Below are 72,089 nucleotides of genomic sequence, written 5' to 3' on the forward strand. Positions count from 1 at the left end.
AGTCACATGAACATACATAAGCTTCAGTTAAGAAAAGCAACAATCCAAAAGTCACTGAGCTAAGCTACCTTTCATACTAAAGGACCCTTCATCATTGGACATTGGTAACCTGATGTGTTTATGCTGCTGATAGAAGCCACAGTGCCATAGCAATTACTACTTCTAGTTGCCCTAGTACCAGACCAGATAAGCTCCATGTACCCTTCATGGAAGACTCTAGAAACCCACAGCCTGTGCAAACTGTTTCTTCAAGTGTTAGCAAACATGTATTGAATTGATTTTTTTCAGCATGATATTTACCTTACAAGATAAAAATTTTACTTCACAAGAAGATTAAGAAAGAAGTAAAATTAAAAATGTATTTAGTGGAACCTGTGTATTCTCCAAGAAGATAATACTCTGAGATGCTAAAAAGTCAGTAACAGGAATTATTTTCTAGTTACACCAGAAATAGGGCAAGGATAGCCTTTATTATTAATAGTGCAAGACTACATTCTGTGTTCCTTAACCAAAAACGGATCTTTTCAATCCGTTACCTCTTTTCACAGGTCCCCAAGATCTACATCTACAGTTACTGACTTGGCCTTCAACTTACTGAAAACTGACTTTCTCAATGACTTTGGTACCCTCAGGCCTGACTATGAATATCCAGAAAGAGTTGAGGGAGAGAAGGAAATAATTATACATGACTAATCATGAGTGACTAGGTTAGGGTAGACTAAATTTTCCTGACTGGGTGGATTCCTTCTTCTACTTAGTTTAATAATAAAGCCCAAACAAATAGGAAGAGATTTCCACATTAAAATCAAATCCTAAGTTTGAACTTCCCTATTCTTTCCTTACATTGACGCTTGTCCCACCCCTCATTAAGGGACACTTTAGTGCCCAGGCAGATCCCCGAAGTCCCCTTTTATTGCTTGTTGTAAATTCCTTTCCCCAGGTTCGGGGTGCTTCCCTTTCTCCCTCCCTCCCATTCAGTGTGGTTTTGCCTCCTGCAGCCCTTAATTGGATCCCCTGAATGATGAAGTTAAAGCTGCCTTCTGAAGGCCTTTACATACAATTATACATTTTCTTGTCTTCATCTCCTTCTCTGTCCTATTTTTCTCATTCTCTTGAGTTTTTTCCTGAGAAAACTTTCTTAATAAATCATTTGCACATGAAATCTCATAAAAGGATCTGCTCTTGGGGAAACTGACCTAAGTCCAATTTACTCTCCAAATATTTAGAGACAAATTGTATATAAAAAATAAAGGAGGTTGACTTTTGCATGAAAATGATATCATGGGCAAATCAAAATATAAACTAGAAAAACACGTTTGGAACCTGTAACAAAGTACTAATTTCTTCTATTACGTAAAGAGCTCTTAAGCAACCAATTCAAATGAACGAAAATCAGCAAAGACAATATGAATGATTCAAATTTTCTGAAAATAAATTATGATTAAATTGACAATGAGATACCATTTTTACATTACTCAGGTTGACAGAGAGTTTACAAAGTATTGTAATACAGTGTTTGCTTGAGTGTAGGAAAGTAAGTACTCAATTTTTGAAGGAAGTGGATGCAATCTCTTTAAGAGTCAGCATCATCTATTACGCTATAAAATGGACATTATATACCTTTTCAACCCTAATTGCTTTCTTTGTCATTAAAACGAATTCTGCAATATCAGCTGTCACCCTGAAATTGTTTATTACTTGTTTTCTGTGTCCTCCCACTAGAACACAGGCTCCATGAGAACAGGACTAGCTCCGTGTGGCTTATTACAGTATCCTTCAAGCCCAGGGCTTGGCATGGAATTAATGCTCCATTAACATTTGTTAAATTGCCACATCAATAAATTAAGTAGGTGGCACCTATGGCATAATTTGAGATGCTCCATGACCCTAAAAATGTCTGACATTCTCACTTAGGCAATCAATGAAAACAGAGACAGTCTATTAAAATGCACTAACATGATCATGGTAATATATAACATAAATATATTTATATGCTTATATAAGTATAAATATGTAGTATAAGCTATTACAGCATGACAATCCTCATAGAAGTAAATTAGCTAAGGAACTGGAGCAAAAGAGAAGTACATTTTAACTGCGGTTTGGGGCCAGGAAAGATCAAATAATTTGGTAGAATTTAATTAATTGCTAACAAGTAATTTAATTAATCAACTTAATTTAATGGATGGATGCTAGACCTTGGCTATAGAGTGAAGAGCCTTACGTAGGTTGTAGAGATTATAGTCAAGAGGATTCCTAAAATTAAGATTCTTAAGCACAGAGGCGAAACCAGAATCAAAATCAAAGCAGGCAGAGTACTTTCAAGTGTAGTATAGAGAAGCGAAAAAACAGAGAAGTGAAAACACAGAGCAGAACTGAAGGCATCAGTGCAGTCCGAGCACTGAGAAGCAGCAGGTTGCAGCAGCAACCAGGATACCAGCAAACCCCGCGGCGCAGGCGCACGAGGGACGATGGGAAGTCCACGGCATTATGGCATTATTGCTGGATGAGGAAGGGAGGCGATGAAGGTAGCAGCAGATTTAAATGGACATATGACAAAAATAATGGATATACCCAATGTTGCCATTAGGAATATAGAAGGGTGTAGAGTTGAGGTGGGTAACAACCTCCGTTCCTTCTGGTAACACCGTTTTCCATTTCTGAGGGGCGGCCGGGGCTGCCCTTGACTATGGACCGCGACGCCACAGGAGACTGAGGGTCCTGGGCACAGATTGGTTTTAGCCAAACCTATGGTATGGGTCCTTGGTTCCAGCCACAACCCTTGTGGAGCTTTCTAGAATTTTCTCTCCCTTAGATTCTGAAACGTTGTATCTTTGAAGATGGCCAGAAACATCTCTCAAGCCAGCATTTTGATGGAACACGTGTCTTGAACTGAAGAACTCACGTGGCCTCATCTCCACTGGTTTATTTTCCTCACTGGAACTGCTGAACTAAGGCTCTCTAGGGCTTTGCCAATGGAGTAGATATGGCTCTGAAATCTGAATCCAAGGGATGAGACCGAAACTTGCTTTGTCTGGGGGTAAAAAGTTGAGTGGTGTCTGTTAAATGGGGATAATAAGTGTGCCTACCTGATGGAGTAGTATTAGAATTAAATGTGTTGATATATGTAGAGTGAGAGAGAGAAAAATAAGAGAGGGAAGGAAAGAAAGAAAAGTAAAAATGGTGGTGACTATTCAACTCTCTCTTTAGATTTAGGACTTGAGCTAGATCAAAGCTGGTGCCCTTTGTCCTGGTTCCTCATTTGTGCTTTTTTTTTTTTTTTTTTTTTTTGAGACGGAGTCTTGCTTTTTGAGACGGAGTCTTGCTGTGTCGCCCAGGCTGGAGTGCGATCGTGCGATCTCCCCAACCTCTGCCTCCAGGGTACAAGCGATTCTCCTGCGTCAACTTCCTGAGTAGCTGGGATTACAGGCATGCACCACCATGCCCGGCTAATTTTTTGTTTTTTCAGTAGAGACAGGGTTTCACCATGTTGGCCAGGCTGGTCTCAAACTCCTGACCTTGTGATCTGCCCGCCTTGGACTCCCAAAGTGCTGGAATTACAGGTGTGAGCCACCAAGCCCGGCACCCTCATTTGTGCTTTATATCACAACAATTTGTAAGCCAGTATGAGTGGAGGAAGACGTCACCCACTCTTCATTGTGTTTTTCTGAGGAAGTTGTTTAATAAGTCTGACCTTCAGTTAATCACTTGGCCAGGTTAGAAGGTACTATAACCAGATGATGAAAGATCTCATAAATAATTCAAACTCATCTTTAACTTAGGTAAAATGTTTGTTTCTTAGTTTAAAGGACTTCTAAGTTCTTCCATCCCATGATGTGAGAAGTTAGTAAATATGAGTACAGCACTTCCATTTTCCTGATCAAAATTGAGTTAAGTCAAAACATGAAACATAATTGCCAGACTGACACTTCTAATTATTTGGAGTAAATGAACAAAAAACAATGGTTGAGTGAAAAAAATTAAGAAATGAGGCGATCGTTTTGTTAAAGTTATCTCAATCACTGGTTTCGAGAAAAGAGTACCATACTGGGATATAACTAAATGTTTAACTTTGAAGATATTTAGACTGTGAGTTCTAATTCCTTTTTTAAAAAAGTGAGGTTGATTCTATCAGCAAAATATGATGGCTAATTATACAAGCAGAAAGATTTCCATTATCTACATACTGTATCAGACAATTAAAATATTTTCTCCCTTTTCTAGAAAATGTCTGTGTTTGCTTAATATTTTTATCTTTATAAGATGGTAATTTGTCCACTAGAGGACAAGGTAAAGAGCAACCTTAGAATTAGCTAGAACTGGTTTTTGTAGCTTTGGACTGGTGGACAAGTTATCAAATTTTTTCTAATGCTTATTTTCTCATTTCACAAATGAGGATGATAATTCTTACCCCAGAGTGTTGCTGCAATGTTTAAATGTAATAATTAATTACTTAACTACGGAAAATTGGTAGATGACTTCAAAATCAGTTGTTGATTGGCTGATTTTAGAGATTTGGTAGAAATTGCTTTAATGTTAACCTGTCTCAATGAAATTTTAATGCAAGAGTTGCTGTTTTTATTTTAACATTTAAAATTATAACAAATATCACCTTTCATTAAAACAGTTTAGTCCATCAATAAATGTTACTTGCAGCTTAGATTTTTGAAATCGTAGCTATTGCATGTTAAGAGCAAATAAGCCACACACAAGTGAATAACAACAATATTTTTTGTCAACCATAAACATTCATTAAGTAGCTAAAGTACTAATTACATGCAACCTTGGGAGACTCACTACTCTGTAATTGTCTTTACAACTGAGCATGTGCCTTTTGAAGTTTCTGTTTAGCCCTCTAAAGTTATTTTGCTATTTGCTCTGGTTCTTTTGTGTTGTTTTTAAGCAAAAGAGTAGATTTTATAAAGAACTTGTCTCCATCTCCCAACCTCATGTTTGGTCCAAACTCTTCAAAAATTCTGAAGTGGAACAGCCCCCAATTCTAATAAATATTCTTGGGTTGTTTTTGTTTGTTCATTTGTTTTTTAAGACACAGTCTTGCACTTTTGCCCGGGCTGGAGCGCAGTGGTATGATCTCGGCTCACTGCAGCCTCCACCTGCCGGGTTCCAGAGATTCTCCTGTCTCAGCTTCCTGAGTAGCTGAGATTACAGGCATGTGCCACCATGCCTGTCTAATTTTTGTATTTGTAGTGGAGACGGGGTTTCACCATGTTGGCCAGACTGGTCTTGAACTATTGACCTCAAGTGATCCTCCTGCCCCAGCCTCCCAAAGTGCTGGGATTACAGGCGTGAGCCACCACCAGGCCTGGCCTTATTGGGTATTGTTTATAGCTGACTTCCCTCAAAGTTCCTTCTTTTTCTGTGCCTTGTCCTAGTTGATGAGTATCAGGGACACTGCTACCTTGTCATCAACTACTCAGATGCTCAGTCGCCTGTTGCTTTAGCATTGAGTTCCTGTTTCTCTTGTCTCAGGTGAGAATCATAGAGCACTCCTATTTTCCTCTGTTCTTGGTGAGGAGGCAAACACAATTGTCTGGTCTTCTCATTCATAAGTGTTAATATGCTTAGGTTATCATGGGATGGTGTAGGGGGACAGAGAGAACTACAAATATTAATACATCTTTGTAATGTCATTAAAAAGCTGAAGTTGCAGTTAATTTTCTTTTTGGAGGGCATGCGCCATACATTTGTGACATACGTTATATGTTAGATCTATTATTTAATAATAGCAATAAAAGCAATACTTGTTATTAATGTTGCTCGTAACTTATAGATGTAACAAACATGCTAATAGCTAAAGTAAGTTGGTATGAGTTTGGTACTGAGAAATAATCTTGTTAACTATTGCTCGTTTGATTTTTGGTAACTGTTCTTCCTCCCATTTTGTGCAAGGAAAGTACAACCAGCCTGTTTGGTCAGACTAATGTATAACTACCAAAAACTGCAAAAATATCTGGATTCTATATTAATAATGTGCTTTGCCACTACTTGTTTTAAATGTCACTTACTTAAATGTTATGTACTTATTCCATTAATTCAGTTTAAAAGACTGAAAACTTTCCAGATAAATCACACTTTATAAGTCAGAAAAATATTTCAACTGGGTTGAGGGAAGGAAGCTTGAAGTCTGAGTTTAAATAGAGAGTATTTTTAGTTGACTCCCTTACAAAGTTGCAAAGAGGTAGTCAAAATAATGCAATGTACACTAAGGCTTGGGTTAATCTGACATGCTGATAGAATCATGATCCATGAAGACTTCCTTGAGTAGGTTCCTTCTCAGAAGCACATATGTAGTGATACTCACCATCATGGAGGCACAGCACCATCATCAGATCTGGCTCCACTGCAGTATAAATTTGTTGAGTACTTCATTTCCACCAGAACAATTCCTTCATAGTTCACATATTTTGGTTACTTTTTGTCTCTTAACTTCTTAGAAAAGTTTTAATGTTAGCAGTTCTGTGAATTATTAAATGGTCCTGGCCATGGCCCTTCTTTTTTGATACTTTTTACTGCCTTTCATACAGGAGTCGATGGTCACAAGGGACAATGTTATTCATAATAATAACAGGAACAACTTACATTTATGGAATACCTTATTTTGGCCAGGTATAAAGACAAAAAATTACTCTCTAAGTTCTGGGGCTGGGGTCCATGAAATGAGTTGACAAAAGACAGATTAAGAAAATAAAAGCATATACGTTATATTTAATATTTTTACTGCACACATAAGCCTTTATAAGAAAAATGAAGAGCCAAAGAAGCAACGCAGGCCAAGAGCTTATATACTTTTTAAACAAAGAATGCTAAATTGTGGGGAAATGATAAAACAAAGGAAAAGAGTTTAAGCTTCTAGAGGCAGTAATTTGTGGGAAAGCGGCAGAAAATACACAGGAAAATCTAATGGAAGATAAGGAATATTTTAGTAGTTTTGTTTGTTCTGATCCATTTCAGTATTGACCCCCAGTCTCCAGTGATAAGAATGTTCTCTTCCTGAAACAGGGAGAGCCTCTTTCACATGGAAAATTTTCTGTCATACCTGAGGCAGAAAGAGGTAAGTCAGAGAGCCCTTCTTGCCTCTGCTGTTGCTCAATCACGTTCAACCCAAAAAAATCAACATGCCGGGCTGGGCACAGTGGCTCATGCGTGTAATCACAGCACTTTGGGAGGCCGAGGAAGGTGGATCACCTGAGGTCAGGAGTTCAAGACAAGCCTGGCCAACATGGCGAAACCCCGTCTCTACTAAAAATACAAAAATTAGCTGGGTGCAGTGGTGCGTGCCTGCAATCCCAGCTACCTGGGAAGTTGAGGCAGGAGAATCACTTGAATCCAGGATGCGGAGATTGTGGTGAGCCAAGATTGCACAACTGCACTCCAGCCTGGGCAACAAAGTGATACTTTGTCTCAAAAAAGAAAATAAAATAAAATAATAAAAATAATCCCCATACCAAAGTAGCATATTTTGGGGTAGCATGTTCTGAATTCCTTCATTTCCCCCATCTGAAACTTTACCATAAGTTTCTTATAATAAAATCTGAATTAATGGCTATGGAGAGAAGAATCAGTTTAGTTGCTGAGTGATAGATCTTCAAAAGAAGAATATACAGCTTAGAATGAGAATAAATAACCAGAAAAGTGCAAACTTAAGCACATTTCTTCATATTCCATTAAACCAATCTCCCAACTGTGGGAATAGGTCAGTCTAAAAAAATGGTTGAGCCTCATTGTCTTATGGAGAATATTAATCTTTTTTGTTCAAAGGTATAAATCAGACAATATTTGTACCAACTGATTCACAAAGAGGCAGCATTTTCATCAACCACACAAGATAAAATGATCAGTGTTGTTCATGAACAAAAAGTGGATCCTGTAATTCTCCAGATCTAGTGTGTTCCACAACTGTTGTTATTGGTCATATTGATGTCTCCACACCTTCATTTTCATGTGCCTCTGTCAGTTTGTAAAAGCAGAAAATGTCGTGAAATATTTGACATAGGAGACCTGCAATCTGGCTTTGACAGCTAAAAGGCTTGATTTTGTCACCTGACCAAGTTAATCCAGATTTTTGATCTATTTATATACAATTTCTGGTGTTAAGGAGCCTAATCAGGAGAGCAGCTGAGCTACCCCACCCAGGTTGTGCAAGAGTGGCCTATGAACCAGCCAACACATTTGGTGATTTGGCAAAACTTTGTGCTATAAAAGGTAGTTCTAGAATCACTTATTGTTACCGGATGGAAAGTCTTGACTGTGAGTTTTCCAGGTTCTTGGAGTGTTGAACAAAGAATTGAACAAAATGTGCAAACAAAGCAACAAAAGAACGAAGCAACAAAAGCACAGATTTATTGAAGTGAAAGTAGCCTCCACAGAGCAGGAGCAAGCTTGAGCAAGTGGCTCAAAAGCCTCATTGCAATGTTCTTCAGGGTTTCAAATTAAACTAAAAGAATTTGGTAACACCCCTAAGTACCCTTTAGAGGCCTCCAATTGTTTATACCCTATGCAAATGAAGGATTGGCCTGTGACCAATCAGAGACTGAAGTGGAGGCTTGGTTTGAGACCAATCAGAGGCTGAAGTGGAGGTTGGCCCACAACCAATCAGAGGCAATTCTCATTTGTGACCTAGGGGAGGAGGGTTTTGTAGAGGGCAGGAACTCTGGCCCCTTTTCACTTGGGCATGGAGAGGTGGGGTTTTCCTTTTGGTCTAATTCCAAGAAGTCAGCCACAGTTTGTCCTCAGGCTTCTTGTCTCCCGACCCTATTCTCCTGCCTCATTATGACCTCCATGAAGGGTTTGAGGATGTGGTGTATGGAGTCAAACTACAGGGTTTGATTGCAATATTGTCTTGGCTTGTTACTTGGGAAGAGATCAGTACCATATTTGTTTTTAATTGGAAAGTTTTTTTTTTTCCCCAACATCTTTACTTGAGCAAGGGACAATTGTTGAGCGTGCACAGAGGCTTTTCCTTGCCCAATGAACTCACCAGAAGTAAAAGTAGAGTGACATTGTTTTTCTGGCCATGGATACCATACTCTTTCATTAATTTATCTTCCATAGTTGGTCTACCTGGTACCCCATGGACAGGAATAAAAACTAATTCAGGTTTGTTCATGCTATACAGATGTTGACATAAGCAATAATTATATTGTTTAGTTGACATGACCAAGGTTTGAGAAACTCGTGCAAGGGTGGTGTCAGGTTTGTGTGAAACCTATGAAGAAAAGAATGAGGTTAATATGAAAGAGGCAGCATTTGAAAGAAAGCCCATAGTGGAGGATCAGAGAAAGAATAGGATAGATTGAGACAAGTAATCTCCAGTGAGCTTCTCAATAAATGGGAGGTTTTGTTGAAAAAGATCCTCCCTTTACTCCCCCCCCACACCAGGAAGGAGAGAAACTTAAAGGGGGAAAATAGATGAAAGCAAAGTTTTTTGATCTGTGATCTTGAGGAAAGCTGTTTGCTTTGTGGTGTCATCTTGCTTCTAGAGCCTTGACTCTGAAATCCTTACTATGAGGTCACCTGTAGGGATGGTCTTTCAGTTGTCCTGAGAGTGATGACTGGCTCTACCTTGATGTGGCTCACATGAATTCAGACAGTGTGATAGCAGTGTAGATGGTTAGCAGTACTTCATAAAGTCCTTCCTAACAAGGTAATAGTACACACTTTTTCTAAAAATCTTGATGTATACCTGATCTCCTGGTTGAAAGAGATGGTTTAATGGATTTTTTCCTATAAGTTCTTTTTATGTCTAGATTTTTATGTTCCACTTGCCCTGATGATTGAGGATGGTATGAAGTAAGAAATTTTAATGAGTAATCCAGAGATTTGGGGAGTGAGTTGTTTATTTCTACTGAAAAATGAGTTTCTTGGTCTGATTCAATCTATAAAGAAATGCCAAGATGAGGAATAACCTCAGTTGTTAATTTCTTTACCACTATCATGGTGTCACTTGAACCTGGGAGACAGAGGTTGCAGTGAGCCGAGATTGCACCACTGCACTCCCGCCTTGGTTACAGAATGAGACTCTGTCTCAAAAAAAAAAAAAAAAAAAAAAAAAAAGGTGTTACAATGGAGGAATTGGTTAATAGGGCCTGTGTACAGGTGGTCTGCTACTGTGTTGAGAGGTGCGGTGTCTTATTAAGTCATAAAAGAATGGACACAGAATGGGGGAATGGGGAATGTGGAGGTAAAGAAGGGAACCTAATATAAGAATACTGAATTTGCCAACTAAGGTACCAGTTGTGACTACTTCATGCAGGAATGGGGACATGCCTGATGCCATAGAGTCTAATTGACTTGAGAATGCGGGAGGAAAATAAAAACTCAGGACCCCAATTCACCATGCCAAAAGGAAAAAAAAAAATTAAACTGAAATGTGAGTTGCGCAAGAAACTGCCTTTTCTTTTGTTCCTAAGCAGATAGTTAGAGATAAAATGTTAAATAACTCCATAGGTAGTTACTCTGTGTTCACCTTATCTTATGTAAAGTGCAGATTTACTGAGCGCTGGATGAATACGTAATTGACTATTCCCTACCTACTTCTTTTCCCTTGCAACATGTGGATTATCATACCCTCCTTTTTTCCACAATGGCCTGCCTTTCCCCTTTAAATACTGAGGCCCTCAAATTCATTTTTGGAAAAAGGCATGGACCACAGACTGTTTCTGTGATTCCATGTTTATTTCTTCTGGGCATATGCTTAACTTTGGCAAAATAACCTTCTAAATTGATTGAGACCTGTCTCTGATACTTTCTTGTTTACAAGAAATATAGTATAGGATATCTGTTGATGAAAAGAGTCAAACTGTAAAATATTTGAAGAGATTTATTCTGAGCCAAATATGAGTGATCATGGCCAGTGACACAGTCCTCAGGAGGTCCTGAGAACATGTGTCCAAGGTAGTTGGGGTGTAGCAGGACAAACCACAGACAAAACCCCTCAGACACTGAGTTAAAGAAGGAAGGGCTTTATTCAGCCAGGAGCTTTGGCAAGACTCATGTCTCCAAAAACTGAGCTCCCCGAGTGAGTAATTCCTATCTCTTTTAAGGGCTTACAACTCTAAGGGGGTCCACGTGAGGGGGTCGTGATTGATTGAGCAAGCAGTGGGTATGTGACTGGGTGCTGAAACAGAACAGGACAGGGATTTTCACAGTGCTTTTTCACATAATGTCTGGAATCTATAGATAACATAACCAGTTAGGTCAGGGGTCAATCTTTAACCACCCAGGGCGTGACGCCGGGCTGTCTGCCTGTGGATTTCATTTCTGCCTTTTAGTTTTTACTTTTTCTTTCTTTGGAGGCAGAAATTGGGCATAAGACAATATGAGGGGTGGTCTCCTCCCTTATTTATACAGCTTGGTTTTACGTATTTTAGGAAGGCATGAGACATTAATCAAATACGTTTAAGAAATACATTGGTTTGGTTTAGAAAGGCAGGACAACTCAAAGTGGGGGCTTCCAGCCTGTAGGTAAATTTAAATATTTTCTGGCTGACAATTGGTTGAGGTTGTCTGAAGACCTGGGATCGACAGAGAGGAATGTTCAGGTTAAAGATAAAGGATTATGGACACCAAGTTTTATTGTGCAGCGGAAGCTCTTAGATAGCAGATTTTAGAGAGACCAGGTTGTAAATAGTTTTTTTAATAGGACTTAAAAGTGTGCCTGGCTCTTAGTTGATTATCTCCTGGATCTGGGAAGGAAGAAAGGAAAACAAAAGGGAAAGGGATTCTCTATAGAATGTGGATTCTTCCCACAAGACACTTTGCAGGGCAATTTTAAGGTATGGCAAGGAAATATATCTTGGGGTTAAACATTTTTTTTCCTTGTCTCATAATGTTATGCCAGAGTCAGATTGAAAAGTAAGCCACAATATATACGGTCCAATAAAACCCAACTGATGAGAATTTACAGTTTGTAGGGCATGACTCCCTAGACCCCTTAGGTAGAAATTTGGGTAACAAAAAAATCAGAGCTTAGTCCTCATATCCAAGAGGCAAGAGGTTGTTCTGAATACCCCAAACAATCCTATTCTTTTCATGGTAGTATAGGTGAAACAGTTTGCCAAAGTTGGGTAAGCCAAGAGCTGGCTATGTGCGAAGTGCTCATTTTCAGGCTTTGCAGTTCAATGGCTCCAAGAGCCAGGAAATGAACTCTGAAGTAGCATCGGGAGGAGGGCATCTATAGAGGTTTAGCATGGGCAGCAAAAGCAGGAATTCATTGGTGACAATAGTTAGCTGCCCCTAGGAATTTATGCAGCTGCTTTTTGTTTTCGGGAGAGAGATGGGCAAGGCTGATTCAAGGCATTTTGTGCTATTTTTAGTGCCCTGAGATATCTCATGTCCTAAGCAGGTAACAGTTGTTTGCATCCACTGATGTTTAGATATGAAGGATTTAAGGCCTCATTCAGCTAGTTATTTTAGGAGAATGAGGGAGTCTATAAGATCACTCTGTTTAGTTTGGCTATAAAGAAAGAGGTTATTAATGTATTGAAAAAGAGTGAAGCCTTGAGTAAAAGCTACAGGGTTGAGATTGGTTTTACGGACTTAGAAAAATATTGAGGGGAACTCATAATATCTATAAGGTATGCATCTATGTTGATTGTCTTCCTCTAAACATAAGTGCAAAGACAAATTTTGAGTCCCAGAGTAATGGAATTAAAAAGAAAGCTGACCAGAGGTTAATTACTATAAACCAGACTGCATCAGCAGGAATCGAGGTCAGAATAGTGGCTGGATTAGGAATTATGGGGTGATGGGGCATTATAAGAGTTTATGACTCTCAGATCTTGTACAAATCTAAGATGGGATTTGATTCCCATCTAAATCAAATTTTACTTTTATTATTGGCAAGATTAGGGTATTGCAGGGTAAGAAGGTATAAGAAAACCCTGCTATAAAATAGTCGATTATAGGTTCAATTCCTTATTTTTCATCTTGAAAGAGAGAGTATTGGGCTACTTATAGGAAAGGTTTATTACTCTTCCAGGTAACGCCCACTGACTGTGCACTCAGTAGCTATCCAATCTCATTTATATGTGAGGCCCAAATACTATGTGGGATATCTTTTAGGACTGCATCCTCTTCAGAAGATTTTAAATTGATATGGGTTTCCATTAGGGAAGGTAGGAAGCTTGAGGTTTGGTCTGAAGGTAGGAAAATAAAAAACATCTTTATAATTATACTCTATGGTGGCATTAAATTTACATAACAAACCTCTGCCTAAAAGGTTTGTCAGTAAGAAGTCAGAAACTAGAAAGGCGTGATGGATGTTAAGAGGGCCTACAAATATTGGGTGGCCTAAGATGTAGGCAATGAAACAGGCTTCCCTGGAGTTCCAACAGCTGAATAGAATTAGAGGTGATAGATAGAGATGAATACTTTGAGCCAGTAGTAGAGAAAGTCACGTCAGTGTCAATTTAAAAATTCAGTTCTTGATCTTCTATTTTAAGGATGGAGGATATGCTTCCTCTCTCAGAAAGAGGAAAATGGATCCTCTGAGGAAGTTGGGTTCAGGAGAGATTGTTTAAGCTTTCCTTTCTTTTAAGTGCAGGACAATTGTTTTTTTCAATGTCTGGCTTTGTATATAGTACCTGCAAACATCTTGAAATGAATAGGGGTGGCTCTGGGGCTGGTAAGAAAAATGGGTGGGACTTGAGTTGCCCCTAGAGTCATAGGTGTGTTTTTATAAAGACTAAATTTGCAAGGCAAGGACAGTTGATGTTAATTTTTCCCCCCTCCTCTTTTCCTGCAAGCCTTTTTTCAACAAATGGGGTAGAAGCTTCAATCATAATGTTGAAGAGATTGTCCTGCCCAGACAAAAAAGCTACTGTGGATTTGCTTCCTTATTCCAGACAGAGGATTTCCAATAAAGGTGGAAATAATAAGATTTTTCTGTTCTGGGGCTTTGAGGTTAAATGCAGCATGCCTTTGGAAAGTCTGTATACAACATTCCACAAAAATCTTGGCATCCTTTTCTTTCTGAGTGTACTTTTCAACCTTAGACCAATTCACTTTGGTGGGAAAGGTCTCTACAATCACTTTTATGAGGCCCTAAATATCAGCTGCCAGCTGAGTCATTTCCTCGTCATTTGCAGGAAGGCCTGGGAGAAGTTCTGGCTACCTGTTTTCTTTATGTGTGTTTGCTGCTGGGGAGAGGTAGCTGTCCCTAGGGGGTTGTCTGGCTTGTCTGGTAACCACAGTATCACCCTGGGTAGGAAGAGCCAATCAAAATCCCTAGGAGGGGAGTTGTATATTGTCACTAACTTTTCTAACTTCTCTCTAAGTTTGACAGGATCTTCTGAAAGGTGTGTATTTTGGGGGTGGGGTGGGGTGTGGTATAAAATGACTTTTTATTTTAAAAGATCTGCTGCTGTCCAGAGGACATGAATTCTTTGCTGTGGGCACTAAGGATACATCCACAAAAGGAATTTCATGGGAAGACTTGCAGCTGATGGGATCTGATTATATCGACCCAGAAAGTAGATGGAATTATAAGGGACAATGAAATGAGCCCTGCTGTGTATCCCTGGGGCCTCTGACAAAGTTATTTTCTGACTATCAGCATTTACATAAGTAACTTGTATTCCCTGGCCTGGAGATTAGGCCAGAGTGCTTTCTGCTATTCTTGCAGGGAAAAAGAATTTAAAGAAGGAAGTTGGGTGTTTAGGGACTTTTTTTTTTTTTTTTCTTAGAAGTCAGAGGAGCTTCAGGGATTATAGGAATTTGCTTAGGAGTCTGGGCTGGATTTGAGGGAGAGAAACATAAGTCAGGGTCTGGAGATTCAAAATACCTTCTGGAAGGTTAGGGATATGGAATTGAGAATAAAGAAGAGCACAGTTGCAGGGGAAAGGAACATGTACAGTAGATGTGGATTTTTAACTTTTGTTCTAAGCCTAATTTCTGTTCTTAATCTTGAGGGAATCTCTAAGCCTAGCCATAATGCTCTTTTTTGTCCTACTTCCGATTTCAACTTCCCATAGGTACCAAAAAATCATTTGTTTAGGATGAGATTTCTCTAAAAATCTTTTCTAAAAGTTTTTCTAAATCCATGAATTCATCATGTAGCCATTGCAAATAGGATCTCCAAGCATATATCCACTCTAACAGCAACTCAATCCAATAAATCTTTTCATGAAAAAACCTGGAGGTAACTTTCTAGGCTTAGAATACATTTTTATCATGAATTCAAGAGGTATCCCCAAAGAGGTGCAGAAGATGCAGCTCCAATGATCCAAAAAACACTCCCAAAAATAGCCTAAGAAAGCAAAAACCCTCATTGTCACAGGCAGTAAGAATAATGTTTGTGAAAATTAGTGTCTCTGGTGTCCTACACAAGTGAGATGCATCCAATTACAGACTCTCTAATCTGTGAGATTGGACAGGTGATGCTGGATGGGACTTCCCGCACTGGCAAAGCAATAAGGGTAGAGACAACAAAGACTCCGTATAGAGTGGGACCTTGAGAGCAAATGAGACATAGGATTTACTGGGAGAACTTACATACAAGGATGGTCTGGTCATGGAGAGCTGGACAGGACAACTGCTCCCATTTGTAAAAAGCATGCAGATTATATAACATTTTTACTTAGCACCTGCCACCTAGCAAGCTCCATCTAACCAAAAGCAAAGGGCCTTGATTCCCTGTATGGCCTATATTCTAAGGGATGGGTCAGGGGTTCAGATGTCCTTCCTAGCTAAGGAGTGAAACTCTGGGTTGGCTACTCCTGGATTCTTAGACTACAAGGTCATTGTCAGGGTGTTCTTAAGTCATAACTTTCAAGTGCATCTGCCATACTGACCCCTCATTAAAACAAACTCTCCTGAAAGCTGGCATGGTTGGACAATGAAAATGCTGCTTGCACACTTCATGTTGTTGGGACTCAGAAAGTAATACCCCATAATGAAGGCCTCAGAAGCAAAAGTTTTTATCTGACCTTCTTCTGCCCTCCTGTCTCTCAGTCCCATTTGCCTCCAAGGCTAGCCATAAAAACTAGAATTTCTCTTCCCCTGAACAGGTCATAGATATCAGAACCCCTTTTACCCAAGTCAGCCATAAAACCTAAAAATATTACTCTAACTTTCCCTCTGTCTTTCTATATAAAAACTGGCCATAAAGGAATTATGTGACCTACCTTGTTTGACTGTAGGTCATAAGACCCCCATTCCAGAGAGATTCCTGTCCCTTACCTAGAAGGAAGGAATGCATGCACAGAGAGGCCAAGAAAAATCTAGACAGGTAGGCCTGGCTGGACTTCTCTCCCTCAGTCTATTAGCATTAGATCCTACCCTTTTTGTCCAGTCATATTACTATATGGCTGTTCATACTTTGCTGAACTGAAGCGTAAAAATAGACAATTTCCCCTCTATCCTTGGGACTCCATTCTGAAGGCTCCTGTATGTACACATTAAATAGATTTGCATGCCTTTTTTTCCAGTTAATCTGCTTTTCTCCAATTGATTTTTCAGCATACCCTCCAATGTCTAGGGTTCCTAGCCTTATGGTACCCACTTGATGCATCCCTGATAACCTGTACCCATCAGCTGGCAGAAACCAAAGAGCATATCCTCACTGGTTACAAGCCGAGATCTCAGAACATAAAAAGTGATGAAAGGAGAATCTCATCTTTTTTTGAAAATTGATGACCCACAGCAAAGTTTGTCCAAACACCTGCCCAATGAGGACAGTAAACCCATCAGTCTATAAAGCCAGTTTTAACAACATGCCTTATAGGACATATGCCTGTGATTCCCTTCCATATGAAAAATTACACAAAAGACAGAGACATAGGAAAACAATGACCATCTCTGGGAGGGAAAGGATGAATTAAAACCAAGAGTACTTCAAATAAAAATCACAAGGAGTCCAGGTTGAAAATGTCCAGGTTGATGTGGTAAAAATGTTTACCTTTTGCTAACTTTGCTGGGTGCTCCCAAGACCTCAGTGGTAACCTCTGGAGTGTGCACGGTGTCCCAGCCAATGATATCTCACTCTCATTGCCAGAACCCACTTGCATTCTGGGCTCCTCGGCTATGGGATCAGTCCAATCCCAAATTGGGGCAGCCACATCAAGTGGTATCTATGGCTAGGAGGGCTCAGCTAGTATGTGGAAGACCCTCACCTACTTCGTTGTGCTCCCTTGGATGGGAGTGAAGATGATAATTGTCTTCTTGAAGTTGCATCATGGAGAGCACAGGAGACCTGAGTTGATTCCTTACCCCCATCTCTGCATTAGATCCAAGTCTTTTTCTTGAGGAGATGGTAACCATACTCTATTTCATAACCTTCATGTGAATCTGTTTCTAACTGCCTATGAAGATGAATAAAGAGAACCTGAACCATTACAAATCTACTGGGAACCACAGAACTGGTTTGAACCATTACTCTGCACATGGACCAGAAAAAGTGTACAAGACCCTAATCTCACCTTCTTTATTTGTATATAATGATGACCAGTAAACTGATTTGCCATCTCTTTGCTTGTGGCAAAATGTAGCTTAAAGAAATTAAATTTTGATTGGTCACACGCAAAAAAATCATAAGTATCTATACCCAAAGAACTAGTTCACACAAATGGTTTCTCCTGCTAATCTGAATTTGAAAAGGGAAAGAGAAGGATAGTCTCTTGCCATTTTCTTTTGACCAGACTCTACAGGCAGAGATTAGGAGGTTGATGTGGTAAAAATGTTTACCTTTTGCTAACATTGCTGAGTGCTCCCAAGATCTCAATGGTAGCCTCTGGAGTGTGCAGGGTGTCCCAGCCAATGATATCCCATTCTCATTGCCAGAACTGTAGGGAAAGAAAAGTAACTTTCCTCTACTCCTGAAGTTCTGTGGGTGAGGCTCATGAATTGAACTGACAAAAACACAGATTAACAGGAGAATAGCAAACAATTTTTAAAATATTATTTATTATATATAATAAAGGTATTTCTTATTCTATCCTACCTATTTTATTCTATCCTATTCTACACTATTATAGTCTATTTTATGGGCTTTTTAAAAGTCTTATTACAAGCAATTAAATTTACTTCATGACTCACTAATAGGTTGTGACCTTCAATCTGGAAAAAATGCTAGGTATAGGCTTACTTAATATCACTTTCTTGTATTACTGTGTTCTCAATTACTCTCTGTTGTGCTTCAAATGAATTGCACTACTTAAGTGAAATTTAGTTGTGGCTTTGCTGTAAGACCAACGGGTTCATATGCTTGCTGCACAGTAACAGTGCAATACACTGAGACAGCAGTGTTTGCAGCAGAGAAAGAGTTTATTGATTGCAGGGCAGCCAGGTGAGGAGATGGGAGGAGACTCTCAAATCCATCTCTTCAAGGATTTCTGGGATGAGGTTTTTAAGGGGATTGTAGAGGACAACGGGCTGGAAGATTGGGGTTATTGATTGGTCAGGGTAAGAGGGATGAAGTCATTAGGATGTGAAAACTGTATTATTTGGAAAAAGGAGACGAGTTAGCTCCTCATGTGGTCCCTAGACCAGCTGACATCAGTAGTTTCACTGGTATGCAGGACTTAAAATACATCTCAAAGGGAAACCTTACATTTAGTAATGTTCAAGTTGTCATGTAGAGCAGTTAGGGGGAACTACAATCTTTAACAGTCTATGTGATTCTGGAGCAACAGGGAAACACTGTTGGGAAGTGGGTCAGAGAGCAAGCTAACATAACGTTTAATGCTGAGTGTGCTGCAGGCTTGGTTTATCTTAGTTCTCCCCCTCCCTTCTTCCCTGATACATTTTATAAACTTTACGAGAATGCTTTCACTCTGTAATGCTCTTTCTAAATAGACTTTAGCCACAGATGGTCTCAGAGTGGAGGGGCTGACTGAATTCTGCTGTGGAAGTGTTGTTTTACCTTTCCAATTTCCCTTTTAATGAGAAGCATGTGATCTCTGTGGAGGCAAAACACCAGTAGTGTCTCAGTTTATTGGTAGAGATAAAGGGACAATTGTAAATACATCTTGCTCTGAGTTTCTACAATTCGAAATGAATTTTGCTATGTATAACCCTTCCTCTTCCCACCTCACCTTTCTTATTAACCACATTCTTTACAGAAGACTTAGATTATTGTTATTACCCCCAAGCATCTCTGTATTGTCTAAATCAGTATCCATGGCAAATATTTCTTTAATGTTCTTAGGGTAAGGGTTTACAATGTGTAAATTTTTATACAGATACCCCTATTTGAATTATATATATTGGTTTTTATGGCTCCCAAAATGTCAAAAAGAATCCTCTCCATACCTATTACAGTTATCTTTCTTGTAGTTTGGAATAAATGCAAATGAGCCATAATAAGCAAGATTTAATAATATTGGTAGTCCAGGGGAAATAACACTACACTTTAGATTTACATAGTTTCTTTAAAAAACACGTCAGGTCGGGTGCAGTGGCTTACGCCTGTAATCCCAGCACTTTGGAAGGCCCAGGCGGGCGGATCATGAGATCAGGAGATTGAGAGCATCCTGGGTAACACCATGAAACCCTGTCTCTACTAAAAATACAAAAAATTATCCGGGCATGGTGGTGGGTGTCTCTAGTCCCAGCTACTCGGGAGGCTGAGGCAGGAGAATGGCGAGAATCCGGGAGGCAGAGCTTGCAGTGAGCCGAGATCACGCCACTGCACTCCAGCCTGGGCGACAGAGTGAGACTCTGTCTCAAAAAAAAAAAACCATACACTTCATACGTATCATTTTACTCATTATCCCAACATTCCTGGAATTTAGACAGATTTAGGAATTACTGATGTATTTTTAAAGAGTTAAGTGATGCTTAAAGATTGAATAATTTGGATCTTTCAGCTGTTTCTTAATAGAACTACAAATGGAAATAAAGCCTCAATTCTTTTCTGGATCTGAGTTCCTTAGTCTTTTTAGACACGTGTTTCATCAGCTTCCACCTCCCATAGGCAAATGGAGGACAGTAAAGACAGAAAGTAAAAGGTAAAAAGTGGATGTGAGAAGACAGGAAAAAAAGTCATTGTCAAGAAAGACATTAATAAATGTTTCTAGTGTTGTTTTGTGGCACAAGTATATTCTAATCTTGTACTATATCACATTAGTTAGAAAGAATGGTGGCAATTGGTGCTGGGAAGATATTTGATTATGTAAGACTTTAGTCATAGTTTTGCTATCACAAAATGTGCTTTTTTTTTTTTTTTTTTCTTAAAGAGATGGAGTTTCACTGTGTTGCCCAGGCTAGAGTGCAGTGGCTGTTCACAGGCATGATATTGGCACAGTACAGCCTCAAACTCCTGGCCTCAAGTGATTCTCTGGCCTCAGCTTTCCAAGCAGCTGGAACTACAGACACATACCACCATGCCTGGCTGTACAAAATGTGCATTCTTAAGGTAGACTTCAGGACATAGCTTTTTAGGAAGATAAATAAAAAGCCACTTAACACTGACAAGATTTTTAAACAAGTCATCTATCCCAAGGAAAAATTCAGTCTGCATCCTAAGTGCTCCATGTAGAGGCCTGATATCTCTGTAGGCATCAGATACCTTAAATAGATAACAGGAAAAATACTTGTTGCATTATCTTTTGAAGATGAGCTAATATAGATTTATTGGCATTTACCTTCAGCATTGGTTAATATGCTTAGTTACAATTGATGAGATTGGGTCCCTATTACCTTTGGACAAAGGTGTTTTCTGTTTGTGTCTGACTATAGTGGCTATTTGGATCTTTAATACAATCCCATATGCAGAAGATTTAGTAACTATGACTTTGGCAAATCATAGAAATAAATCCCAAAAGTCATCTGACTGGTCGAGAGAAGAGAAACACTGGTTATTGCTAATAGACAGTTAATTGCAAACCCATAGCCCTCATTATGGTTATTATACTTTTGTGAACATCATTGTGCAATGCACCAGTAGTAATAAAGGTGTTTGTCATTCTTCTTAAACTTTAGCCTAACTTGGTACCGAGCCTTTTGCCTTAGTGCTAGGCAGCTGAACCACTGTAATCATAGAACCGGGATTGGTCCTAGGTTTTTTTTTATAGTGGGATGTTGGGTTGACTGAAAGTCAAGTATCACTGATCTCAGCCTGGGGTTTGACAAGAGACATTTGACAGACAGCATCCTCAGCAAAGCTATTATGTTTTTAATTAGCATCTTGCATTTAGATGCTCTTCAAGTCTTTTTTGAGACGGAGTCTCGCTCTGTCGCCCAGGCTGGAGTGCAGTGGCGAGATCTCGGCTCACTGCAAACTCCGCCTCCCGGGTTCTTGCCATTCTCCTGCCTCAGCCTCCCAAGTATCTGGGACTACAGGTGCCCACCACCATGCCCGTCTAATTTTTTGTATTTTTAGTAGAGATGAGATTTCACCCTGTTAGCCAGGATGGTCTCCATCTCCTGATGTTGTGATCCGCCCGCCTCAGCCTCCCAAAATGCTGGGATTACAGGCGTGAGCCACCATGCCCGGCCTCAAGTCTTTATTCAATTACTTCATTTCAGTCATATTTGAGTGCGTCAGCCTTATGCTTGCCTGCGAAAGACATGCTAGTCTTCTGAATAATGCTTGTGTTCTGTGGCTTCTGGATGACATACTTGGTTTTTCTTTGAATATTTTGACTTTAAGTTTCATCATCAGCCATAATTTTGAGTTTACTTAAACTCAAAGGACATCAAATTCATTTAGTTAATTAACTAATTATGCACAAGAGGAGAGACAATGATATTCTGCTAATCAAACTCTAATCAGGCTCATTTGTGCATTATTTTTGTCTAAGTTTCAAACTCTGGGCTTGGGTGTCCTTCCTTTTGGAGTCCAGTTCTAGCAAGAACCTGCAAGTCAGTTTAGCAGGAATTCCCCATCTTCTATTTCAGATTACTCTTGGGGGTTCCTCATCCTCCATCATCCCCCAGGAGATGTCTGATCACCCCGAGCAGCCTTCAGTAAGAATACTGTTAGGTTGTTTTCACCAGAACCTGCCTTACCTGAGATCTTTCCTCTTAGTAATTTTCTATCCTGCTGATCCCCACCCTGCCTTTTGGCTACAAATTATCGCTTTTCCTTGTTGTTTTTGGAATTGAGCCCAGGATTATACTGAGGTTTTGTTTCCCCTATTGCAATTGTTTTTTTTCTGAATTAAATCTGTTTTTACTGCTGTAATTACTGCTTAGTTCTCTCTTTTTTTTTTTTTTTCCTTTGGCTTCTGATTGGTGGATTTAGTTTGTGTTTGAACATCTTCATTTTAAAATGTCACCATTGGTCATAATTTTGAGTCTAGTGAAATTTAAAGTATATCAAGTTCATTTATATAATTTACTAACTAACTCATTTAGCACGCATCGATTGAGTACCAATTGATGAGTGGCTCTGAAAGTTTAACAATAAACTAATCCTAATATTAAAGGTGTATTATATATATTCTTTAATAAGCTCTGAAACCTACAAAGATATTTTGGACATAAAATGTTATTCACATTTTTTTCCCAAGGGAATTATCTTCCAAGAATAAGATGAATTATTTTCTTATTTTTAATACAGCATAATTAGTATTGACTTATCATACTTTTTTTGTTTTTTTAATTTAAGAGATGGGACCTCACTCTGTCATCCAGGCTGGGGTGTGGTGGTGCAATCCCAACTCACTGCAGCTTTAAATTCCTGGCTTAGAATGATTCGCCAACCATAACCTCCCCAGTAGCTGGTACTACAGGTTCACACCACCATGCCCAGCTAACTTATTTATTTTCTATTTTTTGTAAAGATGGGGGTCTTCCTATGTTGCCCAGACTGGCCTCAAACTCCTGGCCTCAAGTGATCCTTCCGCCTTGGCATCTCAAATCTCTGGAATTACAGCCATGAGCCATGGTGGTGCTTAGACCTATAATGCATTTTTAAAATGTGAAAGTACTAATATTTCTTATAATACATCAATAATACTGAGTCATTGCTGAAGGATTCAATATTTCCAATTCATGTTTAATCAGACTGTGATTTTTGTAGTCTCTTAGATATATTAATTCCTAATTACACCATTACAATAGGACAAGTTTGCTGTACAAATTGGACATGTGTGAATTATATCTCTATGTTTCCAAATAGTAATTAAATAAAATTTTATTTTGGGAACTGCTCTTGAAGGATTTCATCATTTTATTCTTCTTTTTCTCCCTCCCCTCTTTCTTCCCATCTTAAGGAAAAGAAGCAGGATTCTGTAAACCAAAAGGTATCTGAGACAGGTCTCAAAACATTTAGCAAGTTTATTTTGCTAAGGCTGTGGACACACCTGTGACGCAGCCTTAGGAGGTCCTGACGTGTTCCCAAGTTGGTCCGGGTGCAGCTTGCTTTTACACATTTTAAGGAGAAGTGAGACATTACTCAGTATGTGTAAGATGTACATTGGTTTGGTCTGGCAGGGCGGGACAACTCGAGGTGGGAGCCACCAGGTCATAAGTAGATAAGAGACAAAAGGTGGCATTCTTTTGAGTCCTTGATCAGCTTTCCATTGAATATACAATTTAGTCTGACTCAGTGAATCTGCATTTTTACGTAAACAACAGGGCAAAGGAAGCAATCAGATATGCATGTCTCAGGTGAGCCTCAGTGGGATGACTTTGAATTCTGTCTGTCCTTTGTTCATGAGGAATTCCCTTGTGGGCAAATTGTGAGGGAGGTATGTAGCTTTTTATCATTGTAGCTCGCTTATTTAGGAATAAAATGGGAAGCAGTTTGCCTGACATAGTTCCCAGGTTGACTTTTTCCTTGACTTAGTGATTTGGGCCTCCCAAATTTTATTTTTCTTTCACATTTTCCCCTTTTCTTTTAAAAGTCTTTCAGAAAAAGCATTTTAGAAGAAAATGGGTCCTCGTGTCAGGTTATGTCTCATCCCTTGTGGTTAGGACAGTTTATTCCTAGACAGGTAGGTCCCACATGGAAAGCTCATTTTTAGCAAGTTGTGAAATCTGACGTTTTACAGAAAGAATATAGGGAGAGGAAGGGAGAAAAACAAAGAAGTGAGTAATACTGGAAAATTGATATAGGCATTATTACTCTGAACTTTGTGAATCAGTAGGCTGGTATGAAAGTGGTTTATGTATGTAAATAGATTCCTGTCATTTTCTTCTAAAGTTTAATTTGTCTAGCTTCAGTCTGCAGAACCTTAAGAAAGCACAGCTTAATTTTTAGTGATTTCAAATCAGGAAAAATGGGGAAAAAAAGGAATAGAAGAAAAAAGAGAATAGATTATTTTGTAGACCAGTAGTCAGGAAAAATTTTAGAATTCAGTCCAAACTGTAAGTTCAGTCCAAATAATAAAAATTAAAAAATATTTGGCAAGACTAGAATCTAACAACAGGTGTACTATAGTTATTTATTTACTGCCTGAGAGACTTTTTTTCTAAAGTGTAGCTTAAAACAAAGGTCTCTGAGATAGTTTGAAACATATTTTTTCTTTCTCCAGTCCTATTTTCACTAAAGACAAGTCATAAGAAAAATTCAGCTGCAAAATAAGTTTTAGTCTTATTATACTTGGCCATAAAGGCCTGACAGTATATGCATAAAATCGGCAAGAATAATTGTTTCTTTTTTTAAAAAATTGGCTTTGCTGAAACTTTATTCCATAGGGAATCTCAGATTTGACTTTAATGCCTTAAGCCCAGCCTGTGCCTGCAAATACCTGTATTAATGGAGCGAATTCCTCACCTCTAGGTCCCAAAGAATCTTGGGGCTCCTGGGATTGTCAGAAAGTGACATTCTTTACTTGCCATAGGTCAGGAACCTGTACAGGGACTGCGTAGACAAGATAGAAGACCAGCTTTCTGAAGGGACTTTTATTGCTCTTTAATTCAACTTTGATTCCTTAAAGGAGTCTGTATCTGAAAGAATTCAATTCCAGTAAAAAAACCTTGGTAAAATAACTAGTGTCTACAATTATGTCCTGTTACAAAAGAAAACAGATTCTTATTATACTTATGCAAATAACTATATTGCTATAAGTTAAGCATACTTGCAACTGGTTTCCAAATTTTGGAGAAATCACGTAGAGAGAAATATGCTCCAAATTTTGTTTATAGGCATGTACTTTACTCAATTACTAAAAGCTGTAAATATTTCAAAAGAAAAATTTTTCTTACCTCTGATAAATGAAGGATCAGTAACATTTTAAGCAAAAAGTAATAAAAGGATTTATTTCAGTCTTCCATGGGGTTTAGTGTATGCAGTTAACTCCTGTTCTGCTTGATATTCATGAACATTTCAACTCTCCTTAAGAATCTTGGAAGTTTTTCCTCTATTCTAGTGTCACAATCTCCAAAGTTATCAGAAACCTGCCTTCAAGAGCACCTGTCAGAATCCTGTGCTGGTTATAATGCCACCTTTTGAAAAAGATAAAAATAAAACTGGATGACAAAAGTCTTAGAACAGTCATAGTTAAATACACAGTTTACAAGAAAATTGGTTACTTCTGTGAAATACAACAATTTCACGTAATAATCATAATTATTACTGATAACATATGCTTAGATGTATTAGAAGCACAGGAATTTTGTACAACTCCAGAACACACACTAATAACACATTTATATAAATATAATTCAAAGAAGGTTAAACATTGTTTCATATTTGATAATGCTTCCTGTATGATTTTATTATATCAAATAAACCAAATATCTCTTATAAACTTTAGGGAACTAATATCAATAAATTTATGAGGACCAAAATTAGAATTTGATTTTGGAAGGTTTTTCCAAGTATAAAATGTTTAGAACACTTGATATCACAAAATAGGATCACAGTCATTATAAAGTAAGTCATTTATTTAGCCAAAATGATAACTCAAAGATTAAAAAAACAAAAGCAGAAACCTTTGTCTTCGAGAGAGGAGACTTAATTTCCCAAACAATAAGCCTTAATGAAGACAGAAGGAGGTCAATTAAATATGTCTCTCAAATCTTATAAACTGCCTATAAAAATTTAATTATCTTGACCATAAGATATGATTTCCATAAGCCTTTTTGTAACCTTTATAATCTTTTATTAAGAAGTGGATTAATGCTCCAAGAAAACCTTGTTGGCCAGGTGCTGTGGCTCACACCTGTAATCCCAGCACTTTGGGAAGCCAAGGCGGGTGGATCACGAGGTCAGGAGATCAAGACCATCCTGGCTAACATGGTGAAACCCCATCTCTACTAAAAATACAAAAAAATCAGCTGGGCGTGGTGGCAGATGCCTGTAGTCCCAGCTACTCGGGAGGCTGAGGCAGGAGAATGGTGTGAACCCAGGAGGCGGAGCTTGCAGTGAGCCAAGATCACACCACTGCACTCCAGTCTGGGCAACAGAGTGAGACTCCGTCTCAAAAAAAAAAAAAAAAAAAAAAGAAAATCTTGTTAATCTAACACAGGGGTCCGTATTCTGGTCTTGCCTCAGCATGCCTTCAATATTAATGGCTAATTTATAGAGAAACTGAACTTATTTTCTCTCAAAATCAGCCCTTATGATCTCACATGCCTAGCTCTTCTGCTATAGTCCCTGGGACTTGAATTGAATAGTTTTAGTTTCTGGCCCTGTGTCTCATGAACACAGTTTATTTTGATTGGCATCTTCTACTGGGTCTGAAGATAAGGCTTTAACTGCTGTCAGTGTTTAAGATTTAGCAAGATTTGGGGTCCTTTTTTGAGTCAGAAGTCAAAGCTCTGTACTCAATGACACAAGGACTGTAAAAGCACATGCAGAAAGTTACAGGGATGTAATAACCTTAATTAAATAAAAATTTAATCTCAGTTTTTTCCTAAGCAAACCCAAACTTAATAATAATGACAGAGAAATTTTTTTGATAAAATGTAAAATCTGTTTGTTAGGCCCAGTTACCAAAAGGCAAAAAAAAAGACCTTCTGCAATGTGACTGCTGTTCATTTAGACAATTTTCATGTCAGATCTAATGAGAATGATACTTGAATTAATTAGACATAGGAGGTGCTTCCTGAGCAGTTTAAAGCCAAGAGCACAGAATATTATGTTGGAAGAAAACATTTCCTTTAGACCTTCAAGATAAAACATTATTATTTTTTTTTTTTTTTTGAGACGGAGTCTCGCGCTGTGTCACCCAGGCTGGAGTGCAGTGGCGTGATCTCGGCTCACTGCAAGCTCCGCCTCCCAGGTTCACACCATTCTCCTGCCTCAGCCTCCAAGTAGCTGGGACTACAGGCGCCCGCCACCACGCCCAGCTAGTTTTTTGTATTTTTAGTAGAGACGGGGTTTCACCATGTTAGCCCGGATGGTCTCGATCTCCTGACCTCGTGATCCACCCGCCTCGGCCTCCCAAAGTGCTGGGATTACAGGCTTGAGCCACCGCGCCCGGCCAAGATAAAACATTATTAGCATCAGGACAAAACAATTATGACCCAAAGAAAAAACTTACAGTAGTTGAAAATGAATTGAAGGACAGAATTATTATTTCAGTCCATTTAAAAGGGGAGAGAGACCTGAAAACACCGAGACGCAGTAAAAGTTGAACTTTGCATACAAAAAATTATAAAGTCTTGTGATTTTATTGAGTAAAGCAGTACCTTAAGAAAATCTCATTATTCTAATCAATTATTTAGCGTGTAAGTGGGGTTTTAAAAATATTAAATATAGACAACTTGATCATATAAAAGTTTTTTCTTTTCATAAACCCTCTTATTATGACTTACACAGACCATTCATGACATGCTTGAACATGGTTGTCCTGAACATCCCTCTTTCTTTAACAACCAGTCATTTTATTCTAGGACAAAAATTTAGCATACAAGATTGTTTTGCATATAAAATTATTTTTCTTTAAGCTTTCTTACCAAAAATACTACTTTATTTCTTTAACTTTCTTTACATCTCTCTTATTTCCAGGTTAGTTTTACCTCGTTTTATACATAATCTTTAAAATAGCTTTGAATTAGACAAAAAGTATTCATCTTTGAACAAGAACACATCTTATTTTTTTTTAGAAAGAATGTTTTCCTACTCTACATACTTTTTAATTGGAAAATACCCATTTAATAAAATATCTATTATTTAATTTAATGTAACTTTAGGTTCTAAATTATGATATTTATCTACAAGTATTTATCCCATTACATCTACTCAATTATTTTATTTTAATAGTTTACCTGGGTTATTTATGAAAACTGTGATAGTAATCATTTAAGGTTATTTCCCTGTCATCATTTACAGCATGTGAATTTCAGGAGTTTACCTAAGTAAGAACCTTAAGATTAAATATGTGGTTATTTTACTAAGTAATTCAAGATTTAGCTGTTTTCATTAAACCAATATTAGCATCTTATTTATAAAAAATTATAAAAGCAAAGATCATTCAATTTTGGGCTGAGTTTATCATTTGATTACCCTTATGCCAATGTTGACACCTTATGAAAGGGATAAGGGATAAGTATGAAATCTCTTGACCAATAAATGCAAACAAAAATATACACTGACAATTTTTAAGACATTTCTAATATTACTTACTAATAATTTTAAAACTAGGTTATGAAAGGTTTTACTTAAGTCATGTGAACTTGAAAAGCATTTGGACTTATTTTTTCATTTATAAGTACTCCTTAACTTTAAACCCAATTTGGTAACTTGTGGCCAAAAACGTAACAAAGTATGTGTACATACACACAAACACACATACACACTCACACACACAAAGATCCTACAGCTTTTACTTCAGAAATCTAGCCACGAGATATTAATAGAAACCCATTGGTTTGTAAAACAATAACAAAAATGTTTGTATGTGAACAGTGGATTTTATCTCAGTAGGAAAGTAACAGCAGACAAAGCAGGCAGGAAAAAAAAACAGAGATAGAGAATTTAGGAACTTTATAGCTGCAGGTTGACCTTAGGGCTCTGAATTTTCCTTAACATAATTTGCCTGTAAGTATAAAATGTGCACAAGAACAGTCCTAATGTGTAACCAGCTTGAGTATTAGAAAACCTAGCATGCCCTTCCATTTATACTGCCCCTTGCAAGTAGAGACATCATAAAACCAAACAGGGTGCCTGAGAGGAGGTCATCCTCCTTGTCTTTCCTTTCTTAGATGATTGTTTCCCACATTTTTTCTTAAAAGGAGGAACTTAGCTGTGACCTAAGGTTTGGCATGGGGGAGTCCAAGTGTGCTGGTTGTGGGTGGGACTCCACATTTTACCACTGCTGAATCGTTTCTGCCCTCTTATTGTTGCAGTTTCTGTCTCCAGAGGTCTAGCACCTCTGGGAGAGCTCGAAGTGTGAAGTGGTCAGCTTCCATATGCACTTACTGGATGAGCCTTTTTAAACTAATTTTGTTGGTGGTTCCCTATAAGGCCACTACATGTCACAGGGGGTTAACCCCTATTCACTCCAACTTGGCCTCTGGTACCCAAGGGTGCTTTTTGGCTAGGAACTTGAGAGGGCAAAATGCCCTTTTTCTTCAGAGCTGAGAAAACTCAGTCTCTCATTTATCAATGACTGACAGTTCAGGTTCTCACGGAAAAGCACAGTCAAGCCAATTTAGATTAATTTTGGGAGTAAAGGTAATGAAAAAGATTCTTCAGAATGCACCTCTGAATTAGAATTAGGATCCTAAACACCAACTTCCTAGGAGGAAAAAAAAAAAAATCAGTGAAGACCACTTCCTGTAACTGTCCTCAGCCAGCTTTAACTTTGTTAGCTTTTGTCCACCATTACACATGCCAAGGTCAAATCCTTTCACAGTACAAGGTAATCTTTGGTACCCTCCAAAGCCAAAGAGGTCAGGTAATGCAAATACAGGAAAGTAGACCTTTAGACCTAGGAAGAATCTGCCCATGACTTTTGAAACTCTATGAAGAAAGCAGAACACCCCAAAAAGGGGCAAGTGGTGCCCATGTTCTGAGTTCTTCTAGGGGTTTGAATCATTAGAAGCCTCTTTAGATTTTTCCTGGTATTGAAGATAGTGAAAGGACAGGAAGGAATAGGGTGAAGAAAAGTAAACGAAAGAACAGTTGTTTTTTTAAGAAAGGAAACAAACACAGAAACCAAGGACTTTTTTCCCCCCTCTCTTTTGCAGTTATGAGGAATTTTAGCCAATTCAGACAGGTCTTGTTCCCCATAATTTGGAATTCTCATTCAGATTTGACCAAGTCAGGTAGAGTTGGTCAACTCTGAGACGAGAGAGAAAGACCAGAACAAACAACAAAAAACCCCACAGTATCATTACTGAGCACTCTAATGGTAAGGAGAATTAAGACCAGCTGACTGTTAATCATAACTTTATCCAAGACAAAATCCCAATTCAGCTACTTACCTAGGAGTGGGTCTCAGGCTGAAGACAGCTCTCTACCATCTTAGAAGCAGGAAAAAATTCAAACTGGCCTTCCCTGTTGGAAAGCGAGCTCAAACTCCAGACATGAGTTACCTGCCTTCCATTGTCATGAAAGCAGAAAAACTTGCCTTCCTTGTTGGTAGAAAGTAAAACTCAGAAAATGAGTTGTACAGCAAAATAAAGTTTAGATCTCAACCAAATTTTGGGTGATTGGGGATTCTCTGGAGGGAGGGAAGCTTCCAGGCCTCAGTAAATTGTCCTGTTGGTTGGAGCCATAAAAGTTCAAGCTGGTACCAAGCCAGTTGGAGATTTGTCAAAGGTCAGGGGCCACCTCCATGTAGAGTCCCTTCCACTGATCACCAAATTGTAAACCAAAAGGTATCTGAGATATGTCATACTACATTTAGAAAGTCTATTTTGCAAAGGTTAAGGACATGCCTATGACATAGCTTCAGGAGGTCCTGACAAATGTCGCCAAGTTGGTTAGGGTACAGCTTGCTTTTATGCATTTTAAAGTGACATGAGACATCAGTCAATATGTGTAAGATGTACATGGGTTTGGTCCAGCAGGGAAGGACAACTTGAAGTGGGGGGTTTCCAGATTGTAAGTAGATAAGAGACAAAAGGTTGCATTCTTTTGAGTCCTTGATCAGCCTTCCACTGAATACAAAATTTAGTGTGGTTCAGTGAATCTGCATTTTTATATAAACAATAAGGCAGAGGAAGCAATCAGATATGCATGTCTCAGGTGAGCCTCAGTGGGATAACTCTGAATTCTGTCTGTCCTTTGTCCAGGAGGCATTTTCTTGTGGGCAAATTGTGAGGTGGGTGTGTAGCTTTTTAAACTTTGTAGCTAGCTTATTTAGGAATAAAATGGGAAGCAGTTTTGCCTGACATGGTGCCTATGTTGACACTTCCCTTGGCTTAGTGATTTTGCTGTTCCGAGATTTATTTTCCTTTCAAAACTCTTAAAAGTAGTATTTTTCTATCATAAAAAAATGTCAAACTTGCTTTATCATTTTGAAAATGTTAATTTTAATTTATTTTATTAATTTTTAAAGGAGAAATTACTTTTTCTTTTATAATCAATGCTGTATTTTCTTGAAAACAATTCCATGAAGTGTATGCTTCATTTGTATTACACTATAGAAATATATTATTAATTTAACCAAAGCTGAGCAATAAGTTCAGGTGCATGGCTCAAGCCTGTAATCCCAGCACTTTGGGAGGCGGACGTGGTGAGATCACTTGAGCCCAGGAGTTCCAGACCAGCCTGGACGTCATGACAAAACTCCATCTCTATAAAAAATTTTAAAAATTAGCCAGGTTTGGCCGGGCGCGGTGGCTCAAGCCTGTAATCCCAGCACTTTGGGAGGCCGAGACGGGCGGATCATGAGGTCAGGAGATCGAGACCATCCTGGCTAACACGGTGAAACCCCGTCTCTACTAAAAAATACAAAAAACTAGCCGGGCAAAGTGGCGGATGCCTGTAGTCCCAGCTACTCGGGAGGCTGAGGCAGGAGAATGGCGTGAACCCGAGAGGAGGAGCTTGCAGTGAGCTGAGATCCGGCCACTGCACTCCAGCCTGGGTGACAGAGCAAGACTCCGTCTCAAAAAAAAAAAAAAAAAAAAAAAAAAAAAAAAAATTAGCCAGGTTTGGTGGTGTGCACCTATAGTCCCAACTGCTTGGGAGGCTGAAGTGGGAGGATCACTTGAGCTTGGGAGTTGGAGGTTGTAGTGAGCTAAGATTGTGCCACTGAACTCCAGCCTTGGCAACAGACTGAGATTGTGTCTCAGAGATTGAATTTGCTGAGATTAAAACACCACACACACACGCACACACACAAACACACACACACAGACAGGTTTCCCTACCACATTACACAGTAACATTTCAAAAGATTAAATCTTCCTTTAATTGACTGGGCAAAGGGCTGTTTTATCTCACCCAACAGGTTAAATACTGCAGAGCTAATAGATTGGAGTGACTTCTGACCTAATCACATCTTAAAGGAAAACTTTTCAGTTTTTACTTTAAAAGTAAGTTGCCTTTTGTTCTTTCTACTGCACAGCTTTGTAGCAAAAAGCAGGTATGGTTTTGTAAAAAAAAGATACAAAGTTCTGTAATGTGCCACATTTTAAGCAGTTTCTTTAACCTCAAGAATCTCTGGCTTGTTCAAAACATATCTAGGTGACACTGAGAAAGTTAAGATGAGGCTGAAAGAACCAAAGGAGAGGAATAATTATGACAACAATAATAAAGAGGAAAGAAAAAAGAGTTGATGAAATGCCACCTACAGTGGGATTAACTTCTCTTGTTGAATCAAGTTTATGATAATCTATTTCTGGTCAATTTATTTATAAAATACAATAGTTTAAGAAGTTTCCTAGAAAATAATCTTACACAAAAGCTCCTTTCATTCATGAAAATACTTGTAAATATTTTTACTTTAGGAGAAAAAATACGCTTTTGGGGATATTATGCTGGTCTCTTAAAAGTTTCTTTAAAACTCTTAGCTTGGAGTCACTGTTACTTGTAACTGGAGGTATTAGTCAGCCTTTGGGTTGGACTTATGAACTATGTACCTTGGAAATGCCATACATCCTACCAAATGCGATGAGGATACGAGGGCAATCAGCGTGGGACCTACCACTCATGTGGAAATTTGCTTTTCATTTTTCATGTTAAAGAATGATTCCCACAGTATGTACAGAAGTAATTTAGAACACTAAAGTTATCTCAGTATCCTCAGGCTTCCCGAGGCTGGAGGCCATTTTCAGTGTTGTAACAAAGTTTGGTAGTTTTGAGTGAGGTCTGTAGAGAAATGGAAATTGAGGAGGTGCCTTGTGCATGACTTAGATTTGGGACTCTCTTTGCTCCTCCCCCTTTGGTAATGTTACGGTTTGCTTTCACCAAAGTTATAGTCTTGCCTTTTTCAATATTTGCCCATATTTCTAAATTTTTAAAATTATTTATGATCATAATTTATATTCAAAATCTATAACAATTTTAATGGTAAGAGGATTGTGTCTAAATTCAGTTCTTAATTCCATTGAGATAATGTATACATAAACTCACAGGAAATGGGAACTCCAAAAGGTAGATTCTGAAGGCAGTGTCTTGACTGACTTCTATATCCGTTATGATTCTCTAGAGAGAAAGCATTTGTCATGGAAATAAAGCGTTTGTTGTGGAAAAGAAAAGCAGAGGACTAAGCCAAGAAATTTGGCTCTTTTTTTTTTTTTCCTGTCTGATACTCTCCTCTCCTTACCTCAAAAATCCTAATCTTCCCATAACATCATGTTGTATACCTTAAATATACACAGTAGCATTTATTCGAAAAAAAAACTCACAATCATCAACTCCTCTTCCTCTTACAAGAACAAGAATCCCCTGTACAAGCATCCTGGTAGATAATGTGTGGAGAGGTTTATGGTTATTTGTCTTTCCTCACTGAAGGGAAGCTGAGATTCAAATTTGTTCTGGCAAACTATTTTCTAACATTAAAATTTTATTCATTTCCACTTTTTATTTGAGAAACAGTATGATAGTTGGATGAAAGAAAATTAGAAGATCAGAAATATATAATGGACACTCATAAAATACAAATATTCTTTCACATTTTTGAATAGTTTTAATTCCTTAAGCATGCACATACATGTTTTTGCATACTTCAACAGTGTGTAGTTTTGTACTTTATTTCACTTCGTATTTTAGGCAAACATATTTACATGTTGCATCATTATCTTTGTAACTAGTTCTGATATCTGCATACATTCTTTCGGTTGAAATACCATATTAAGTCATTTCTTATCATTAGGTATTGAACTTGCTTTTTATTTTTTCTCATTTCATAGATGCTACAATACATAGTGGTGAATACTACATGTGTGAATAACTACACGTAGCTACATAATTTTTATTACAAAATCATTTTGAACTTATCCTTAGACAAGGGATTCCTAGTTCAAAGGATTTAGCTAGCATGTGTTCCAGTGATAAAATGCCTTTACAACAGGAATAAGAGTTTAAGTAGAATTTTAGATATATTCAGAATTTAAAGTTTCTAAATCTATTTTGAGAGAAAATAATCTTTTTTATTTTTTTTCAAAGGGATGCTAATGACTAGCCAGTGCTCTAGGAAGACATTGAGACCAGCCAACTTCTTGTCTTGATACTACTGAAGAGACATTGGGTGGCTGGACTTTGAAAGCAGACTTCTGGGTAAGTGCTATTGTTTGGGTTTGGGGGATAGCAAAGACTTAGCAGAAGTGCTTTAAGAAGCAATTATCTACACAATGAGCAAGGAAGACACTTAAAAATGCAACTTTAATAGGTATAAATTGAATATAGAGCTTAGGAATACTAGTGGAAAGATAAGGTCAGGCATTATTACCTGGGGTTAAATTAGTTAAGATTTTCCAGGAATATGAGGTTCTCTATTAGGGTATCTATGTATTTATTTTTATTTTTTTAATGGTATGTTTTTCATTAAAAGATATTTAAATTTAATTTTATTTTAGATTAAGGGTTACATGTTCAAGTGTGTAACATGAATATATTGCATAATGGTAGGATTGGGCTTCTAGTGTACCCATCACCCAGATTGTGACCAATGTAACCAACAGGTAATTTTTCAATCCTCATCCGCCTCCCAACCTGCTCCCTTTCAGAGTCCCCAATGTCTATTGTTTCCATCTTTATGTCCATGAGTACTCATTGTTTAGGTCTCACTTAAAAGTGAGAACATGCAGTTCTGTGTCTGAGTTATTTCACTTAGGATAATGACTTCCAGCTCTATCCATGTTGCTTCAAAGAACATGATTTTATTTTTTTTTATGGCTGAATAGTATTCCATAGTGTATATACACCTCATTTTCTTTTTCCAATCCACCAATGAGGAACACTTAGGTTGATTCGATGACTTTGCTCTTGTGAATACTGCTACAATGAAGATTTGAATGAAGTTGTCTTTTTTATATAACGATTTCTTTTCCTTTGAGTAGATAGCCAGTAATAGCATTGTTAGGATGATTGGTAGTTCTATTTTTAGTCCTTTGAGAAATCTGCACGCTGTTTTCCATAGAGGTTGTACTAATTTACATTTGCACCAGAAGTGTATAAGTGTGTCCTTTTTTCTGCATCCATGACAACATTTTTTTTGACTTTTTAGTAATAGCCATTCTGACTGGTGTAAGATGGTATCTCATTGCAGTTTTGACTTGCATTTCTCTGGTGGTTAGTGATGTTGAGCATTTTTCATACATTTATTGGCCTCTTGCATGTCTTCTTTTGAAAAATGTCTGTTAATGTCCTTTGTCCACTTTTTAATTGGGTTGTTTGTTTTCTTCTTCAATTTTGTTTGAGTTCCTTGTAGATTCTGTGTATTAATCCTTTGTCAGTGACATAATTTGCAAACATTTTGTCCCATTCTGTAGGTTGTCTGTTTAGTCTGTTGATTATCCTCTTTGCTGTGAAGATGCTTTTTAGTTTAATAAAGTCCAGTTTGTGCATTTGCTTTTGGGGTCTTAGTCATAAATTCTTTGTCTAGGCCAATGTCAGGTTTTCTCTGTAAACAGGTAAAGTTCTCTATTAGATACTTTAAACAAAAAGATGTTATTCTTGATGCTAACTTCTAGGTTTATCCTCAATTTTGTGCCAATTCTCTGTTCCAAGGCTTTGCCTTAGATTTATGCTGAGGAAAAGATATTTCACTGATTAAAATTTTAAGCGTAGAAGTGTCCATTCTTTTTTGAAGACTTCTATGGGTAGAGACATTCTCAACAGGCTCATTCTGCCCCATGTTTTTCATTTATTTCTTTCTTTTTTTTTTCTTTTTTTTTTCTTTTTTTTTTTTTTTTGAGACAGAGTCTCATTCTGTCACCAAGGCTGAAGTGCAGTGGTGCTATCTCGGCTCACTGCAACCTCCGCCTCCTGGGTTGAAGTGGTTCTCCTGCCTCAGCCTCCTGACTAGCTGGGATTACAGGAGCCTACCACCACGCTTGCCTAATTTTTGTATTTTTAGTGGAGATGAGGTTTCACCATGTTGGTCAGGCTGGTCTCAAACTCTTGACCTCAGGTGATCCGCCCACCTTGGCCTCCCAAAGTGCTGGGATTACAGGCATGAGCCATTGAGCCCGGTCCCCCATCTTTTTCTTACATAAAATGAACACATGTAAATAGATTTAAATGTTAATTTCAGTAGGATTAGCTTACTCCTTCCCTGAGATACAGGGAAAGTTAATCCTTTATTCCATTTTCTTTTCCCTGTCCCTGCCATTCAGGCATTAGTATTGACAGTTGGTATTTAAAAGCAATTCGTTTTTCCCCCTAATATTATTTTAGGTGAAGATTATCTAGGTCCTGAATAAAGAAATTTATGAGTATTTAAGCTACAAAAATCTTTAGGTACTTTGTATGTTCTAAACATGAAGGGAAAAATTCACTATCTTCAAAACATGAGACTATAATAGTCTTTATAATTTTATTTTATTCTGATATGGTGATCTCTTTAGAGTCATATATTTTTCAGCAATGGAAATCACCGGATAATTTGCTATGGTAAGGACACATGTTCCTGGGAAGAATAGTATAATTCTTGTTATACTTTCATAAAGCAGTATACTACTAATCTAATTTAAAAGAAAGTTTCCAATTCCCTCCTAGAATCACAGAACATTTAAATATATCTTCTTGCAGGTAATTTTTGCAAATCCTAAATGCTGAGTATATACATAGTTTAATTTCTTGAGCCCAGACCATTTTATTGTACCACTTTTGTGGTTTAATACAGCCAGAGTATGTGCTATAACACCTTGCTTTGTCACAATCAGAATGACAAGACAATCTTACTTATCAAACACTATAAAAAGACCAAAATCTATATATTGCTTTTCTTAAGTTAGGCTAGAGCCAATCCTTTTAGTAGAAAATGGAAAGTAGTAAAATGTTTTATTAACTTTAGACATGAGAGTACATTATTGTAAGATGTGATTGAGGAGTGTACCAAGGAGCCTTTCAACTTGTTTGGTAGAAGTTTTTGGTTGATTCAATACATTCAGCCAAACTGTTGATTTCTGGCAGAAGTGAGTTTGCTACCCTTTGATAAAAAAAAAATGTGAAAAAAGAGAAAAAAGAAGAAAGAAAGAGAAAGATGAAATTTCAGAATTCTATGAAAGGTTGTTTTCAGTATATGGAAGACAGCTAGCAAGTGGTCTTTCAGGAAGCAATAAACAGAATGAGAGGATCAACTTGGAATTTATTTTCCTCCAATGGGCTTTTGCTAAGGCATTGCTTGGTACAGCATTATGTACAGCCAGAAAGGCAAAAGGAAAATAGCTACAGTCTCCTTTCTGTAGGCCCAGTAGTGATTTGGAAAGATGAGAAAAATGTTAACTAGTATAGAGTTTGTATCATACATGAAAGGAAATAATTTCATAGATTCAAACACAGGAGTGGGTCCTCCATCTTCTAAGATGAAATTAAACCCCCTGCACTTAAAGTTGAGAACTTGGTGAAGCTTACATTCTTTATTATGAAATGCATCATAACAATGTATTCTGTATTTCTTTTTTCAGTTATAGGTGACGCAACTTGCAAAACAATCCTGAAACATGAAACAAGAATAATAATATTTAAATGTAACTTAATCATTATACCTCTTTATCCACCAAAGTGAATTCATTCCATTCCCTTTCATCTGTGCTCACACTTTGCATCAAATATTGGGTAAACCAACGTGTGTAGGAAGAAATAAATGTTTTCATAGTCATTACTCTTTACAATGGGAGTGCTAAAATTCAAGCACATCTTTTTCAGAAGCTTTGTTAAATCAAGTGGAGTATCACAGATAGTTTTCACCTTCCTTCTGATTCCGTGTTGCTTAACTCTGAATTTCAGAGCACCCCCTATTATTCCAAATGTGCCTTTCCTCTGGGCCTGGAATGCCCCAAGTGAATTTTGTCTTGGAAAATTTGATGAGCCACTAGATATGAGCCTCTTCACTTTAATGGGAAGCCCCCGAGTAAACGTCACCGGGCAAGGTGTTACAATATTTTATGTTGATAGACTTGGCTACTATCCATATATAGACCTAACCACAGGAGTAACTGTGCATGGAGGAATCCCCCAGAAGGTTTCCTTGCAAGACCATCTGGACAAATCTAAGCAAGACATTCTTTTTTATATGCCAGTAGACAATTTGGGAATGGCTGTTATTGACTGGGAAGAATGGAGACCCACTTGGGCAAGAAACTGGAAACCTAAAGATGTTTACAGGAATAGGTCTATTGAATTGGTTCAGCAACAAAATGTACAGCTTAGTCTCCCACAGGCCACTGACAAAGCTAAGCAAGAATTTGAAAAGGCAGGGAAGGATTTCATGGTAGAGACTATAAAATTGGGAAGATCACTTCGGCCAAATCACTTGTGGGGTTATTATCTTTTTCCGGATTGTTACAACCATCACTATAGGAAACCCGGTTACAATGGAAGTTGCTTCGATGTAGAAATGAAAAGAAATGATGATCTCAGCTGGTTATGGAATGAAAGCACTGCCCTTTACCCATCCATTTATCTGAACACTCAGCAGTCTGTTGTAGTTGCTACACTCTATGTGCGCAATCGAGTTCGGGAAGCCATCAGGGTTTCCAAAATACCTGATGCAAAAAATCCACTTCCGGTTTTTGTCTATGCCCGCCTAGTTTTTACTGATCAAGTTTTGAAATTCCTTTCTCGAGTAAGTAAATCAAGGTATGAGGGCTATGAAATGAAATTCACAAAATACGTTTATTGAAATTTAATATTATTTTCGAAGGGAGTGAAATCTAGTTTTTAATATTAGGAATGTATACACAAGTAGTTCTACATTATTTTATGAATGCAAAATAAGAATATGCTTAATCTTTAATGTAATGTCTTTATCTCTTAGTAGGCAGGGAGAATTAGGTAGTATAGACAGTGTATGAACTCAGTTTCTTTTTTTTTTTTTTATTTCTTAGGCCTGCTGTCTTTTCAATAGAAGTGATTGAAACAGTAATAGTATCTTATTTGTTTTATAGTAAGGCAATGGCTGTGTAAGAGATAGAAATAATGGGGAAATATTAAAATTATTATTATTGGGTCAGCATGCTTAGCTTCGGTGTTACTGTCCTATGTATAGCACTTTCATTTCGTTTTTATCTGCTAACTCTTTCTGTCACACTTTCCAGGAAGAACTTGTGTCTACGCTTGGTGAAACTGTTGCTCTGGGTGCTTCTGGAATTGTAATATGGGGAAGCCTCAGTATAATGCGAAGTATGGTAAGTTGAATTGGTAGAAAATAGGTGAAAATATTTCTATGTTTAATGTTTTTGGGGATTGTTTTGGTATTAAATAAGAAAATAAGTAGTACTATGCTTAGCAGGCAGTAATAGGTGCTGAAGTATTACTGGCTGAATCAAAATACATTTGTGTGGTGGTTGTAAGGCAGAAAATAGTATACCCGTTTTCCAGTGGGGAAATAGAAATTCAGTGAATAATTGATTTTCTCTAGGCTACATGACTATTAAGTAACAAAAACAAGACTACAATCTTAATTTTCTGGCATGGTGTTTTGTATCAGAAGATAGGTCCTTGTTCCTTTATTTTCATTCTTGTTTAATTCTGTATATCAGATCTTTATCCCCCACCTCATCAACCTTCTTGACCTAAGAGGAAAGCTGTCCTATGGACATTGCTGAGTTGAAGCTGAATTTTTTCTTCTCTGGTGGATGTGGAAATACCAATGATGAACGTGCCATGAAGAATGCCAGATGAAGCTCATGGCCCAAGGGTCCTATCTTAGGATTTTAGCAAATAGTCTATACTCTAGTAGTCTAAGAAAGCCTTTGAGAAGCATTGTATTCATCTCTTATTGTTTGGATAGAATAGACATAGTCTTTATTTAAAAATACTTAACAGCAGTTACATTTATGAGAATTTTTTAAGGTAATCAGAGCCCATCTGCCTATTTTGTATAACTCTTTTGTCTCTAATTGGATCTCTAATATAAAGGAATAACAGGAAATGTAAGTTCAGAAAAAGGTATGTGACCCTTGTTAAAGTATTTTATGTGTCAGAAAATAATTGTAAAATGATAATTTTCTTAAGTAAATTCTTAATTTTTATTAGTTGTTTCCCCAAATCCATAAACTCCCTTCTCAAATGTCCTATTATTTAAAAACTTATACATATTTATAAATTCTCCATACTATTTTCTTTTCTTTTTTTAAAAAACTGAAAACTCCACTCTTACTCTGAGGAGGAGTGAATCAGGCATTCCTCAATGAATAGGATGACATGACATACTATTTAAGTATCACACTTGTTTTTTAGTGGCCCCTTAAGCTTAGATTCAAATTCTACTACTATGTCTCTCAAATCATCTTCAGTATTATCCATAACAGAGACAATCCTTCAACTTTTATATGATTATTTTCTTCTTAGTGGCATTGTCCCAAAATCGTCCCCTATAGATTCTGTTGTATATATTTCTGCTACCTTTCTCAACTTCTGATTATTTTAAATAATAGATCTATCATTACTTCCCCTTTTTTCTATGTCATTTGCAATCAATAGTCATGGATTACTTGTCATGTTTTCTCTGATTCATTGACAACTTAAGAAACTGATAATTGCAGGTTTACTTGCAGTTACTGGAATTGACAGAAAACAAATGCAAATGAGCCATTTCTTTTCATTCCATTTTATTAGATCTGGTGGTGTGACAGAGTCAGCCCTACTGGTCCCAACTGAGACCTAATTGGTAAATATTCAGGGATTTTGTGAGCCAGTTGTTAATCACTGCCATTATTAAAAATTAAATGATAAAAACTTACAATAAAAACTATGTTAAAAACAGGTGACACATTTCAATATATCAATTATTTTACCTCATTTTACCATGGTCCATGCTCTTGAGATTATTTACATCTTTCATACCTTTATAAATGGAAATACTATGTAATAATGTGCTACTTCATGGCATGCTACCATAATGTGTAATGGTGGTATACTTGATTCCCAGATCTGCATTCAGTAATGTTTGGGAGGTAGCTTGAAATTGGCCATGGCAGGAGGATTTACACCATGGAGATATATATATATATATATATATATATATATATATATATACACACACACACACACACACACAAATTGATAAGAACCAAGTCTTACCTGTTAGAGAGCCACTTTTAATGTATTTCCATAGACTACAAAGTATGCAGGTTAATGATTCTCAAGTCATTCTCACCCTTTTACTCCTCTTTGTATAACCCTTGTCTCTGTGGAGTTGAGAAAGCAGCTGCAATGTTATTTGAACTTGGTATAAATTCTCATTTCCCTTGTATTGGGAACATAGTGTTGAAGAATATTGAGAAAGTCTATGTACTCTTGGAACTTATGAGTACTTAAAAAGTACACAAGTAAGAAACATTTTTGATATGGTAAGTGCTACACAGAGAATTAAAACAGAGATGTGGAGAACTTAACAAGGAAGGTATCAGAGAAGGGCGTTGTCTAATTTGAAGCTGCCATCTGAATGACAGGATGAAGTCAATTGTGGTAAAAATTAGAGGAAAGACCATTCCAAGCAGTGGGAACAGTTAGTGCAGTTTGAAATGAAACTGCCGTGCTAGTGAAATAGCTACTATGTCTAAGGTAGAATGGATATGGGAAGGTTGTACAAGAGGAGGAAAGGGTTATACCGTGTCACATTGTGCACAAGTCAAGAGAAGAAGTTGAATTTCATTCTAAACACCATTCAAAACTATTGGATTGTTAAGAAGATGGATGGTGTATTAGTTTTCTATTGCTTTCATAAAAATTACAACAAACTTAGTGGTTTAAAAAAATAGAAGAAATTTGTTATCTTATAGTTCTTAGATCAGAAGTCCAATATGAGTTTCAATGGACTAAAATCAAGGTGACAGCAGGGCTGAATTCCTTTCTAGGAGAAGATACTTGCTCATTTGGGTTGTTGGCAGATTCACTTCCTTGTGCTTGTAGCAATGAGATCCCCATTATCTGGCTGGCTATTGGCAAATGGCTATTTCCAGCTTTTAGAGGCCAGTACATTCCTTAGCTCAGGGCCCTCTTCTATCTTGAAAGTCAGCCAAGGTGCATTGAATCTCTCTTACACTTTGAATTTCTCCTTCCTTCACTTCATCTTTCTAACTCAGCTTGAAAACTTTCTACACTTTCAAAGAGTCATGTAGTTACATTGAGTCCATCTTGATAATTCAGGATAATCTCCCCTTCTCAAGATCCATTCCTTAATCACATCTGCAAAGTCTCTTTTGCCATGTAAGCTCACATTGTCACAGGTTCCAGGGAATTAGGATGCAGACAATTTTGGCAATCAGTTATTCTGCCAACAATAGATGACATCATCTCAAGGAAGATGAAAAGAAATATATTCAGATGGAAGCTGCCGAGATTCCTTCACATGCCTGCATATCTACCACCACCACTTCCTTTGACCTGAAAAAGGACTAGCACAACTACCTCATTCAATGGAACTGTTGAATATGAAAAAAAGTGATCAACTTCAATATTTCTTAGAGGATAGTGTCCAGGGTTTAGAACATGCCAGTCTCAAGATGAATCATTTTAGTTAGTCATCACTCATAGTCTGCCAAATCTGTAAAAGAGTTGTCATTATTCACCCATAACTTGACTATACATAACATTTAGTAGAAAGTATACTCAATTGAACCTGTTTAACGTATTTGAGCCAGCAATTTATAAGCCAAATTATAAGCCTTTTCCATGTTATTTAAACTTGTCTGGCAGGCGAGGCATGGTGGATCATGCCTGTAATCCCAACACTGTGGAAGGATGGGGTGGGAAGATTGCTTGAGCCCAGGAGTTTGAGACCAGCCTGGGCAACATAGTAAGACCTCACTTCTACCACAGAATAAAACCAAAATTAGACAGATTTGGTGGCATATGCCTATAGTTCCAGCTACTCAGGGGGCTGAGACAGGAGGATTGCTTGCATCCAGGAGATCAAAGGTGTAGTGAGCCAAGACTGCACCACTGTACTCCAGCCTGGGCGACAGAATGAGAATTTGTCTCAGGAAAAAAATTGTCTGACAAATGTAGTGTTTCTTACATTTATTTGTAATTTATTGAGGGTCAACTGAAGATATGGTATGCCCCTGTGTTCAGCACATTTATATGTATTGTTCTTTTAAAATCTATTTTCATAACAACTTTATGAGGTAAGCATCATAATTATCCTTATTTTCCAGATGATAAAGCTGAAGCATAATCAAGTTAATCAACTTGCCCAAAGTCACCCAGATAGGAAACTAAGACTTAGAAAGCTTAAGAAATTCTCAAGTTCCTACAGCTAGTCACTAATGGAACTGGGACTCCAATCAGGGCAAATGGATCCTAGAGACCATACTCTAACATACTGTAACAGCTGTAGGATTCTATCCCCGGATAATGTTATGAATTATGGAGGAAGAGCAAGGGTAAGGAATATTAAGCCTCAATTAGTCAGTAATTCAGTGGAATGAAGTGGCATGTGAAACTTGTAAGTCTTACAAAAAGCAATTGGAATAATCTTGTTGGTTAAGGTAAAAAAGAAATTATCTTCTACTTCTTGCTACCTCTGGTTTTGCATTCTTCTGTAAAAAATTGCGTAGTACACTAAATTAATTCACATATCAACTAACTTGTCCTTTGATATTCTGTCTTATAATTTTACAGAAATCTTGCTTGCTCCTAGACACTTACATGGAGACTATACTGAATCCTTACATAATCAACGTCACACTAGCAGCCAAAATGTGTAGCCAAGTGCTTTGCCAGGAGCAAGGAGTGTGTATAAGGAAGGACTGGAATTCAAGTGACTATCTTCACCTCAACCCAGACAATTTTGATATTCGACTGGAGAAAGGTGGAAAGTTCACAGTACATGGAAAACCAACAGTTGAAGACCTGGAGGAATTTTCTGAAAAATTTTATTGCAGCTGTTATACCAACTTGAGTTGTAAGGAGAAAGCTGATGTAAAAGACACTGATGCTGTTGATGTATGTATTGCTGATGGTGTCTGTATAGATGCCTCTCTAAAGCCTCCCGTGGAGACAGAAGGATCTCCTCCAATTTTCTACAATACCTCATCCTCCACAGTCTCTACCACAATGTTCATTGTTAATATTTTGTTTCTTATCATTTCTTCTGTAGTGAGTTTGTGATTGCACAGGTTAGCTGAAATGAACAATATGTCCATCTTAAAGGGTGCTTTTTCAACTAATTAAATCTCTGAAAAGAACAGCTCTTGTTGAAAGATCATTTTTGGAAAGTTCTGTCTGAATAACTATACTTAGAAAATGATAATTTCCTTTGAACTTGACAAACACTGCTATATTTTATGAATTCTCAACCATGAGTTCAGGGATTTGTATTCCAGGAATCAATAGCTTATGTAAATACTCCAGTTTAGAGTACAGAAACTCCTATTATGCGTTTCACTTGCAAAGCTGCCAGAATTGTTTCAACACTATCATTCTGCACAAGACACTGACATTTTGATAAATAAAACTTGATATAGAGTGTTTAAGAACTTGAAAGTGAAAACCCTTTCAATACAACCCATCAATAAGACTTAGAGTGCTTGGATATTTATGTTTCTCCTCTGCTCATAATCAAGAGAGAGAGGGAGAAGGAAAAAGGATGGTGGAAAAGAAATCAAAAGGAGGGAAGAGATAAGAGAAAAGAATTAGTATTTTTTTGCTTTCTCTGGTGCCATTGAAGACTCTAATTTGCACAGGAATGAAAGGAATATCTTCAGTGTATACAATTAACCTTCGACTCTGTTAAAGCGCAGAGCAGTTGTATTTGAATTTCTTGCCTAGTCTGATCTGTACAAATATTACTATCTCCTCCTTCCTTTCCACATGCCTCCCTAGAAACAAAAAGAGATGAAACCACATATTCCAAATCCAGTTGTCTAGATACTCTCAAATGATGGCACAAGTTTTCAGGATCTTAGTTTTTTTGAGGCATTACATTTTTCATGAGAAAAAAGGAGAATGTTTTACTTGTTACAGATCTCATTTCTTTATGTTTAAGCTTTGTTTAATATCTGAATTGAGACTGAGCTCTAAAAAGCAATAAAAATAATTCAAATGATTATGCATTTTTTAAAAATTAAAAAAATTATGCATTTTTAAGCTTGAAGTTTTTAAAACTGAACCACTTGTACAGTTTTTTACATTAGATTAGCTTAAAATCATTTTTATTCTTTTTTCTCTTTTAATTTTAGTTGACATGTCCTAATTGTACATATTTATGGCATAGAGAGTGATATTTTGATACATGCATACAATGTGTAATGATCATGGTAATAAGGGTAACCAGCACCTCAAACATTTCTTTGTGTTGGGAACATGTAAGATTCTCTCTTCTAGCTTTTTGAACACACACAATGTTGTTGTTGATTATAGTCACCCTCCAGTGCTATAGAACACTAGGATTTATTCTTCCCCTCTAGCTGCTTTGTACCCATTATCTGGCCTCTCCCTATCCTTCTCTCCTCCCACCTTTCCTATCCTCTAATACTCATAACAATAATTCCGCTGTCTATGATTTCAATTTTTTTAGCTCCCACAGATGAGTGACAACGTGAGATACTTGTCTTTCCATGCCTGCCTTATTTCACATAAGATAATGGCCTCTAGTTCCATTTGTGTTGCTGCAACAAATGACAGGACTCCATTTTTCTTATGACTGAGTAATATTCCATTGTGTATATATACCACATTTTTTTTTAATCCACTCATCTGTTGATGGACATTTAGATTGACTCCATACCTTGGCCATTGTGAATAGTGCTGCAATAAACACGGGATGCAGATATCTCTCTGATATACTTATTTTTTTTCCTTTGGATAAATAGTGGGATTGCTGTATCCTATGTGTATTAGTCCATTTTCACATTGCTGATAAAGACATACCCAAGACTAGATAATTTATAAAGGAAAAGAAGTTTAATGGACTCTTAGTTCCATGTGGCTGGGGAGGCCTCACAATCGTGGTGAAAGGCGAAAGCCATTTCTTACATGGTAGCAGCAAGAGACAGTGAGAGACAAGGGAAAGGGGAAACCTCTTATAAAATCATCAGATCTTGAGAGACTTATTCACTACCACACGAACAGTCCGGGGGATATCTGTCACCGTGATTTGGTTATCTCCCACTGGATCCCTCCCACAACATGTGGGAATTATGGGAGCTACAAATCAAGATGAGATTTGGGTGGGCTCACAGCCAAACCCTATCACTATACTAGTTCTATTTTTAGTTTTCTGAGAAATTCCCTATCTTCATAATGTTTTTCATAATGGCTGGTCTAATTTACTTTCTCACCAAGAGTTCCCTTTTCCCACATCCTTGCCAGTGCTTGCTATTTTTTGTCTCTTGATAATAGCAATTCTAACTGGGGTGAAGGATATCTTATTGTGGTTTTGATTTGCATTCCCTGGTGATTAGTAAAGATGAGTATTTTTTTTCACAGACCTCTTGTTCACTTGTATGTTTTGAGAGATGTCTACCCAGATCCTTCAGCAATTTTTTGATTAGGTTGTTTCTTGCTGTTGAATTATTTGGGTTCCTTGTATATTTTATATATTAGTCAATTGTCAGATGCATAGTTTACAAATATTTTCTCCCATTCTACAGATTTTTGCTTTATTCTGTTCATTGTTTTTCCTTTGCCATGTAGAAGCTTTTCAGTTTGTTATAGTCCCATTTGACTATTTTTGTTTTTGTCACCTGTACTTTTATAGTTTTACACATAAAATCTTTGCCTTAACCAATGTCCTAAAGTGTTTTCTCAGTATTTTCTTCTAGTAGTTTTATAGTTTTGGGTCTTAATATTTAAGTCTTTAATCCATTTTGAGTTGTAATTTTTTTTTATTCTTATAAAGTCATTGCTGCTCTTTATGAAACAATACAAAGTGGAAAACTAAATGTTTCCTTCTCTCTTCCTTCGGCGAGTGGCAACTCCTGGTTTCAGTTTTTTTGTATATAATTCCGGAAATTTGCTAATAATATGGAAGCAAATGTGTGCGTATATATACGCAAATAACAAATTGGGCTCTGGTGCCATAATTTTTGGTAACTTGCTTTTTCCATGTAGCAATATATTTTGGGTGTCTGTCCATATCAGTACATTTTTGTACTGACCACATCATGCTGTGATACCACTATATGACAATTTTAAAGGAAATTTCTTGTTGGTGAATATTTATTTTATGGAAATTTTTTTCTCTGCCAAAAATTTTATAGTTAATATCATGTACATATATACCATGGCATACTTTTGCCAGGATTAAATGGAATTGCTGATGTGAAGGGTACATACATTTTAATTTAGATAGATATTGCAAAATTATCTTTCAAAAACTTTTGTTCCAATTAATGATCTCACTAATAGAGATGAACAACACTGGCCTTTATAGAATTCTGCAGTCATTGTTCACCTGATGGGTGAAAATGACATCTTGTTTTAACTTGGTTTATAATCAGTAATGTTGACATTTTTTTCATAGTTTATTATGGGTATCTTTTATTTTTCTTTTCAGAGTAAACTTTGTTTTCTCATTTATACTTAAATTCTATTTTAGTAGACTGCTACCATTTCTAAAATGTAAGATACAACTTTTTAGATACCTGTAGATTATAGTATGAAAACAGAAACCAAAGTTTAGCATTAAAAAGAACATTTGATTTTTTATCCCTTTTTATTTTATATGTGGCATTTGTCTATGAGAATCATCATTATATTTTTAAAGTACGTCAGTTACAAGGAATTACAAATTCATCTATCTACTGACTCTTACTGCTTTTATAAGGGCATATGGCTATACAAAGTTTTGGCAAATTACTTTTTTATAAGAAATATCATTTAAACAAAATTCAAAAGTTAATGAGCTGTTAGTTTTTCATGGGAAGGCTAATTCTTGGCAGCAGGATATAGGGGGAAGAGCAAGCTAATCCCAGTTTAGCAATTTGCAAGCCGCTGACTTTGGGAAACTTAACTTCTCTGAGTTTCTTTTCTCAACTAGGTCAATTGTTTAGAAGACTAGAAAAAGTAAACAAAAGTTAGCTAGTACAGTGCTTGTTATAAGAATGGTAGGTGCCCAAAACATAGTAATGGTTATTTATTTGAAGAATGTATCTATCTTCCAAAATTTTTCCTCTATTAGATGATTTAAGGTTTACATTTGAAATATAAAATTGACAATATTTTTATTTCGTAAGGTAGTATATTAAGTAAAATTTATTTATAACATCTTTAATTTGACTGAAAACTACAAATTATATCATTTAAGCACTATGTGCCATTTTTTAAGTACTATATTACATGTACATGTCAATTATCAGAAAAATATTGGGACCTCCGTGAAGGTGTTTATCTTATGACTGATGTATTACATCTGTAATTAGACTCTATAAACGTTTAAAACATTATGCTAATACAACTTTGTTCACTTACTTGCTGTCTAATCATTTCAATACAGGATATATTTAACAATAAACCTCAAAGTAGTAGGTAGAATATATAATTTTTATTGAAGCATATCACTTCTTTTATTCTAATTTGCTAATCCTAGATAACAGATATAAGGACAAGGATGGGTTTGGATAAATATACAATTATGTAATTTTTAGACTATATCATTATAAATGATTTTATTTTTCTCTGCTAGGTTTTAAATTTTTGACTTTTTAAAAATGTTTAGTTTAAGAGACAGGATATTTTGCCATTTGACTGTGTTGCTCAGGCTGGGATGCACCAGCATGGTGATAGCTCACTGTAACTTTGAACTCCTGAGCTCAAGTGATCCTCCCGCCTCAGCCTCCTTAGTAGCTGAGAGTGCAGGTGTGACCACAGCTGTGACCCATCACATGTGGCACTGCTAGGTTTTAATTAAAGACTGGAGGTAAAGACATTTCTGGGTTCAATATACTGTGCTTATAACTTTGTAAAAGTAGGAAAAACCATTAAAACTGCAATATGTATTATACAAATGTTTTTGAGGGCTGAGCAGGCAAAATTAAATATATAATTTTTGTATCCTGTAGAAACCTTAATTCCCGAATAGTTAGGGTTGCATAAAAGTAGGAAAAACCATTAAAACTGCAATATGTATTATACAAATGTTTTTGAGGGCTGAGCAGGCAAAATTAAATATATAATTTTTGTATCCTGTAGAAACCTTAATTCCCGAATAGTTAGGGTTGCCTTTAGTGACGAATACTTTTAGTGATGTTCTGTTTCCACGTGATGCTGCCAATTAGTCTGACTGAAATTGTTAATCACCACTTTACAATTCTTCATAAATAAGAAGAGCTTCTGTTTATTATACAACAATCATATGCTTTACATACAACTTCTCATTTAATAATTTTTCTTCCAGTTGAAATAACTACACCTTAGATAAGTGACTTGCCCTGGGTCAGACAGCTAATAAGTCCTAGAGGGTGAAAGAAGATGGGAGTGGGTGACTTTGACTCCCAAGCCTGGGCATTCCACCATTAGACAATACTGCTCCTGCAAGGATGTGAAGTCAAGTAACATTATAACACAAAGGAACTAGTTCTTATTTCTTTTCACTCCAGGCTTCAGAGTAGCTTCTGACCATGGGTAAAACAAAAGAAACGAATTTTTCTTTTGTTGCATTCGCTTTTGGCATTTGGGTCATGAAATCTTTGCCCTTGCCTATGCCCTGAATGGTATTGTCTGGATTTTCTTCTAGGGTTTTTATAATTTTGGGTTTTGCATGTAAGTCTTTAATTCATGTTGAGTTAATTTTTGTATAAGGTGTAAGGAAGGGAGTCCAGTTTCAATTTTCTGCATATGGCTACCCAGTTCTCCCAGCACCATTTAAGAAATAGGGAATCTTTTCCCCATTGCTTATTTTTGTAAGGTTTGGTGAAGATCAGATGGTTGAAGATGTGTGGTCTTATTTCTGAGTTCTCTATTCTGTTCCATTGATCTATGTGCTTGTTTTGTACCAGTACAATGCTATTTTGGTTACTGTAGTCTTGTGGTATAGTTTGAAATCAGATAGCATGTTGCCTCCAGCTTCACTCTTTTTGCTTAGGATGTCTTGCCTCTTTGGGGTCTTTTTCCATTCTTTGTGAATTTTAAAATAGTTTTTTTCTAATTCTGTGACAAATGTCAATGGTAGTTTAACTAGAATAGCATTGCATCTATAAGTTACTTTGGGTGATACAGCCCTTTTAACAATATTGACAAATGGGATCTAATTAAACTAAAGAGCTTCTGAACACAAAAGACACTATCATCAAGTGAACAACCTACTAGAATGGGAGAAAATTTTTGTAATCTGACAAAGATTTAATGTCCAGTGTCTACAAGGAACTTACACAAATACACAAGAAAAAAACAAACAACCCCATTAAGAAGTGGGCAAACGATGTGAACAGATATTTCTCAAAAGAAGACATTCATGTGGCCAAGAAACAAATGAAAAAAAGCTCAACGTCACTGATCATTAGAGAAATGCAAATAAAAACCACAATGAGATACCATCTCACATCAATCAGAATGGCAATTATTAAAAAGTCAAGAAACAACAGAGGTTGGGCTGGGTGCGGTGGCTCACGCCTGTAATCCGAGCACTTTGGGAGGCAGAGGCAGGGGTATCACGAGGTCAGGAGATTGAGACCACCCTGGCTAACACGGTAAAATCCCATCTCTACTAAAAATACAAAAAATTAGCCCCGTCTCTACGAAAAACACAAAAAATTAGCGGGACGAGGTGGCGGGTGCCTGTAGTCCCAGCTACTTGGGAGGCTGAGGCAGGAGAATGGCATGAACCCGGGAGGCGGAGCTTGCAGTGAGCCGAGATCGCACCACTGCACTCCAGCCTGGGCGACAGAGTGAGATTCCATTTCAAAAAAAAAAAGAAAAGAAACAACAGATGCTGGTGAGGTTGCAGAGAAAAAGGAACACGTTTACACTGTTGGGGAGAGTGCAAATTAGTTCAACCACTGTGAAAGACAATGTGGCTATTCCTCAAAGATCTAGAAGCAGAAATAATATTTGACCCGACAATCCCATTACTGGGTATATATCCAGAGGAATATAAATCATTCTATTATAAAGACACATGCACATGTATGTTCATTGCAGCCTTATTCACAATAGCAAAGACGTAATCAACCTAAATGCCTATCAGTGGTAGACTAGATAAAGAAAATGTGGTACATGTACATCATGGAATACTATGCAGCCATAAAAAGGAATGAGATTATGTCCTTTGCAGGGACATGGATGGAGCTGGAAGTTGTTATCCTCAGCAAACTAACACAGTAACCGAAAACCAAACACCACATATTCTTACTTATAAATGGGAGCTGAACAATGAGAATACATGGACACATTGGGAAAAACACACACTGGAGCCTGTGTAGGGGGAGAGCATTAGGAAGAATAGCTAATGGATGCTGGGCTTAATACCTAAGTGACGATTGATCTGTGCGGCAAACGACCATGGCGCACATTTACCTACGTAACAAACCTGCACATCCTGCACATACACCCTGAAACTTAAAGGTTGAAGAAAAAATAAATATTTTTTTTTCTGGGTGCTGTATCATAGGGAATAGGTTATCAAGGGTCATCTGTTAATTTTTTACATGCTTTCAATATGGCTTTTATGGATTAAAGGAGACACTGGCAATTGAGAAAAGAGGAAGCTTAGGTTATTAGAAGGTTGCATCACTTTACAATTTCCTGGGCCTCATTTATAACACACAATAATAGCAGCAGGGGGCAGTAAGATAACGGCATCAAGTCCCCTGTGCTTCTTCAGCAGTAACATTTCTGTGTCCTTGAAGCCTTTTGGTTTCAACAAACAGAAATAATAGCTAGTCACAGTGCTAGTCACAGTATGTATCCTGAAGGAAATCAGTCAGCTTATATTTCAGATAAATCTGGTATTACAATGTAAAAACAGTATATGAATAATGTTACTGTTTGGTGATTGTCTGCAAGTTCTTCAGTGTCCTTGAAAGATAATTTTTTAAAATTACTTATAAAACTGATTTAAACTTTTTTCTACAAGTAAATTAATTTTGTGGTTATTTTGTCAGTGAGGGAATTGGTAGGGTAGGAAGTAAGTGATTATATATTCCCTGTGATTGTTTTATATATTCTTAGGAGTTATGCTGATAATTTTAAAACACAGACTCCAATATAGTATTTGTGAAACAGCACGGTGTCTGTGCATGTGTGTGTGCATGTGTGCACATGTGTGGGTGTATGTGTGTGTGTGTGTGAGAGATGGAGAGAGTGTAAGAGCCTCTGGAGATTGCTGAAATGCAAGAAGGAAGGGGGACATGGTGCAAGATGGGAGTTGGGGCTGGAAAGGTAGGTGTCAGATATGAAGTGTCTTCTGGATGATGTTAATGAAACAGCAATTAATCCTTTAGCCCAGATTGAAATGGTCAGATTTGTATTTTAAATCTGCAGAGAAAGTACGTTGTGGAGAAATTGGGTCTTTGAGTCTAGAGGCAGGAAAACTAGTTAGAAGGCTATTGCCATTATCTAGGCCAGAGAGGATAAAGTCTTGAATTAGGGAAGTATTAGGGATAGAGAGAAAAGGATAGAATTAGAAATCAATACTTGGATGATTGGATATGGGAGGGTCAAGGGAAAGCAAGGAACCTAATTTTTTGCAGGGCAGGTAAGCCCCCAAATTGGGTCTTAGCCTCGGAAGGTTCTTGGCTTTGCTCAGGAAAGAGTTCAAGAGTGACCCAGTGGCAGAAGAAAACGGCTTTATTGAGGTGGCAGTGTTAGAGCTTCATGACCGCTACTGCCAAGCCGGGCTTGAGAGTAGCTGCCAAGGGGCAGTTCTGCAGTCATATATACACCCACTTATAATTATATGCAAACTGAGAGCAGGTTATTCAGAAATTTCGAGAAAAGGTGTCGTAACTTCTGAGCTATTGCCATGGAAAGAGAAGGCAACTTCCAGGTGTTGCCATGGCAACAATAAACTGTCATGATACTGGCAGGTGTGTCTTATGGAGAATTGCTTTTGGTGCCTCTTTCATGTTTCAGCCAATCTTCAATCTGGTCTGGAGTAAAGTCTTGCCTCCTAACCTCAATCTGACACCAAGTTCCTTGCCAGGACAATGTCATCGAGTCCTGAGAAAGGAGCACAGGTGGAGAAGCAGGTTTGGGGGATTAGGTTTTGAGCATGTTGTATTTGAGGTGTCTGTAGGGTATCTTGATAATTTTTTTTTCAAAACCATGTGATTTCAAAGCTCAAGAAAGAGATAAAGGCTGTGTCTTTAACAATGGATAATAATAGAGATAGTATGTCTAATAGTTTGAAAATATGGTTTCTAGAGCCAGACTACCTGAGTTTGAGTTCTAGGCCCATTGTTCATTGGCTGTGTAAGCTTGAGCAGGTTACACAACTTGTCTGTGACTTTGTTTCCTCATCTGTGTGGGAATGAAATTAATTGATATGTGTAAGTTCTTTGATCAGTACTTGGTACATAGTAAGCACCATATGCTTGTTTGTTGTATTGCTGTTATTTTTATTTTAGCTCTTATTTTTTGATTACTCGCTCTGGGCCAGGCCTGTGTTAAAAGATTATAGGCATTTTCTCATTAATCTCCATAATACCCTGTGATGGTGACACTGTTATTATCTGAAGAAATTGAGATTTTACTCTGACCAACTTTCCCAAAGTAACCCACTGGGAAACAAGGGCTAGGGTCAAGATGCAAACCAAGGTTGGAGTGCCCATTTTTAAAATGGGATTATTTGTTTTTTCACTGTTAAGTTGTTTGAGTTCCCTATATATTCAGGATATTAGTCCCTAATCAGATGAACAGTTTACACATATTTTCTCCCACTCAGCAGGTTATCTCTTCACTCTGTTGATTGTTTACTTTGTTGTACAGAAGCCTTTCATTTAACATAGCTCCATTTGTCTATTTTTGGTTTTGTTGCTTGTGTTTTTGAGGTCTTAGCCATAAATTCTGTACCCAAGCCAATGTAGTGAAGCATTTCCCCTATGTTTTATGCCAGTAGTCTTATAGTTTGGGGTCTTATGTTTGAATCTTTAATATATCATGAGTTGATTTTTGTATATGTTGAGAGATAGGGGTACGTTCTCATTCTTCTTCATATGGATATCCAGTTCTCCCAGCACCATTTACTGAAAAGGGTGTCTTTTCCCCAATATATGTTCTTGGCGCCTTTGTTAAAAATCAATTGTCCATAGAAACATGGATTTACTTCTGGGTTCCCTATCCCGTTTTTTTGGTCTATGTGTCTGTTTTTGTACCAATACTATGCTCTCGCTTTTGGTTACTATAACCTTGTAGTATATTTTGAAGTCAGGTAGTGTGATGCCTCCAGCTTTGTTACTTTTGCTCAGGATTGTTTTGGCTATTTGGACTTTTTTTTTGAATTCACCCACATTTTATGGTTGTTTCCTCTATTTATGTGAAAAATGACACCGGTACTTTGATAGGGATTTCATTGAATCTATAGATTGCTTCGGATAGTATATCTAATAGCTTTCATGTATGGTGAAGAAACTGAAAACTTGGAACCTCAGAGCTAGCTCTGTATTTTAAGAGAGGTTTCTTCTTTCCCTAGGGTGGTGGTCAGAGGAATTAATACATCATATCTTCTTCTGTGCCCCAGCTTAGTGCTTCCTCAAGTCCTTTAGTCTGGGTTCACTTTCTTTACCTGGAGTCTCCTGGGATTTATTCTGTATATCTCTATTAGTTTGCTAGTGATGCTATAACAGAGTGCCACAGACTAGATGGCTTAAACAACAGAAATTAATTTTCTTACAGTGGAGGCTGGAAGTCTGGGATCAAGGTATTAGCAGAATTGGTTTCTTCTGAGAGTCATGAGGGATAAACGTGTTTCAGGCCTCTTCCCTTGGCTTGTAGGTGACTATCTTCTCCTTGTGTCTTCCATATGTTTCTGTTTGTGACCATGTTTCTTCCCCTTTTAAGGACACCAGTAATGTTGGATTAGACAACACTCTAAAGACCTCATTTTCACTTAATTACCTCTGTAAAGATCCTGTCTTCAAATAAGGTCACATTTTAAGCTACTAGAGTTTAAGGCTGGGTGCAGTGGCTAATGCTTGTTATCCCAGAGTTTGGGAGGACAAGATGGGAGGATTGCTTGAGGCCAGGAGTTCAAGGCCTGCCTGAACAACACAGAGAGACCTCATCTCTACAAATACTACTACTACTACTACTACTACTACTACTACTACTACTACTACTACTAATGATAATGATAGTAAGCTACTAGGGTTTAAGAACTTCATCATATGAATTTTGAAAGGACACAGTTCAGTCCATAACAAAATCAGTACCTTTAGGATGTTTATTTTAATTGATAAAGACTTTGACTTTGATGAACCCAGTATACAAATGCTTGCACTACAAGTAAAGAAACATATTCTATTCCATAATTTTGTGGTAGCAAACAAAGGAAATACATTTTTGTTCTACATCTTCCCAGTCTGGTCTTCCTTTTCCAATTCATAAGATACTAAATAAAGAGGTTTTCTTCCTTGACTTTATAAGGAAGACAGTTTTGAACTCAGTTTTAAAATTAAAATCCATATATGTTTCTGTTTACTCAGCTAACTCTGTCTCATGATCAATATCCTTTAGGAAATGAAAAAACCATGATTATCATCACTAACATCCTTGAGTATTAAGTGCGGTCACTCTCCTAGATTCTGTGGGGAGAAGGCAAGTCACAAAGATAGACTTTTCCTCAAGATAGTCAGATTTTCATGGTATTATCCTTAACCTTTTTAACATCATGGAGGCTTTGGAAATCTGATGAAGCCTATCGATTTTCTTCCAGAAGATTTTATATAAGATTATAAGAAAAATTATGTACACAGCTTATTTTATTGCATTGGATCAAAATGCTGTTTATAAAGAATTACACCTTTTCTGTCAATTTTAGCAAGGAAAAGTAATTTCAGGCAACATGCTTAAACATTGGGGAAAGAAAAAAAAGTCTATAACGTGCAAATAAAGTTAAAAATAAACTTTGGTTTTGCTAAAAAATAAATTTCAATGAGAAAGCATCTCTTCCTTATCTTTTTTTTTTTTTTTTTTTTTTTTGAGATGGAGTTTCACTCTTGTTGCCCAGGCTGGAGTGCAATGGCGTGATCTCGGCTCACTGCAAACTCTGTCTCCCCGGCTCGAGGGATTCTCCTGCCTTAGCATCCCAAGTAGCTGGGATTAGAGGCATGCACCACAACGCCCAGCTAATTTTTGTATTTTTAGTAGATATGGGGCTTCACCATGTTGGCCAGGCTGGTCCTGAACTCCTGACCTCAAGTGATTCGTCCACCTCGGCCCCCTGAAGTGCTGGGATTACAGCTATGAGCCACCACACCAGGCCTCTTCCTTATTTTGAATAAGAATCTGAAATTGGAGAATGGTTTTTGACATGGCAGTATGTGCACTTTCCTGCAGACTTTCTGTTTTGATGGTAACACATTCTAAAAAGCTGGGCTCAAAACAGCATGTTGTAGCAAATAGAATCAGTTCAAGCTCACAGATGACACAATGGGCTTGTGACAAGGGGACGACAAAATATTTCAAGACTATCTGAATTAGATTTGCATCCTTTAATTTCCATTGGCTTCACATCACTGAGTTTCATTTTCAGCAAGGGGAGGTTGATGTCAACAAAGGAAGAATTAAGAGCCCGGGTTTCAATTTTAGGGTTATCTGAGCAGAAGTACTTTAAAAAGAGTTATGCTGAGTTTTGGGTTGTCTGCATATTTCTATATCATAGATTTAAAAAAAAAAGTTCATGTTCTGTTTTCATTTTCTGACAAAACATCTTCAAAAGGCAATGATTCAAGGCCCTAGCATTAGTGGACACTTCGCTATAGACAAGCAGGACCATAGAAAGCAGTGAGTCAGATCTACTGCGTGAAGATACTTCCTCCTCTAAAACTGTGAAACTCCAAGATGTGCTACCCTGCACCACAGGAGTTCTGTTTGTTCACAAAACGTCCAGTGAGGTTTATGTGTAACAGAAACTTATCAACATTCCGAAGATGCTGATGGATTTTAAATTTCAAAAAGGGCTTGTTAAATAGGAAATCATCTTTGAAGGCGTTAGCCGGCTGCATAAAGAATCTTCTAATTCCTTCATCACATGTCTCACAATATTAATTTTAAAACGTCAGTCGTCACATAATTATTTTATTTTATTTATTTTTTGAGATGGGGTCTCAATCTGTACCCAGGCTGGAGTGCAGTGGCGTGATCTTGGCTCACTGCAACCTCTGCCTCCTGAGCTTAAAGGATCCTCCCATCTCAGCCTATGCAGAGGAGCTGAGACCACAGGCACGTGCCACCATACCCAGGTAACTCTTTGTATGTTTGGTAGAGATGGGATATCACCATGTTGCCTAGGCTGGTCTTGAACTCCTAACCTCAAGTAACCCTTGCGTCTCGGCCTCCCAAAGTGTTGGGATTACAGGAGTGACCCACCGTGGTTGGCTGATAATTTCATTTTAAATAAGCACTACTTTTACCTGCTTCTTCTGCTTCAAACCACACAGTAAATTATTTCTGGGGCACATGGCTTTTACCAATTACCTTGTTTCTATTTTGACACTATGCTGCTGCCTAGTGTCAAATCAGATCAAATTTTGGCGAAGTTTTTCCTTTTCAACTCCAGCCTTCCCTTCTTAAAACAGATCTATGCTAATATATTTTTGGAAGAAAAAGTATGAAATGACCCTTCAGCATTTTTGGCTTGATGCTCCTTCCATTAGCAAGAATGTTGTCATAAACAAAGCACTTGGGCTTTGGTGTTCTATCATATATAGTAGAAAGCAAAGGCAAAGGATATTTGATATTTTTTGTTAGGGTTTTTTTTTTTTTTTTTTACATTTTTCTAACTTAAGCCAGTCCTAAAGTAAAGATAGGTGCTCATGATAATCATCACAGGACACAGATTCACTAATTCCTACCAATGGGAAGCTGTGGTGACATATCATGACAACACTGATGAGTATACAGTGCTTGTCTACAGGAGCAGCCCTTAATAGACATGAAAATAATGTGTACAGCAAGATAATTTTGCAAAATAGAATAAAAATCTCTGCTGCGTATCTGTGTGCATTTCTGTTTGTGACTGTATGTGTGCATGCAGGTACATAACCACATGCCTGATCCACAGACCTCCCTTCGATGCCCTTCCGCAGACATCAGGCTAAGATCCCTGCTGTAAGGGAGTGGACAGCCCCTTCAACTGACCCCAAATTAAATGTGATGACAAAGAGCCGTGCGAGCCCAATGAAAGGAGAAACCCCCTTTCCTGGTGGCCTTAGAAAAGGCTTCACAAGGACCCGGTAGATAACATTTGAGCTGCAACTTCAAGGTTGGGTAGAAGTTTATTAGGTCGAGAAGAGGAGAAAGGATGTTCCAGGCAGAAACTAAAAAGGGAGATGTCGTAATCTGGGAAATGTCGGGGAGTGTGGATGACGCTAAGAAACTAAAAGGTTATGTGGGAATGTTTAGATATCGAGACACAGCTGACTGCTCAGGCTTGAATTTTAACTCTGCTATTTATTTTTTTGACCCTGGACAAATTATTTAATCTCTTTTTTGCCTCTGTTTTCTCATTTTTAATATGGGAGAGCAGTTGGGGTCAACATGTGCTAGGCATCTTGTGTTTGCCCAGGTAGGATTTCTTTAATCCCTCCTTGCCACACTAAATGCATGAATGCCCTATGAATATGGACACAGCGACTCTCCTCTTTGTTAAGGGTGAGCAACAATAACAATAATAGTAGTAATTCTAGTAGATGAAATATAAGGAACCTCTACCTTATGCCAAGTATTCTAATTAGTGCTTTGCATGTATCTTCACATTTGTTCCTCATAATACTTGAGATAGAAGCTGTCATTATGTCCATGACAAGGAAATTAAGACTTAGATATGCTAAATGACATAGCCACAATTACACAGATAGCAGTGAGAGAGCTGGGGCTGAAATCAGATATTTTCCTCTCTGCTGTGTTTTAAATTTCCTCTGGTGGCTGATTTTCAATTGTATTCTGTGAACTTCATGCTCTGCCCCACAGGTTGATGCCTCCCTTGGATAGTCTGCTCACATCTGATTCACTTCTTTCCATGCTTCTCAGATCATCCTCTCCTGCTGGCGGCCCACACCTCAGTCTGAGTGCAGGTAACACATGCCCCCACTTGACCTGGAATTGAGGGAAACAGCTTCAGCTACAGCCCAGGGGTATAAGAACCTGCTTGTCTGGGAGAAGAAATTTGAGGGAATAGTGAGCTATTGTCAGGCCTGAGTAAAATACTTTTGGCCATTGAAAGTAATGGCCAAAACCATAGTAACTTTTGCACAAACCCAGTAGTATCCCTGATAGGTCTGTGTGGCATGACAGTGTATTGTAACTGCCTTGGATTTCATATGTATGATCAGGAAACAAAATACAGAGAGGAAAGAAAAATAACACCAAATAATAACACAAATTCTTTTAAAAGAGGCTCATAGCATCGGGGCATGGTTCTTTTCTGGGGTCCATACAAACACGTGCTGTTCCTTTTCATTCCTTCTGAGGAATTCTGTCAGGCTACAATCAATGGAGGAGCCTGTTCTGCCTGGGGGAAATTATTCCAGCTGGATCGAGCTTCATTTATCTGTTGTTTATATTTTTGAATTTCCTCCTTCATATCTTTTCCTGTAAAATTATCCATCTGGCTTAAGGTTATAGAAAGGGAGTGTTGATTTCTGCCATTTTTATTTATTTAGGTCGATTCTGTGAAGTAGCATGGTAAAGAGTAAACTGGGACAGAGCAGAAAATGGGGCTTGCCCCCTACTCTATTACTCTCAGGAAGATTAGGGCTAAGGGTGCAGTTGTCCACAGCCCTGTAAATCCCCTGGACTGCTTTCTGATTCTGATTCTCATTCTAAAACAATGTCTGAGGCTTCCTGCCACAGTGGATAGAATCCGTCCTCCTGCTTAAGATAGTTACGTTGAAAGTCACACAGATGGACTTTCCGGGTGGCATCATCTGCTTCTCTTAGTATCCCTCACCCACATTTTGATTATACAATATATTTTGAGCTAGATTGTTGTCACTTCAAAGGCATATTTGTAGATATAAATTAGCAAGGGATTTCATTCAGTCAAGTAACATAAGAGAAACTTTGGCCTGAAACCTCTCTCCAAGATTACCTTGTTTACCACAAAAAAGTATTACTACATATTCTTGCATGTATTAACCATTGGGTCTCCCACATGAAAGCCTCTAAATGAAGAAATCAGAATAAAGAAAATATATCTGAATCACTTTGAACACAAAAAGGGGTGCTATACAAATGGATACTTGCATTAGGGTTGCATTTGAAGTGATGGCTGGTCACACTGCAGTTTCATTTTAGTCCATTCCTACCTTGAGGAAGTTGCTCCTAAAAGCCAGACATGTTTACAAGGATCCCGGCAGCCAGGCTGTCAAGAACTTAGGTTTCCTAAGAATGGAGCAAGTTCTCAAAAGACCTCAGGAGGTTTTAATTAGTCCTCACAACTCTCCCATGAAGTAGGACATTTTTTACCCGCCTCCAAGCAAGCGGTAAAACATCTATTTGATTTAAGGTCACAGAGAGAGAGGGGGAGTGCCAGAGAAGACCAAAACAAGAACTGAGCCTGATGCGAAGCCTAGCTCTGTTAGCTCAACAAAGTCAAGGAGATGAGCACAGGGGCACTTGGCAGTGCAGTTGGTGTTTTTCACAGTGATGATGTTACAATTAAGCAGACAAGGATGCTAAATGTATGCCTTGTGCGTTTCCTTAGACTGAAGAGACTCAGAGAATGGGGTGGGATGAGGATGGGCCAGTGTAGGTGAAGAGGAAAAAGCAGAGATCAAAAGTCCTTGTGTCAGGATAAGTAGCAGGTAGAGAGAGAAACTGAGGCTGAATGTAGACGTGATGAGGATGGGGAGAGTGGGATAGAAAAATCCATCAGAAATAGATCTAGAAAGATGGTAGAAGAGATTTGATTGGCTTAGGAGTCAAGGTAGAAAGGTCGAAGTGGGTAGGTATGTGGCTTAAGATCATCCAGACTATGATGCTTAGAGACTACCATGCCAAGGGTAAGAGTGGGAAGTTATTCGCCAAAGACTTGGACTCACATTCTTTCCCTAATGTAGATGTGCTCTATCTATCATGAGGGTTTTGCTATTTTGTCTGTAGAAATATTTGCTGGCTTTCTTGGGGGTATAACGGAGTTTATAATTCTCAGTGTGGAGAAACTATAGAAAGATTCTATCTTCAGCCTACAAAAACTACCACTTTACCCCTTCTCAAATCTGATTTAATTCTCTAGCACCAATTTGATCTTCTCTTTAGTTGGGTCTAGATCTTGCTTGTGAAATCCTCTCCATCCTACCTGTCTTCTCCTCATTCTAACCATCATTCCCAGAGCTGTCCATGAAGCCTCTTTAGCCTGCCCCAGGCTTTACCTCAGGTATCTGCCTGTACTGACTGACTTGGTTCTACTCCCTAAGTCTTCCTTCCCCTCTTGTCCTTGGAGCATCTATCTTGAAGTGCTTGTCTCCTCCTTCTCTGTCTTTTATCTTAAACTCCAATCCCAATATTGTATTGCCTTTGTGTGTGAATTGTTAAATGAGTTTCCCCATCTTTCATATGGAAACCAGGTAAACCACCATCTTGCTTCTTGCCAATGGATTTGGTATCTGGGGTATGTGGGGATGGAAGAAGTGGACACGCTCCCAAACCATTCTTTATTACACTCTCCCCACTAGTGCCATAAAACAGTTGCAACAAGTCTCACATCTCCAGAAAGATTATTTACAGTGTGACCACATAGCAAAAGTTTTCAATTCCTTTTTGAGTTAAGATAATAATAACAGTAAGAACAATAACAAAAAAACGAACTAATCTTTATTAAACATTTACCAAGCCCCAGACATTGTTCTAAGTGTTGCACATACAGTCATGAGTCACTCAACAATGGGAATACATTTTGAGAAATGCATCACTAGGAGATTTCATCATTATGTGAACATCATAGGATGTACTTACACAAACCTAGATGGTATGTATATTTGCATTTACTTATTTAGAGACAAGACCTTGCTATGTCACCCAGGCTGGTGTGCAGTGGCACAATCATAGCTCACTGAAGCCTCAAACTCCTGGGCTCAAGCAATTCTCCTGCCTTAGCCTCCCAAGTAGCTAGGACTACAGGTGTGTGCCACCACCCCTGGCTAGAGACAGGGACTTGCTATTTTGCCCAGACTGGCCTTAAACTCCTGGCCTCAAGTGATCTTTTTGCCTCTGCCTTCCAAAGCTCTAAGGTTACAGGTACGAGCCTTTGCACCCGGCTCATATTTATATTTACATGTTTTTTTCATATAAAAAACCAAATGTTCCAATGCCACTTCTGAATGTCAGTCATTTCCACACCTTGGTCTGCAATGCCAATATCAAGTGCTGTATATCAGGTTTCTATATATGCTCCATTACAATTTTGTGGAACCTCCTCATATACGCAGTCTTTCATTGACTGAAATGCAGTCATGTGACATATGACTATGCTTAACTTATTTAATCCTCACAACCATCCTATGAGGTTGGTATTATTATCAGCTGCAATTTAAAGCTGAGGAAACCAGGCCTACAGGGCATTAAGTAACTTGTCCATGATGGCCAAAATACCAAATGATGGTGAAAGTATAGAACAACCAGAACTCTCACACACTGTTGGTGGGAATTAAAAATGCTACCACCACTTTAGAAAACTGGCAGTTTCTTATGAAGTTGAACATATATCTACCATACAATTCAGCCTTTCCAATCCTAGGGATTTACAGAGGAAAAAGTGAAAAAACATGTTCCCACAAAGACTTGTTGTGAATGTTCATATTAATTTGTGTTATGTTATGCTTTATGCATAACAGCAAACAACTCTAAACAACCCAGATGTCCATTAACCGATGAATGTATAAGCAAGTTGTGGTACATCTGCACAACAGAATACTCTTCAGCATAAGAAAGAACAAACTTCTGATACATGTAATAACGTGGGTAAATATCCAAAGCACTATGGCAATCAAAGGAAGGCAGACACAAGAAATTATAGAATATGGGATTGTATTTATATGAAATTCTAGAAAAGGCATAACTCTAGTGACAGAAAGTAGGTGAGTGGTTTCCAGGTGTTGGGAGTCAGGAGGGGAAATTGACTATAGAGGGTAAGAAGGAGCTGTTTTTTTCTTAATTTTAGTGATGGTCACACAGCCGTACGCATTTAACAAAACTCATTGAATTATACATTTAGAATGGACGAATTTTCTTACCTGTAAAATAAAACTTAATAAATCTGCTTTTAAGGAGAAAAATAATGCACAGTTCACTTAAGAAATAAATCCAACTATTCCAGTCCCAGAGATAGAACCAACATCCTCTCAGACTCTAGGCAAATCACCTCAATATTTATGGCAACAATTTTCTTCTCTAACATGAGATTGCTAATAAAAGTCTTATCTAACACATGTAATTATTGTAAGGACAAATTAAGATAGTGAATACTAGATGAGAAAATAACTTAAGAATGAAAGAATGTCACTTTCTGGAATAGGACCTCAAGGTCTCCCAGAAAGTCCCCTCCTCTACCCTATTCTGTCATGAGGAGGCTCTGCTCAAGATAAAGCAGCCCTTTGGTAGCTATCACATGATACTGGAAAAGTGACCACGCCAACTCAAATTAACACTTTCTATTTTAAGATGTGTTTATGGAAAATGAAGCAATATGAGAAGAAGAGATAGACATACCTAATTCTAAATTGTTAAACTTATTCTTGCAGTGTAACTAACTAGCATTGTTTGTGGAACCAGATAGATGTAGATTTAAGATCTGGATGCACGCTTCTGAGCTGTGAACCCATCTCTAAGGTTTTTTCATTTGTACAATCAGGAAATTGTAATGAAGTTTACATGAGATAAAGCACAAAAGAACTTAGTGTGATGCCTTGCATAGAAGAAATATTTCATAATAATAATGATAAATTACTAATTACTGAATTTATTATTATTACTGGGAATATTGCAACCGATATTTCCAATTTAGTTTACGTATAGCTTCTGCTTTATCATTGCTAAAAATTTTTTCGAATCAAATTTCCGGTGTCTAGCTTGCTATTCCCATTTGACAAACAATAAGTGTTTTAAGATTAAAGATGTGTTTATTATAGGAATAGGAGGATACCTGGAAATTACTATTGACTATTATTAGATAAGATACTCATTCTCCTTAGGCCTCAGTCTCTAGAGGGTAGAAGAAGTTGCAACCCACCTTCTAAATTTTGATGAGGATGTCATCCATATTTAGGAAGCTGCTAATCACATTCTAACCCCTGAGAAAATTGAGAAAATTACTCCACAGGAGGAACAGTCTTGATGACAGATGTGTTTCTTTCTCAGTGATCATTTCTAATTTGATAGTTTATTCATCGATCCTTTCTTTTGTCTGAGATCAATAGAACACTCCACAAAGCTGGGTTCCTTGTAGGCTTCCTAGAGCCCTGATGTCCCTATCTTCCTTCTATTTGCATACTTGTTCTCTCCACATAGTTGATGGCAACTCCTCTGATTGCTCAGGCCTAAGTCCTTGAAGTCACTCCTGACATCTCTCTGACACCACACGTTCAATTTATCAGAAGTCCTGTTGGCTCTGCCTTCAAAATATGTCCACAATCTGACCACTTCTCACCACCTCTGCTGCTGCTAACCTAGTGTGAGTCACTATGCTCTCCGGCCTGGTTGACTGCCACAGCCTCCTACCTGGTCTCCACGCCTCTAGTACTTCTATTTTGAAGATTTTTGTTTTCTTTCTTTGCCTGTAAAAATCAAGTAGATATAGTAGTGTGTTTTGGTCTATTCAGGCTGATCTGACAACATACCATAAATTGGGGTAGATTTTAAACAACAGAAATTTATGTCTCAGTTTTGGAGGCTGGGAAGTCCAAGATCAAGGTGTCTTGAGACTTGGGTGGGGACACAGTCAAACCATATCACTGTGCTATCCTGGAGAGGGTCCCCTTTTGGTTCATAGACAGCACCTTCTAATTGTGTCCTCACATGGAAGAAGGGGGCAAGGCAGCTCTCTGGGAGCTCTTTCATAAAGACATTAATTCTGTTCATGAGAGAAGTGCCCCAAAAGCCTACTTTCACCTTGGGGATTAGGACTTCAACATATGAATTTTGCGAGGACAGAAACACACAGACCATAGCAAGTATGTATTCTCTAGAAAAATGAGATTAAAAGGTTCCATAGTCTGTTAAGCATATGAACTACTGAATTTTTTACCTTTATGATCAGAGAAAACTACAGAATATAATTTCTATTGAAAGCCTAATATTAGAGAATTAACCAGGAAAAAAGCAACTCTGAAGAAAATTTGCAATTCACCAAATTGCTCCAGATTAATCTATGTTATAGAAGCAAACTAAATAAAAATAAGAATGATAGGCCAGGTGCAGTGACTCATATCTGTAATCACAGCACTTTGGGAGGTCAAGGTAGGAGGATCACTTAAGCCCAGAAGTTTGAAACTAGCCCAGGCAACATGGCAAGACTTATTTTTTAGAAAAAATTAAAAAAATTGGCCAGGTATGGTGGCACACACTTGTGGTCCCAGCTATTCAGGAGGCTGAGGTGGGAGGATCACTTGAGCCTGGGAGGTCAAGTTTGCAGTGAGCCGTGATTGCACCACTGCACTCCAGCCTGGGTAATAGAATGAGACCCTATCTCAAAAAAGAAAATAATAATAATAAAGTTTAAAAATTAAAAATACCACCTGATAAACTTATTCATTACTTCAAAATAAAACAAATTTTATCTAGAATAAGATTAATATACTAATAAATATCCTCTGTAACCAGAAATGTGTACAGTCACCTTCAGTAATTGTTTTAGCTAAAATTTATTGATTGTTTTGGATCATTTACAGTTCACAACTCTATTAATTCACAATCAGTTCTACAATTCATGATGATTACTATAATGTTTTTTATTTTATTCTTTTTATAACAATAGTCTTATTGAAGTATAGCATACATAAAGTATACAGATTACACATCTGCAGGGTCAAGCATTTTTACATTGAAATCTTTTTGTGTTCTTTCCCAGTTACCACCCTCCCCGTCAAAGGCAATTACTGTCTGACTTCTATTACCCTAGATTTTTTGTTTTATAAATTGATATAGATAAAATCGTAATAGCATACACCCTTTTGTGCCTGCCTTTCCCCCTTCGACTTATTTTTATGAGGTTCGTTCATGCTGTTTTGATAGTAGTTTGTTCATCTTCATTGCTGTTTAATATTTGATTGCATACAAATACACACACACACACATATATATATGATTTATATAATAAACCACTCCTAGGCTATACCTAAGAGAAATGTATAGAATGTGCACAAAAGAAGAGGTTTAAGAGTGCCCATAGCAACACTAGTCCAAGTTAAATGTCTACTCAACATTTTCTCCCATTCTGGCAGCTTGCCTTTTTATCTCTTAATAGTCTATGTTAAAGAACAAAAGTTCTGCCATATGCAGTGGTACGTGCCTGTATTCCAGCTACTTGGGGTCTGAGGCAGGAGGATCACTTAAGGCCAGGAGTTTAAGATCAGCCTAGGCAACACAGGAAGATCCCCCTCTTTTTTCCTAAAAAGAAAGGAAGAGAAGTTCTTAATGTCAGTGTTGCCTGATTTAACAGTGTTTTTCTGTAAGGATAGTATATTTATGTCCTGCTTAAGAAATCTTTGTTTAAACCAAAGCCATTAATACTATCTAGAGGATAACTACGTGTATTAGTCCATTTTCATGTTTCTGATAAAGACATTCCTGAGACTGGGCAACTTACAAAAGAAAGAGATTTAATGGAGTTACAGTTCCACATGGCTGAGGAGGCCTCACAATCACGGTAGAAGGCAAGGAGGAGCAAGTTATGTCTTACAAGGATGGCAGCAGGCAAAGAGAGAGAGAGCGCCCATGCAGGGAAACTCCTCCTTATAAAACCATCAGATCTCATTGTGACTTATTCACTACCACAAGAACAGCACAGGAAAGACCTGCCCCCATGACTCAATTACCTCCCACCAGGTCCTTTCCACAAAACATGGGAATTCAAGATGAGATTTGGGTGGGGACACAGCAAAACTATATCACTATGCTATTCTCAAGAAACTTTATTATTTTACCTCTCATGTTTACACCTGGAATATACCTAGAATTTTTTTTTTTAATCATGGAAGATACAGTGGAAATTAATTTATTTTCCTATATGGATATCCAATTTAATCAGTGCCACTTACTGATAAGACCATTGTTCTTCAGTATCATCTTAATCAACTGGTTTTAAATAACACTAACCACAGGAAGTAAAAGCTGAGAAAAATGTTCTTTTTCATCACTTATACTGTATCTTTTTGCTTATGTATCTGAAATCTATGGTAAAAGATTTCTCTAAAGTTTTTATTTTCTTTATTTTCTTCTAATGCAGACTAATCAGTCTTAAATTTTAATGATTCTTAAACCAAGGTGACAGCAAGGTCTGACTATGGTCTTGAGAAAGTGACTTTTATTGATTTTTGTTTTACTTTTGTTTCTTTTTGAGTAATTGTCAAGAAATAAAATGGATAAATGCTTAAGGTCAAATATTTTTCCTAAGATAGAGCATATTTTTGTTGAAAAAATCTGGACTTCTATATAAAGAAAAAAGAAGCAGCCTAGTCACCAAAATGTAGTTAGCACCATATATCTGGAAGATACTTAAGTTCATAGATTATTGAAATAATATAAACATAATTTTTAAAGTGTTGACTTCTAAGGTTCATGGAAATTGTACACTCTGCTTAGACGTCAAGAGATGTAACATAATGTGAAGAACACTGGACTCAGAGCCATGCTCCTGGGTTCTTCTTCCTGTTCTGTCACTAAACAGCTTTGTAACTCTTCTTCATTTTCTTCTTTTTTAAAATTAATTGGGCCAGATCGATAGTCCTGAATTCTTTTCCTGCTATGACTGTCACACATGGTTCATCATGCAGCCTACCCCTATGTGCCGGCATGGATCACAGTCTGACCCCTATTTCTTAGTTTCATTTCCAGCTTTACCTCTACCACAAGGAAGCTTTCCTGAAAGCAAGACAATAAAAGGTTCCTATGTAGCAATGCAGTGCCATTCTCTCTAATTGATTAATAATATTTTTGAGATGTCGTCTCTCTCTGTTGCCCAGGCTGGAGTGCTGTGGTGCGATCTTGGCTCACTGCAACCTCTGCCTTCCGGTTTCAAGTGATTCTCCTGCCTCAGCCTCCCAAGAAGCTGAGATTAAAGGTGCCCATCACCATGCCCCGCTAATTTTTGTATTTTTAGTAGAGACGGGATTTCACCATGAAGGCCAGGCTGGTCTTGACTGACCTTGTGATCTGCCTGCCTCAGTCTCCCAAAGTGCTGAGATTACAGGCAAGTTATTACTCCTAAAAGCTTTCTCTTGGCCACATTAAGCTGAGAGCTTAGAATTGTCTATAACTCCTCATGAGTCTTCTTTTTTTCCCCCTCAATTTTTGTTACCAAAAAGACCTAGATATTATTGGCTTTTCTTGCAACACAGAGATGTTTGCTGACTTTTCCAGCAGTCCTAAGGAAATGTGTAGTTTTCCCTAGGTATTCTCAACTAATTCCACCTTGTGACCAAAGGCATGTATTTATCTGCCACGTGATTAAAGGTTAAAGATAAGGTGTGACTATAAAACATAGTGAAATTAATTGACAACTTGTACCAACCATATGTCATTGAATCAAATATGCCATCAACTGTAAGATGAACCACATTTTAAGCACAGCAAAAGGAGATGCTCTCAATTAAACTGTACCACTACCAGTTGTAAACTATATCCCCATTTAGAAAGTATTAAAATGCATAAAAAGTGTCTTGGAATCTATGAAATACAGTAATAATTATTTCTCTATCAAAATAATTTGTTCCATCATATCCAAGAAAAAATTATAGATATGAGCATGGTAGTCCCCAAACCTGGCTCTTAAACAGAACCACCTGCGGATTTCTGGTTCCTCTTACCTGTTGTGTCAGAATACTGGGGTATGGGTCCAAGGAATGTATATGAAAATAAGCCAGTCGACAATTAAAAAAACACTCCCCACTTAGTTCTGATGGTCACTCATACTTGAAAACTATTGGAACAGAGGAAGTCCATCTCTGATAATTGGCTTTACATCTCTGTTGCTCTGCCTCTGTTGCCTAATACCTAGAACCAGCAAAAGGGGAAGTTAGCAGAAGAGATACCTGGTATGCTGCTTTTTAAATCTTGCATAAGGAGAAAATGGATTGATGGAATAATGCTTTTCATATTTTTTAAAAATTGGAAATGTGAATTCTATTAATGCTGAAATTGATTCTTGGCAAAAAGTATAAAACAAGTATTAAGCAGATAGTTTGGTATTTTAAAAAAGAATAAGTTAATTACAAGAACCATAAGATAGATTTGATAACAGCTAAATTAACCAATTATTTGTTTTTATTTTGCAGGTAAAATCACTAAGTTATCCAGGGGTGATATAAATATAGCGTATTTTAAGTGCTGCAAGACATTTGACAAGCCTCCTGTGATATCCTTGAGTACTCGATGATGAAATATGTACTAGTTAATAGTAAGCAATTTCAACTTTCAAGGCTGGGCAAATAAATAAAGCAAGGTTACATCCTTGGCCTTATTTATTAATAACACATGTTTGTCCAACTTGAATATGGCCAAGGCTGGGAGGGCTCACTAGTACTAAAATGATCCAAACGGAGTTTGACTATATGATCTTGACATGCTGGGATATTAGGGCAAAAACAAATCCTATGTAATTGAAAACTGTGAAGTCTCATATTTACGTTAAAAGTCTAACTCGAGGCCGGGGGCAGTGGCTCACGCCTGTAATCCGGGCACTTTGGGAGGCGGAGGGGGGCAGACCATGAGGTCAGGAAATCGAGACCATCCTGGCTAACACGGTTAAATCCCGTCTCTACTAAAAGTACAAAAAATTAGACAGGCGTGGTGACAAGTGCTTGTCCCAGCTACTCGGGAGGCGGAGGCAGGAGAATGGCGTGAACCTGGGAGGCGGAGCTTGCAGTGAGCCGAGATCGCGCCACTACACTCCAGCCTGGGCGACAGAGCGAGACTCCGTCTCAAAATAATAATAATAATAATAATAATAATAATAATAATAATTCGAAGAGTATGGTACATGTACAGTTAAGATATCTGAAAAAGTCTTGAGCATTTTAGTTGATTTAAAGTTTACTGTAATTATAAGGTGTAATGTGATTGTTGAAAAGCTAAACATATTAGCATGCTACAAGGAAACTAGCCAGCTCCCTTAATAGAATAATTTTCCAATTCTCCAGGCTTGGTCATGGACAGAGAGTCTCCAGATAGGGAGGGGCAGCTGGACCTCACAGCTCTTCTCTTATCTTTTAAGAAACTTCATGGGCACCAACAAATTGCACCCTGTATATTCTTACTCTGGCACAACCATAATTTAAGCAGATAGGATGGTCTTATGACTATAATTTAACTAAAACCTTCAGGAAACTGGAGAGAATTTCTACATAAGGAACATCACATACAATTGGCCTCTGGGAATGGCTTTTCTTAAGAACAGAACCCTAGCCGTCCTCTGAGTCCACTGTGGGTGTGACCCCTGACCAGTGAGAGGGTTGTATCTCCTTGTTAACTACCTGGTCTGCCTCCTTGTGCAGTGTCTATTTTCCCCATCCCCCAAGAGCCCTCCAAACACTTCTGAAGACTCAGAGTAGAGTGAAGAACATGATTCATTTTTTTTTTCCTCACTGTAGACTCTCTTCCAAATTATAATTCGATTCCCAGGATTTATCTTTTCCGTGGATAACTGGCACTGGGAGTGACTACTTCATCACAGTAAGACCCAATTTCTACTCATGCGATTGGCATTACAATACACTGTGGCCTCCTTAGGACAACTGTGTCATAATGCAATAGTCTAACATTAGCATGAGATATACAAATGTGGGCAGAGCAGGGATGTCTTCTCCTTCAAACCATATTATCAACACATTATAATTTAATTATATATTACGTATAATATAATATCTCTCATTCTGTGGTATACAAATTTTATACTAAAATGTTATATTCAATTCTGCATATCAAAACCCAGGAGAAACTTTGACAAACTGCTGTGGTTCCCAAAGTACATCTTAACTGTGGTTCCCAATCTGGTTCCCAAAGAGCCAGATTGAAACAAATTAGAAAAGAGAGCGGCCAGGCACAGTGGCTCACACCTGTAATCCCAGCACTTTGGGAGGCCAAGGTGGGAGGATCACAAGGTCAGGAGTTTGAGACCAGCCTGGCCAGCATGGTGAAACCCTGTCTGTACTGAAAGTATAAAAAGTTAGCCAGGCATGGTGGCACACACCTGTAATCCCAGCTACTTGGGAGGCTGAGGCAGGAGAATTGCTTGAACCCGGCAAGCAGAGTTTGCAGTGAGCCAAGATCACGCCACTGCACTCTAGGCTGGGTGACAAAAGAGTGAGACTCTGTCTCAAAAAGAAAAAAAAAAAGAAAAAAAAAAGAAAAAAGAAGCTTG

General features: G+C 37.7%; 1 protein-coding gene across 4 annotated transcripts; it reads left to right on the forward strand.

Moving 5' to 3' along the window:
• The first annotated feature begins 9,543 nt into the window (after positions 1-9,543).
• Positions 9,544-56,434, forward strand: SPAM1 (sperm adhesion molecule 1). 4 transcript variants are annotated; one of them, XM_025380097.1, is made up of 7 exons: positions 9,544-9,664; positions 34,415-34,525; positions 37,879-39,038; positions 39,511-39,600; positions 44,042-44,485; positions 55,193-55,291; positions 56,033-56,434. In XM_025380097.1, the coding sequence occupies exons 3-6, from the start codon at positions 38,085-38,087 to the stop codon at positions 55,241-55,243; spliced, it is 1,539 nt and encodes a 512-aa protein (XP_025235882.1). In that variant the 5' UTR covers positions 9,544-9,664; positions 34,415-34,525; positions 37,879-38,084; the 3' UTR covers positions 55,244-55,291; positions 56,033-56,434. The 4 variants fall into 4 exon arrangements, with proteins under 4 accessions (XP_025235882.1, XP_025235885.1, XP_025235884.1 ...); XM_025380099.1 differs by lacking the exons at positions 9,544-9,664; positions 55,193-55,291; positions 56,033-56,434 and adding exons at positions 10,179-10,390; positions 32,256-32,340 and having other exon boundaries at positions 44,042-44,607; XM_025380100.1 differs by lacking the exons at positions 55,193-55,291; positions 56,033-56,434 and having other exon boundaries at positions 9,544-9,854; positions 44,042-44,607.
• The last annotated feature ends 15,655 nt before the right edge of the window (positions 56,435-72,089 follow it).

The sequence above is a fragment of the Theropithecus gelada genome, chromosome 3, assembly GCF_003255815.1.
Source record: "Theropithecus gelada isolate Dixy chromosome 3, Tgel_1.0, whole genome shotgun sequence".
Taxonomy (NCBI): Eukaryota; Metazoa; Chordata; class Mammalia; order Primates; family Cercopithecidae; genus Theropithecus; species Theropithecus gelada.

Coding starts and splice junctions, on each gene's coding strand:
- SPAM1 (XM_025380097.1), top strand. CDS start 38,085: ATGGGAGTGCTAAAATTCAAGCACATCTTTTTCAGAAGCTTTGTTAAA. Junction 39,601..44,041: donor TCAGTATAATGCGAAGTATG/GTAAGTTGAATT, acceptor ATAATTTTACAG/AAATCTTGCTTGCTCCTAGA. Junction 44,486..55,192: donor TCTCTACCACAATGTTCATT/GTTAATATTTTG, acceptor ATTTTCTTACAG/TGGAGGCTGGAAGTCTGGGA.